Here is a 72,089-nt window from a genome sequence, read left to right as displayed (position 1 = left end):
TATATATATACTTACAAAATATATCAACTAACATATGTTTGAATATTAGATGTTAATAACAAAATCTTTTCATTCCTGTTAATTTATTACTTGGATATCAAAAAAGTTTTTTTTTTGCCATTCCAGCATTCATATCCAAAACCAACCGGAAGTCTAATATGTATGGAAAAAATTCAATTAAACACTATTCTCGGTGAGCCATTAAAAATGTTTGCACTCGTAACAAACTTTCATATTTGCCCAGATTTCAAATTTGCAACATGGACACTCAGAAAGGAGTAAACGATAACGCAATTGTCACTTGCCCGAAGTAATAAAAAGTTGACAACGGGAACATCTAAAATATTGAAAAAATATAACATGTAAATCCACTTCCACACTCAATAATTATGAAATCAATTTCTCGTTTAATTTATGACTTTTTCTGCTTCTTCACAGTAATTAATAATTTCCTGTTTTGCCGAGAAAAAAAGTTTTATTAAATTGGCATGAATAAAGATAATAATGGAGATACGCGTTGGCAAAAATTACGTTTTAGGTATGCAAGAAATCGAAAGCCTGTTAAGTTTTGAAAGAAATAAAATAATATTCATATTCAGGACAATCGTTTGCCTTGTTAACTTTTAATATATTCAACTGTTCCTACTTTAATAATACCAGATTTGTATAACCTCTATTATAGTATGTAGGATGCATCACATTTGTCTGCTGCGAATCCATATAATTTATTATTTTGATCTCTCATTTGAGCAAAAAATCGTATTCGGTTTTATTTTTGGTGTAGCCCCGTATAACGGCTTCTTCTGATTTTATGTATTTTTAAGGGTACCACGTCATTTTAAAGCTCCTGTGTTTACAATTTTCTTTTCAGACGTTTCGATTAAGGCCAATATTACAATATTTTCTTAACAATATTGTACCATCAGATATTCTGTTTTTGAGGGTTTTAACGATATAACCCCTATGTGCATTTGAAATTGTGAGCAATTAAAATAATTAAAATGATATCATTTCCCTATAATTGAGAGTCCAGAAGTTCGACTATGCCAAACGTAACGCTTTATTACTTCTTTTAATTATATTCCAAATTTGACCAAACGTTTTCAATCCAATGTTCTTTCTTTATGCTATAAAAACATTGTTCAAAATGTTTGTTTCTGCAAATAACCGCAACATTTTTAACTTTCTTTTTGGCAAAAATTCTAAATGAATGGCCATTTTAGTCATGCAGTAAAAGAAACTGATAATGTTACTTGCTTTCAGAGTTACAAAAATAATACTACTTTGATCAAAAAGTCAGATATCACGGCCAAAGTTTTTAAGTTAATTAAATATTTTCAGATGTCAAACGAAACAAGTTAAGGTACTATTATCATAGACAAATTAGTTATAGACTAAAAAGTTGTCTCATCTGTTATCTCTGAAAAAAGCGCTTCAATAGATGTCGTTCATGCTGTGAAAGAGGTTCAGTACACTCACTCAATTCTCTCAAAATACAAAATATTAAATATTTTTATGATTCTTTATTATTTATCAATTAAAAACGAAACATCGACTTTGTTTACTTTTGCATTATCCAAATATGTCGTGAAATATAAAAATATAGAACTTAAATAGCAGAGAAATGAATAAATTGTTTTTGAAGTCGAGTGACTTCACTAGCCCTGAATGACTTGACTGGCCCAAGATCAACAATAGTGACATCTGCTGAAAGGGAAAATTTTAAAACTTTTTTGTCTATACCTTCATTTTTATACCCTACAACACCATGTGTTGGGGGTATTATAAGTTTGATTGGGCCAGAATTTATATAACACCTCGAAATATTGATTTCCCATATAGGAAAGTATATATGGATCTTCCTAGCTCGCCGAGCTGAGTCGATCTAGCTATGTATGTCCGTCCGTCCGTCTGTCCGTCTGTCCATGTTAATTTGTAATCACTCTACAGGTCGCAATTCTGGCCCGATCTTCACGAAATTTAGAATGGAGGTGGGGCTTGGGTCAGAATAGAACCCTATTTCTTTTGGAGATGATCGCATAATATTTAGGGGTTGAAATGGACCAAATACTAAAAAAATGTCGGATTTTGGAGTAGCTATACAGGTCGCAATTATAGACCAATCGACGCGGAATTTCGCATGTAGCTAGAGTTTAGGGCGGGGAAGAAGCCTACCAATTTGGGTGGTCATCGGATAATATTTAGCGGGTAAAATATACCATATCTTTTGTGCTGAAAAAATTCAAAATTTTTCATTAAACCGCGAATATTTTAAATACCGGCGAAATCACAAAGCCATGACAAGGTTACTTCTGATCTTTACATTGATGTTAACATCCAACAAAACGGATATATAGCGAAATATGTGCGATATATATGTTTATCAAAGAAGATATGCTTGAAGATCTCTTATATGTCGAGAACGGCTGAACTGATTTCGACAGTTCTCATTAATTCAGAATGGCCTCTTGGCAGGAAAGAAAAAACGTCTAAAAAAATCGCATAAAAATATCTCTATGAAGATGAAAATATTGATTTTTTAAAATTTTCTCATATTTTTTCAATTTTGTCATATTTTTGGCATATTTTCATTTTGAATTAAACATTTGGTAATATTTCTACAGCTAACAAAACTAAGTAGTTAGGATATCAGGATATCATATACAGATCGCATTTATGGCCCGATCCTTACGAAATTTTACATGGGGATAAGATGAGGGTCAGAATAGAAGCCTACTCTTTTTGGAGATGATCGCCATATATTTAGAGGTTGAAATGGACCAAAAAACTGCAAAATTGTCAGCAGGTCGTAATTATCAACCGATCCTCACGCACATTTGGATGGGGGTTACCGGACATTGCAAAAGCCAAGCAGTTTTGGATGGCCATCCAAAAGTATTCAATGTGGGAAATAGTTTGCCAACTTTTGTAGACAAAATACGAAAATGTCCATTCCAGTGACTTTTTGGAGAATTCACAAATACAGGAAAGACGCATTTCTGACTATTTCGTTAACGCTGATTTCGTTGAAGAATATAGTCAAATGGCTGTATCTCATATAGATGTGTTTCAGTCAAAAACCAATAATAAATGTTAATCTTTTGTCACTTCTGAGAGATTATAGGTCTTTGGGAAATATTGGTTCCAGATCTAGGAAGACCATTTACGTGCAACATCTACCAATAAATTGGAAATGAGCAAATTAGTTTAAGTTGCTATTATTCGAAAATTAGAGAACGAAACCTGATGGTTTTCTTTATTATTTGGCACAATATCTTGTGGAATTCTTTCGAGTATCTCGCCTATATAAACTGTATCATTTATTATAGTGTTGTAGGGTATTCAACGGTCGGCCCCGCTCGACTGTAGCCTTTGCTTACTTGTTTTTGTATGCTATTATGTTAACTGAAGGCATATATGGGAGGAAAAAATCCATTTAGAGAGTTTTGATGGATTAGGTTCTGAATTTGCATAATGCCGATAAATTCTACATTCACATCAGAGAGAGAAACATTTAGATATACCTAATTTGAGAAAAATCGTTATATTGGATTGATTAGAAGGTTTATGGTTATTCAAAATTTTGACCTTTATTGGGAGAGGTACCAGAAGGAGTGGACCGATATTACCCATTGCCAAACTCGGTCTAAGTTTGACAATAATATTACGATACACAAACTTGGGACCTAATCGGATACTCACTTCGAGAGTTGTCGTGCCCGCCAGCCAGATAGATGGACACCTCTAGATCGCCTCCAAATATTTTGAAACGGGTTGATTCAAAGAGAAATACAGTCTAATACCGTATTTTCGATTATGAAAGTTTTGCCTGTATCAAATGTTTTTCCTGTATTGCACTCGCTATAAAAGTTATTACTTGGCCACGAATAAGGCATATCTACTTAATTTGTGCGACAATGTCTTATTAGAATATGAGTTAGTTAACGGATTTTTGGTTAAAATTGTTCAAAACAATTAAAGCTTTTAATTTATTTTCTTCCCTTTTCGACCAATACTCACCCATACATCTTAACACACATAATTGGAGAGCAGTTCCTTCAAATAATCTGAAGACTACCAAGAAAACTTTGACCAAATGTTTTTACACAGGAAAAGAAGGCAAACAAAAGGTATATAACGAGACAAATTAATGTCTTGCAATTAAGTTAAATGACAACCCCAAAAGAAATCCAAAAAGTGCCATTCGTTGACACGTGAATGCTATCAAGTGTAAAAAATTAGCGACAAAAAATGCAAGGGTGTTTGCAAGAAAAACCCCTATTTTGGAAACGTGTGTGAAAATTCTTAATTGTCTGCTGGCTTCGAAAGTTACAGTACTTTTTGTTGTAATTTGCGATATTAACTTCTTCAATAAAGTCAACGTCTTGCAGATGTCTTCAATGTGTATTCATGATCAGCGTAAAATACTAAATTTATGTAGCCATGTCCGTTCGTATGACTTTCCGTCCATTTGTTGTAATCACCCAGAGGCTCAGACTTTTTAGAGGAAGCTAAGCACATGTCAGACTTTTGTCTGCGGTTATGTAATTTCGTAGATGGGCTATATAGGTCAACCATATCGTATAGCCGTCATATAACGGTTATTTCAAATATCCCGCATTTTTGTGAATTAAGGCATAAATTTCAATATTAAACCAGTAAAAACAGTCCTAAAATCGGGCGGGGCAGATTTTATCATACCCTACACCACTTTGCTAATTTAGTAGAGCTCCACATAACAATTAAAAGTTTTTATGGGAGAATTTAATCATACACCCTATGATTATAATTATAATTCAAAGTTCAAAGGACAAAATTAATTTAAAATCAGATAAAGATATATATGGGAGCTATATCCAAATCTGAATCGATCAAATTTGACAAAGGTATTTTTGAGCTGTATTTGATATATTTCCCTGAATATCGTTCTTACGGAGTGCATATTACGGCTGTGGGTAACAAATACAGTGTTGCCCATATTCGACGGACTCATCTGGCAACGCCATAACTTAATGACATCGCTTAATGACATACCGCGTTTGAAGCGTCAGTCCAAGCGGATTTTTACCATGAACCAATACACGCCACTCAAGCGCTCTGAAATAGTTGAAATGTACATTCAACAGAAGAAGTCAATTGTGAAAACTCAACGTGCTTTTAAAACATTAAACCAGTAAGGAAAGCTCAAAAGTCGGGCGGGGCCGACTATATGATACCCTACACCACTATGCATATTTAGTAGAGCTCTCGTAAAAAGGTTTATACAGAGCATTTCAGAGCTCTATGAGATATTTGGTACAAAATCAAAATCTATCTAATTCTATCGTGCATTTTACGAACTATAGCTATATCTGAACCGATTTTCACCAAGTTTGATGTATTTGATTCTAGGCTGAATTCGGTCAGATTTGCCAAAACCCAGGACATTTGGGCTGATATTGGACATTTGGTGCGCAATCAACACGAAATTGGATGAAGATATATATAGGAGGTATATCCAAATCTGAACCGATATTTGTAAAACTGAAAAAGAAGATATTTCTTGGCTGCATCTGATACCAAATATTATTCTTGTATCGTACATTTTTCGAATTTGAGGGACTTAAAGTACAAATCGGATGAAAGGTATATATAGGAGCTATAGCTGTATCCGACCGATTTTCACTAAATTTGATGTACCAATATTAGCCATTTGCTTCACATTTAATCCGAAATCGGATGAAGACATATTTGGGAGCTATAGCTATATCTGAAACGACTTTTACTAAAATTGGTGTCCTTGCCTCTAGGCTGAATTTGGCCTGATATGCCAAAATTCATGCCATTTTGTTTGATATTGGCCATTTGTTGCACAATTAACTCGAAATCGAATGAAGATACATATGGATGCTATATCCAAATCTGAACAGATTTTGAGAAAATTAAAATCGACTACTTTTGGGCTTTATCTGATATCTGGTACCAAATATCATTCCTGTGAAGAGTATATTACGAATGTAAGGGACTTAAAGAGCAAATCGGATGAAACATATATATGGAGCTAGAGCTATATCTGAACCGATTTTTACTAAAATGTGTGTACTTGCTTATAGGCTGGTTTCAGTCGGATTTGCCAAAATTCATGCCATTTGGGCTGATATTGGCCATTTGATGCACAATTAACACGAAATCGGATGAAGATATATATGGGAGGCATATCCAAATCGGAACAGATTTTAATAAAATTAAAATCAACTATTTTTGGGCTTTATCTGATAACTGGTACCAAATATCATTTCTGTGGAGTGCATATTACGAATGTGAGGGATTTAAAGACGAAATCGGATGAAACATATATATGGGAGCTATAGCTATATCTGAACCGATTTTTACTAAAATTGGTGTACTTGCTTCTAAGCTGGTTTCGGTCGGATTTGCCAAAATTGCTGCTATTACGGCCATTTGGTGGTCTATAACCCGAAATCGGATGAAGATATATATGGGAGCTACATCCAAATCTGAACCGATTTCGATAAAATTTAAAACAGCTATTCCTGTGCTCCATCTAATACCTGGTACCAAATATCACGGTTGTGGAGTGAACATTACGAATGTAAGGGACTAAAACACTAAATCGGATGAAACATATATATGGTTGCTATATCTATATCTGAACCGATTTTCACCAAATTTGATATACTTGCTTCTAGGCTGAATTTGGTCCGATGTACTAAAATTCAGTCCATTTGGACTTATATCGGCCATTTGGTGCACAATTAACCCGAAATCGGATGAAGATATATATGGGAGCTATATCCAAATCTGAACCGATTTCGATAAAATTACAAACAGCTATTTCTGGGCTGTATCTTTTATCTGGTACCAAATATCATTCTTGTGGAGTGCATATTACGAATGTGAGAGGCTTAAACACCAAATCGGATAAAACATATATATGGGAGCTATAGCTGTTTCTGAACCGATTTTCTCCAAATTTGTTGTATTTGCTTTAAGGCTAATCTCGGTCACATGTGCCAAAATTCGGGCCATTTGGGCTGATATTGGCCATTTGGTGGTCAATTAACCCGAAATCGGATGAAGATATATATGGGAGCTATATCCAAATCTGAACCGATTTCGATAAAATTTAAAACAGCTATTTCTGTGCTCCATCTAATACCTGGTACCAAATATCACGGTTGTGGAGTGCATAGTAGGAATGTGAGGGACTTAAAGATCAAATCGGATGAAAGATATATATGGGAGCTATAGCTATATCTGAACCGATTTTCTCCAAATTTGATATACTTGCTTCTAGGCCGAACCCGGTTGGGTGTGCCAAAATTCAGGTAATTTGGACTGATAGTAGACATTTGGTGCTCATTTAACCCGAAATCGGATGAAGATATATATGGGAGCTATATCTAAATTTGATCCGATTCTCACCAATTTCAATAGGGTTCGTCCTTGGGCCAAAAAAATATTGTTTGGAAAATTTCATCTCAATCGGATAATAAATGCGACCTGCATTTTGTTCACAAGAATACATGGACAGACGGACGGACGGACGGACGGACGGACGGACGGACAGACGGACGGACATGCATAAATTGACTCAGAAAGTGATTCTATGAAGGTTCTCAAAAGTAACTATGGGTCTATCTCGTTTCCTTCTCCATGTTACAAACAAATGCACAAAGACATAATACCCTTACCACTATGTGGTGTAGGGTATAAAAACAAAAAAATAGAAAAGTTTTAGCATTGTGACAAAGCGAGGGAATCAAAATGTGGCATGATGTTAAAGCAAAAGCAAAAAAGAAGCAGAAATATAAGGTTTTCTAAGATTATCAAAAATAAGCAATTATCTTTAACTTACCAATCTATATATAAACTTAAAATCGTAGCTTTTATTATTATAGGGATAGATAAACCAATTGGTCTTCCTTAATATGGCCAAACGGTAAGTGAGAATGTATACGCATTCATATTTATGGTTGATTTTCGCTCTTATCTAAGCTAAATTCATATGTAGAATAAGGTTTGAGTACCTTGCGGCCAAAATGGTTTGAGGATAAATGTCAGCCTCGCATTAATGGCATAAGTCGCACACTTGAGGCTAATAAGAAGTGGCACCATTGCACTGCCCATATATCAAAGTTAACGCATAATATCAAATGGCCCAGGGGAGAAATGAGAAATATTGCTATTCATAATGCACAGATTAAATAGAATGACTTGGCGGAATTTTGCAATCGGTATAGATGTTAGTAATGCTTCGTATTTTAAGTGGGAGGGCTGACAAACGTTGATGTATTCCTAAACAGATCTTAATGGGTTTGAAAAGCAAAATTGAATTGAGTATGTTGAATTTTTAAATATCAACTAATAAAGGAGTTCCTTTTGAAACTATAACAATTTGTTTGTGACAAAAATTTCTACAAAAATTTAGTGAAAACGAAAAAATAATTAATATTTTCCTGTTATGCGAGAAAAAAAGTAGCTGAATTGGCATGAACATCGATATTAATGGGCGAAAATTACGTTTCAGGTATGGGCAAGGAAAGCGAAGACCTTTTAAAGATTTTGAAAGACATAAAAAATATCCCCACATTTAAGATCACATATTTGTTTTCTTAACTTTTAATAACTTCTCATATTCCCCTTTTAATAAAACCAGATTTGTACAACCTCATTTTCATTGCGCACTAATTTGATTATCAACATTCTTTCAATCAGAAAAATAAAAAATAAAAGTTTTAAGTCAAATTAAAAAAAAAAAAAACTTCCTGGAATATTTCAATAAGAATTTTAAATTTCAGTATATATTTTAAATCGATTCCACACAAAATTAAATATCAAGAAACAATATTTTTATTTTTTCAGTTTCGCGAAAATTACTAGAAGCTATTTTTAACTAAATAATATTTGAGTGCTACACAAAATGCCTTATCTGGTGCCATTTGTTTTGTATGACTTGATAAATGCATTAGATTAAATCATTGCAAACCACGGACGATGTAGTCAGTGGTTGGTATGGCTTTAGCACCATTATCCACCAAACCCATCCTATGCTATATGCAATGCAATTTGTAAGACATTTTTTTAGCACAAAAGGAGAATATTTGTGTGGAGCGATAAAACGCGTATTCATGCATGTGTTAAATTATTATAAGCCCACAAAGATAAATATGTGCTGGTCGGACCAGGTGCAGTAAACACATTCTTTTGCCAGAGCTCAGTATTTACACTGCCACACTGTACGTTAGGGGCTTGTGCATAATTTGTCTACAATTGTTTATTACAATTTGTCATTTTTGATTACGTTTTATTCATGTGTAGCAACAACGGAGCTTACATTTATTTGCTGACTTCTTATTAGGAGTAAATACAGCTCACAAATTTAAAAACAAGTAAGCACGGATCACTGCCCAGATATTACCCTTAGCATCTTGACCAGCGACATTTGCCCTATATTTACGCACTCCGTCGTGCTGTTAGTTGTTGTGGTCCATTTTATAGCTAAATATAATCCAATGGTTATCCAAAAAATGTTTTTGGTTCCTTTGAATCCCTAAATATTTTGCGATCATCTTCAAAAGCAAGGCGCCACTCTATATCTCCAAATTTGGACTCATCTATATGATATTGTTGTCTACGATATTTTGCTATATTCGTCAATCAGCATAAAAAGCCAGAAGTTCGCTTTTTGTGTGTTTCGGATATCGCCTGTAGGTAATGTTGGTACTTTTTCACACAGAAGTAGTGGTCCATTCTACCCGCTGTCCTAAACTCTGAATTCATGCGAAATTTCGTTATTTTGGTTTCTATTTGTAACCTTAGAAAATCAGGAAAATTTTAAATGTTGGTCCATTTCAACCCCTAAATATATTGCGGACATCTTTGAAAACAGTAGGCCTAGCCATTTTGAGCCTAACCCTACCCTTGGTAAAATTTTCGTGAGGATCGGGCGATAATTGCAATCTGTATACAATAACCCCTACATGTGTTGTAAGGTGAAAACCTATTACAAAATGTACACTTCAATATTTTAAGTCCAATTAAAAAAATCGCATGCGATAAAAAATATGAAAAATAAAAATATTGAGGGTATTATAAGTTTGATTGGGCCAAAAAATTATGTAACACCTCGAAATATTGGTTTCCCACATAGAAAAGTATATATGGATCTTCCTATCTCGCCGAGCTGAGTCGATCTAGCTATGTATGTACGTCCGTCCGTCCATGTTAATTTGTAATCACGCTACAGGTCGCAATTATGGCCGGATCCTCACGAAATTAAAAATGGGGGTGGGGTTAGGGTCAGAATAGAACCATATTATTTTTGGAGATGTTTGCACAATATTTAGGCGTTGAAATGGACCAAAAACAGAAAAATTGCCTGATTTTGCAGTTGCTCTATAAGCCACAATTATGAATCAATCGACGCGGAAATTTACATAGAGTTAGAGTTTAGGAATGGGCAGAAGCCTACCAATTTGGGACATCGGACAACATCAATACATTCAAAAGTCACTTCTGACCATTAAAGTAATGCTGATAGCCAAGCAAAATAGGTACAAATATGTATAAGAATAGATCTTATTTATTCTGCTCATAAGTCAAGAACCGCTCGGCCGATTTTTACAATTCCCATAAATTCGGTATGGTCTCATGAGAGAAACGGTTAAAATCAAAGAAAATCGCGGAAAAAGATAACAATAAAATAGTGAATATCTTTTGTTCCATTTTTTCAATTTTTGTCAAAATTTTATCGCATGCGATTTTTTCAATTTGACTTACAATTTTGAATTGCAATTTTTTTAAATTTTTACACCCCACAACACTAAGTTTTGAGAATATATGGGTGTGAAGATAAATTGGAAAGTTAAATTGGATGTTAACAGACACAGTTACTTAACAGAGCTTTGTTAAAGACTGAGTAAAAAAGAAAATTTTGAAAAATATAATTATTTGTTAATTATTATATTAAAATTTATTACTTCGGTAATAAAAATAGCTTGAATACAGATAAAATAAATAATATGCAGCACCAACTATAGAACAAACCGTTTCAGACACCCGAATTGGCTCATATCTTTATTATGATGTAAAAAAATGGACCACTGTGCAAAGCCTATAAAACCTGCGCGGATCAAACTAGGCTTAAATGAAAGGTCTCTCCCAGCACTTTCAGCCCATATATAGGTTATAGTCCAAAACCGTTTCAGAGACCCAAATTGGACACATCCTTAATAATAACAAGGTCCTAACAGATTGAACCACTGTGCAAAGCCTATAAAACCTGCGCGGATCAAACTAGGCTTAAATGAATGGTCTCTCCGAGCACTTTCAGTCCATATATAGGTTATAGTCCAAAACCGTTTCAGAGACCCAAATTGGACCCATCCTTAATAATAATAAGGTCCTAACAGATTGAACCACTGTGCAAAGCCTATAAAACCTGCGCGGATCAAACTAGGCTTAAATGAAAGGTCTCTCCGAGCACTTTCAGCCCATATATAGGTTATAGTCCAAAACCGTTTCAGAGACCCAAATTGGACCCATCCTTAATAATAATAAGGTCCTAACAGATTTAACCACTGTGCAAAGCCTATAAAACCTGCGCGGATCACACTAGGCTTAAACGAAAGATCTCTCCGAGCACTTTCAGCCCATATATAGGTTACAGTCCAAAACCGTTTCAGAGACCCAAATTGGACCCATCCAGATAATAAGAAGGTCCTAACAGATTGAACCACTGTGCAAAGCCTATAAAACCTGCGTGGATCAAACTAGGCTTAAATGAAAGGTCTCTCCGAGCACTTTCAGCCCATATATAGGTTATAGTCCAAAACCGTTTCAGAGACCCAAATTGGACCCATCCAGATAATAAGAAGGTCGTAACAGATTGAACCACTGTGCAAAGCCTATAAAACCTGCGCGGATCAAACTAGGCTTAAATGAAAGGTCTCTCCGAGCACTTTCAGCCCATATATAGGTTATAGTCCAAAACCGTTTCAGAGACCCAAATTGGACCCATCCTTAATAATAATAAAGTCCTAACAAATTGAACCACTGTGCAAAGCCTATAAAACCTGCGCGGATCAAACTAGGCTTTGCACAGTGGTTCAATCTGTTAGGACCTTATTATTATTAAGGATGGGTCCAATTTGGGTCTCTGAAACGGTTTTGGACTATAACCTATATATGGGCTGAAAGTGCTCGGAGAGACCTTTCATTTAAGCCTAGTTTGATCCCCGCAGGTTTTATAGGCTTTGCACAGTGGTTCAATCTGTTAGGACCATATTATTATTAAGGATGGGTCCAATTTGGGTCTCTGAAACGGTTTTGGACTATAACCTATATATGGGCTGAAAGTGTTCGGAGAGACCTTTCATTTAAGCCTAGTTTGATCCGCGCAGGTTTTATAGGCTTTGCACAGTGGTTCAATCTGTTAGGACCTTATTATTATTAAGGATGGGTCCAATTTGGGTCTCTGAAACGGGTTTGGACTATAACCTATATATGGGCTGAAAGTGCTCGGAGAGACCTTTCATTTAAGCCTAGTTTGATCCGCGCAGGTTTTATAGGCTTTGCACAGTGGTTCAATCTGTTAGGACCTTATTATTATTAAGGATGGGTCCAATTTGGGTCTCTGAAACGGTTTTGGACTATAACGTATATATGGGCTGAAAGTGCTCGGAGAGACCTTTCATTTAAGCCTAGTTTGATCCGCGCAGGTTTTATAGGCTTTGCACAGTGGTTCAATCTGTTTGGACCTTATTATTATTAAGGATGGGTCCAATTTGGGTCTCTGAAACGGTTTTGGACTATAACCTATATATGGGCTGAAAGTGCTCGGAGAGACCTTTCATTTAAGCCTAGTTTGATCCGCGCAGGTTTTATAGGCTTTGCACAGTGGTTCAATCTGTTAGGACCTTAATAATAATAAGGATGGGTCCAATTTGGGTCTCTGAAACGGTTTTGGACTATAACCTATATATGGGCTGAAAGTGCTCGGAGAGACCTTTCATTTAAGCCTAGTTTGATCCGCGCAGGTTTTATAGGCTTTGCACAGTGGTTCAATCTGTTAGGACCTTATTATTATTAAGGATGGGTCCAATTTGGGTCTCTGAAACGGTTTTGGACTATAACCTATATATGGGCTGAAAGTGCTCGGAGAGACCTTTCATTTAAGCCTAGTTTGATCCGCGCAGGTTTTATAGGCTTTGCACAGTGGTTCAATCTGTTAGGACCTTATTATTATTAAGGATGGGTCCAATTTGGGTCTCTGAAACGGTTTTGGACTATAACCTATATATGGGCTGAAAGTGTTCGGAGAGACCTTTCATTTAAGCCTAGTTTGATCCGCGCAGGTTTTATAGGCTTTGCACAGTGGTTCAATCTGTTAGGACCTTATTATTAATAAGGATGGGTCCAATTTGGGTCTCTGAAACGGTTTTGGACTATAACCTATATATGGGCTGAAAGTGCTCGGAGAGACCTTTCATTTAAGCCTAGTTTGATCCGCGCAGGTTTTATAGGCTTTGCACAGTGGTTCAATCTGTTAGGACCTTATTATTATTAAGGATGGGTCCAATTTGGGTCTCTGAAACGGTTTTGGACTATAGTTGGTGCTGCATAGTATTTATTTAATTTGTATTCAAGCTATTTTATTACCGAAGTAATAAATTTTAATATAATAATTAACAAATAATTATATTTTTCAAAATTTTCTTTTTTACTCAGTCTTTAACAAAGCTCTGTTAAGTCCTTAACAGAGCTCTGTTAAGTAACTGTGTCTGTTAACATCCAATTTAACTTTCCAATTTATCTTCACACCCATTGAGAATATTATATACATATCGCAATTATCGTCCGATCCTCACGAAATTTTTCTTGGGGTTAGGGTTATTGTCAGAATTATAGCCTATTGTTTTTAAGATCTGCATTTTGGGGTTCAAATGGACTAAGCAATTAAAATTTTTCTAATTTTGTTGTCGCTCTATAGACTACAATTGAAAACTAATCGACGCGGAATTTTGCATCAGAAGAGAGTTAAGGACAGGGGCATTATTTTTGACATTATTTCAAAAATGAAATCTTTCAAAATAGATTTTGGCATAAGTGGAGTTCAAACAAATTGTAGTGTTATAGGGTATAACATAGTCGGCCCCGCACGACTATAGCCTTTGCTTACTTGTTTTTCTCAATGTTAACTTTATCATGATCACCAAACAAATTTGAAATAGAGTGTGTTTGTTTTATTTCGGATATAATTCCTCTTTTTTATACTCTCCACCTTGGAAAGGATGGTATATTAACTTTGTCATTCCGTTTGTAACATCCTTAAATATTCGTCTTAGACCCCATAAAGTATATATATTCATAATCAGTATAAAATTCTAAGTCGATTTAACAATGTCCATCTGTCTGTCTGTCCGTCTGTCTGTCTGTCTGTCTGTTGAAATCACGATACAGCCCACATTATTTGATGTAGAGCGCCAAAATTTAGCAGAGCTATTTGCATTGTGTCTAGGATGGTTGGTATTGAGTATAGTCGCCATATAACGGTACCTCCCGATATTTGGTATTTTTATAATTTATGCCACATTTTTTTGCACGTCTTTGTCTGGAAATTGGTATTTGTAGGTCATAACGGGTCCCTGAGCGTGTGGCGAAACATTGCATGTATGGGTCCATGATTTGGTATAGCCCCCATATAACGGTACCTCCCGATATTCGGTAATTTGATGATTTTTGCAACATTTTTTCACGGATTTGTCTGAAAATTGGTATTTGTAGGTCATAACGGGTCCCTGAGCGTGTGGCGAAACATTGCATGTATGGGTCCACGTTTTGGTGTAGCGCCCATATAACGGAACCTCCCAATATTCGGCATTTTAATGGTTTTTGCCACATTTCTTCTAATGTTTCTTTTACCCTAAGGTGGAGGGTATTAAAAGTTTGGCCCGGCCGAACTTAATGTTTTTTTACTTGTTTTCTTCACGTTAAGGCGTGATAAACAGAATCTAGCATTCTTCAGTTTAACGGATCTCGAGTTTGAACGTGTCTTCTTTGTGACCTTATCAGGATGTAGTCCCGTTGATGGGTTAAAAGTTAACCTAAAAGTGGTCCGTATGTAGGCAGGCCATCTTTTCTATGTTCAAAATTGAAATGAATAGAATACAGAAGAATGACTCTTTAGTAGCAATGAGTGATTCGATTTCTTCTTAAAAGTTAATTTCTTTTAAAAGTACATCGATAAATTTTCGCAATTTTTAATTGATATAGCAACCTTGGTGTCGACTTGATCCGAAACGGAAAACAAGTAGTCGGGAAGTAAACTGTGCCAGAAACCGATAAATACATTACCGATTAATTTTTTGGGGACCCTCTCTTTCCAACAAAAATTCATTTAGGAGTATAGTAGTATATTTCAAGCCAAATTACTTGTAATATGTAATTCTTATTGAACACAATTAATATATTTTGATCATTTTAATAATTTATAATGATTTTAATTTCTGGCAATTCGGGTTGTCAATTTAAAGTTTACTGCTATTTAGGTTTCATAAATAAAATAACACCCTTAAATTTCATGTCCGCTGAGAGATGTACTTGTATTATTATTTTAAGTTATGTTCTCCGACGACTTAAAGATGCTCAATTTTAAAACTGTCACATCTTAGCAATTAAATTGTCTGAATTCTGAAAATAAGCTTTTAAAATGTTTTATGTCGTCTAGGACATAGTTGGAATGACTTATACCTTCACAACGTAATAACTTTTTAAAGCCGGACATACTTAATAATACTCCTGAGTATTTAAAACATATAAAATTGTAATTGTTCTCAAATAGACACTCACAATTTCAACAACTTCTACTTTCTGTCGAAATGGGCTAGTGAAATTTTGATGGCGTTTCAATTTAATGGAAAGTTGAAAATCAGGAAATAAACAAATAGCGACAGCCATCAGAAGTGGTTTTCAACTGACTCGTCCTTGTAATCTATGGTCACTGATGCGGATGAGGACACCACTGATGTTGTTCATTTGCATATTAAATACAGTGTGTAATGGAGAATATTGTTGTTGCTGGGTTTAACATTAACATTTACGTAAACTTAACAAACGAGCGAATGGTAAAGTTAAAAATGTTTATAATTTGTTCGAATTCACATTTACATGATTTTCGATGTCATTTTGCAAGGACTGTCAAGGAATTCCTGACCATTTGTCAGGCTTCGTTGATTCACGAACTCTCCTTGAATATTTAAGTATGAGTGAGATGATCATCATTATATCTGACAGTGTATACCAGTCCGGAATGTGTGTGTTCGTTCCTTTTTAAGAATTTCATGGTACTAAAAAAATTAGCATGAAACCACTTGCCAATAGATATTTAAAAGAAAGACACAATAAACAAAAATGTAAATTAATAATTAAAATGTATATTAATCATACTACTGAGATATGGGTACAAACTCACTCGGGCGAAATTCCAAAAATAAAAAAAGATTTTAAACGTGGCCTAATCTTTAAATTTAACGACGGACCGTAGTATTAAATCTACAAATAAAAATATATTAAATCTATATATAACGGTACCCCCGATATTCGGTATTTTGATGATTCTAGCGACATTATTTACCGGAATCGTTCCAAATTTGGTATTTGAAGTTCGCAATAGATACTGCAAATGGGCCATGTAGGTCCACGTCTTCATATAGCCCCCATATACCGTACACCCCAATATTTGGTATTTTGTTAATTTTAGCGACATTATTTACCGGGATTTTTTTTCAAATTTCGCATGTGTAGTTCGTAATGGTTACTTCACCCCATGTCAGATAATTGTCTGTGCAGGTCCATTTAAATATTGTAATAATTTATGACAAAAATTGCCTATGCAGGTCGTATTGGCATTCGGTATTTTTAAAATTTTAACAGAATTTTTAACGGATTTTATTTATTTATATATTTTTTTTTTTTGGAAATTGCCAAATTTGTACCAAATGGTGGAGGGTATTAAAAGTTCGGCCCGGCCGAACTTACAGCTTTTTTACTTGTTAATCCTGAATGAGGTTACTGAATAAATGGTAGAAAAAATATGATTATACATCTCACGCGTCACGTACATTGGCGTAAAGGAAATTTACAATGAATTATTCCTTGATATGATCATACCAAATGAGGAAAATGTCCTTCGAAAGATAGGAATTTCATTTTAAATGTCGTTAACGAAAATTTCAAAAACTTAGAGTTTGAAGAAATCATTAAACATTTTTTCCAGAGAGATTACAAACCTTTTTCGCAAGCTAGACATTATCCAAACATACCATAAGGTTGTTGCAACATAAACAAAAGTAAAGATGGATTTGCATGACAAATGAGCACAAGTAAAACAAGTAAAAAGCTATAAGTTCGGCCGAGCCGAACTTTGAATACCCTCCACCATTTGCAACGAATTTGGCAATTTTCAAAAACCATAAAATCCGTTAAAAATTCTGTAAAACTCTTAAAAATACCAAATGTAGCTGTTATATTAGGGTCTACACGACAGCGTGAACCTGTAAGGTAACATTTGTCATAAGCCATTACAATATTCAAATGAGAAACTTAACAAGCAGTAAGTTCGGCCGGGCCGATCTTGGAATACCCTCCACCATTTGGAAGGAATTAAGACATTAAAAAAAAATAAAAATAAAATCCATAAAAATTCTGTTAAAATCTCGGAAGTTGCCGATATATGGGGGGGGGGGGGGGGGGGGGATAAACGATATTGAGGTCCTATATAGACAAATCTATGTCTAGGGATAAAGTACTCACAAATAACTCCTTGTATTGAATTTAAGACAATTCCGTTTAAAAGTGTGGCTAAAATCATCAAAATACCGAATATCGGGGGGTACCGTTATATGGGGGATATTCGATATCATGGACCTATATAGAGAACTCCCTGTCAGTGGGTAAAGTGTTCACAAAGAACCCCTTGTGTAGAATTTCAGACAATTCCGTTGAAAAATGTGGCTAAAATCATCAAAATACCGAATATTGGGGGATACCGTTATATGGGGGATATACGATATCGTGGACCTATATAGACAATTCTCTTTCAGGGGGTAAAGGACTCACAAAGAACTCCTCGTGTGGATTTTCAGACTATTCTATTAAAAAATGTGTCTAAAATCATCAAAATACAGAATATCGGGGGGGTACCGTTATATGGGGGCTATACGATATCGTGGACCGATATAGCCCTTCTTCGAACTTGACCTGCCTGCAGACGAAAGATAGATCTGGGCAAAATTTTTGCTTTCTATCTTAAATCGTTTAGACTGTGCCGTGATTACAACAGACGGACGGACGGTGCTAAACCGTCTTAGAATTTTACGCTGATCAAGAATATATATACTTTGTTGTGGGGTTAAATGATTATTTCGATGAGTTACAAATGGAATGACGAACTTGATATACCCTCCATACTATGTATGGTGGAGGGTATAAAAAACATTACCGGAGAAATCGAAATTATCTTCGTTTGATGGCAACTAATTACACACATTGGCCACTGCCATATGTGAAGAATGGGTAGCCAATTCCGATAGTTGATCAAAGTATTAATAATAATCTGCCCATAGTAGGATTATGGGAAACCAGCAAACTCCATGTCAATTTCTCAGCGCAGGAATTTTAATGAAGCTTTTATTATCGTTGTGGAACATGCGACCTCTGTTGTTTGTCCATTAGCCTTTTAAGCAAACATATTGATGGGTTGGGATGAGATCCGAAAGGTAGAATATTAATTACATATTAAAACAGTAATGCCCTAGTAATCTGGACTAGGCTTTTGTTTGAAAAAAAAGTGGAAATTCGTTTCAAAATATCCAAAATAAGTAGGCTGGCGATTTATCAAAAACAACTAATATCGAATTTTTTTTAGGAATTTTATTATAAACTAGCTGGCCCGGTCCGCGTTGCCGGACAGTAGTTTTTGTCTATTATGCATATTTGTCAAAGCATAATTATTCACAGATATGACTGATATAAGTGTTCCCGTACTGGTCGATTAAAAGTGTTTTAAAATACCTGTACCCATATTTAAGCCGTGGGCTTCAAAGGTGTGGATGTGCTATACAAATCTATTAAAAAGTATATATCAATCTTATCCCCATGTAAAGGATCAAATTAATTTTTAGTATGATAAAAATCGTAGCAAAATTTTCCAGTCAAATGAGCAGTAATTTGGAATTTGCTGTATTTTGTACACCTCATAATTGAGCGCTGAATGAATTAAGAATAGCCAAAGTTAAATAGAGACCAAATCAAAAATTTAACAGAACAACATAGCATGTCAAACTGAAAAAAATTTCGCGTGATTTAAATGAGTAAAAATAGTTTTATCCACCATATTATCATATAGATGTATATCCCAAATCTACGTTTCCAATCAATATTCTCTTGAGAGTTACAAATTCAATAGAATACAAAATTTTCTTTTCTGACCACACATTATATGTGAAAGTGGACTTGGGGATACTCCAATATGGGGACTTTACTTAAATAAATTCCTATGCGGCAATTATCTGTATGATGGTTCCCTAACCCCTTAGAGACAAAGATGCCAAATAAGGGCCAAGCAATGAAAAAAGTGGCCAAGACCCCAAAAATAGCTTAAATCATATGATGATTATATAAATATGAAATCGGGATGTACCCTTATCGTGAGTTATGATCGATATCATGACCTGCAAAAGTGATTTAAGGTATCTTGAATGTTTGTGAAGAATTTCTGGAAGGATAGAAATCCTTTTCTTACTAAGAGTCTCATTCGCTCTACTATTTTCCGTCCTTTATATTTGGTATTTTACTGATTGTACTCCCAAAAAATTTTGCATTTTGAGCTCTCATTGGACGGATTATTGTCACATGAAAGAAGTAGGTCCACGCTTTGAAATGAGCTCCATTAGGCTTTTTCTGTCATTTTTGGTTGTTTAAATGTGTTCGCATCTTCCATCTGAACCACGATGTCGGCCCTATAGTTGAAAGGTAGATGTCAGTTAACATCGTATTTCGCACTTATTTCAGTTTTTTGTTGAAAAATTGTATATAGTGAAAAATTATTCTTTATTTTGTTCACAAAAAAATCCACTGAATTCAATATGATAATACAAATTAAAAAAAATGCAAAAGAAGAATAACAAATTGAAAAAATCTTCAACTTGTTCGCTGATTTATTACAGCAAATGTTTAAAGACCCTTACTATTATTTTAAAATTCGATTCCACTGAAAATCTTTTCGATTTTTTCCCGATTTGAGAATTTTTGCAATGAGATCTCTTTTTCGTGATTTTTTAGCGAATTTGTAAAAGTAATTATCTTTTAATAAATAATTATCTTTCTTTTGGTGTGACCGCGTTAAATCATTTCGATATCATCTATTCCGTTTCGCCACCATATAATTCGGTATTACACTTCCATGTAACCCGCCATCAATTTCAGTTCTCAAGAAATCAAGTCAATTAAATAAATTGGTTTTATTATTCGAATTCAAAAATAAAATATAAAAAACACTACAAATGTACATTAGAAAAAAGTAAGTCAAAATGGAAAAAATCATGCAAAATAAAACATTACTATTGTACATTTGAAAAGTCAAAATGAAAATGTTAATATATCACATTTTTACGCGATTTTTTTGGATATTATCCTTTTCGGAGAGGAGACAACTCCGAATTTGTGTGAATCGTTAAAATCAGTTCAGCGGTTCTTAAGTTATAAGCGTAGTAACTAACACAACTTACATTTATATATATAGATGTTACACAGATTTTCAGTATTTGGGTAGGGATGATATATCAAAAGCATAATTAATATTGAATATTTAACGAGATACTTTTCACCGCTATAATTTGAAATAAAATTTATATATATATATAAAATTTATATATATATATATATATATATATATATATATATATTCGGAATTGTCTCTTTTCCGAAAAGGATAATATCCAAAAAAATCGCGTAAAAATGTGATCTATTAACATTTTTATTTCGACTTTTGAATTGTACAATAGTATTGTTTTATTTTGCATGATTTTTTTCCATTTTGACATACTTTTTTCTAATGTACATTTGTAGTGTTTTGTATATTTTATTTTTGAATTCGAATATTAATACCAATTTATTTAATTGACTTGATTTCTTGAGAACTGAAATTGATGGCGGGTTACATGGAAGTGTAGTACCGAATTATGCGGTGGCGAAACGGAATAGAGGATATCGAAATAATTAAACGCGGTCACACCAAAGTTAAAAGATAATTACATTTTCAAAATCGATGAAAACTCACGAAAAAGAGATCTCATTGCACAAATTCTGAAATCGGGAAAAAATCGAAAAAAAAAATTCAATGGAATCGAATTTTAAAATAATAGTACATTCTATTGACAAACTTTGTAAGGATCTTTAAACATTTGCTGTAAAAAATCAGGTAACAAGTTGAAGATGTTTACAATTTGTTATTCTTTTTTTGTAAATTTTTTTTCAATTTGTATTATCATATTGAATTCAGTTGATTTTTTGTGAACAAAATAAAGAATAATTTTTCACTATATACAATTTTTCACCAAGGGCCCACATCGTGGGTTAGCTGGAAGATGCGAACACGTTTAAACAAACAAAAATGACCGAAAAAGCTTAATGGGGCTCATTTCAAAGCGTGACAATGATCCGTCCAATGAGAGCTCAAAATGCAAAATTCTTTGGGAGAATAATAAGTAATATACCAATATTGAAATAAAAGGTGCAAAATAGTAGAGCGAATGGGACTTTTAGTAAGAAAAGGTTTTATATCCTTCCAGAAATTCTTCCCAAACATTCAAAATACCTAAAATCACTTTTGCAGGTCTTTATATAGATCATAACTCATGGATAAGGGAACAACCCGATTTCATATTTATATAACCATCTATGATTTACGTTATTTTTGGGGTCTTGGCCGGCCACTTTTTTCATTTTTTGGCCCTTATTTGACATTTTTGTTTCTAAGCGGGTAGATAACCTCTTCGCATAAAATTTGAAATTTTCAGAGTAGGGCCCATATTGGTATTGACCACATTCATCAATTGATTTGGCTAAAAAATTTTATTTATGCCACCCTGGGGTAGGGAACCATCATACAGATAATTGCCACATAGGAATTTATTTAAGTAAAGTCCCCACATTGGAGTATCCCCAAGTCCACTTTCACATCTAAAGTGTGGTCAGAAAAGAAAATTTTGTATTCTATTGAATTTTTAACCCCCAAGAGAATATTGGTTGGGAACGTAGATTTGGGATGTGCATCCATATGAAATAAATTGTGGAAACATGAACAAATTACAAATATAAGAAAGTAGCACGGGACCGAATATTTGTTTAATCATCATTGAATTATCCTATGATGAAAATATGGACTTTAAGGGGTCTCCAACTTACAATTTAAATGGCAAATAAAATTAATTCCCATCTTATCATTCTGCCCTCAATTATGAGGTGGATAAAACTATTTTTACTTATTTAAATCACGCGAAATGCTATGACATGCTATATTGTTCTGCTATATTTTTGATTTGGCCTCTATTTGTCATCTTGGATTATAAGGGGTAGAAGAAAGTTTTCAATGTAGGTCGATGTTTCGGAGTAGTGCCCATATAAAGAAGGTACCTCCTAATTTAACCACATTTCAAAGAATTTGGCTAATAATGCGTATTAGGGGGGTGAAAATCTTACACTAAAATTTCAACCTATCTACAAATTTTAGAATTTTTATCCATGTTATAATACCCTCTCAAGTCCACCTTTTGGCGGACAAACAGACTGACATGGTTAGGGGGACTTATGAGGACTCTAATGCACAATCTAAGTTGCTAATGGGTTTAAAAAAGGATTTAACTTTGGCTATTCTTAAATCATTCAGCCCTCAATTATGTAGTACAAAATACAGCAAATTCCAAATTACTGCTCATTTGACTGGAAGATTTTGCTACGATTTTTACCATATTAAAAATTAATTTGATCCCTTACATGGGGATAAGATTGATAGATTTGTATAGCACATCCACACAGTTGAAGCCCACGGTTTAAATATTGAAGCCCACTGGTTAAAAATGGGTACAGGTATTTTAAAACACTTTAAATCGACCTGTACGTGAACACTTATATCAGTCATATCTGTGAATAATTATGCTTGGGAATATATGCATAATAGACAAAAACTACTGTCCGGCAACGCGGACCGGGCCAGCTAGTATATATATATATATATATATATATATATATATATATATATATATATATATATATAAGTCTAGCAATCTATATTTAGTCGTTTCTAATCAAATTTTCAATTATGAAACTTATTCAAATTTATTTTGATCGAATTTTTTTTTTAATATCGAGTATTAGAATTTGTCTTCATTATTTTAGTATGTGCGAGTAGTCTCTCGTGTATATATTTAGCTGTGCCATCGTTATCTGACAGGAGGTATCCTTATATAGTACTATATATTGACTTGTTTTGGGAATACCAATCCTCCCATTGTGATCCCAAAATTAAAACTCATTCCTTTGGAAGGAATTAATAGAATTGGTTATACAGGAAGTAATTCCAGTAGAAAACATATTAAATGCCAATCACGATGCACATTTCACAAAATATTCTGATATATTGCAATAAATATTCACGTCATTAAATTTAGCCGGACGAATCTTTGTACCCTTCACAACATTAAGTTCAGTCGGACCGAATCATTTGTACACTTCGCCATGGGTAAACTAAAATTTTGCCAGGTATCATGATGCCCTGTATTTTAAAATGAGGCTAGAGGCTTTTTTCAATACCATCTCAGTTAAGTTAATTTGAAGGAGTTTATTAGTTTGATTGAGTATTATAAGTTCGATTGAGCCAAAAATTATGTAACACCTCGAAATATTGGTTTCCCACATAGGAAAGTATGTATGGATCTTCCTATCTCGCCGAGCTGAGTCGATCTAGCTATGTATGTTCGTCCGTCCGTCTGTCCGTCTGTTTATGTTAATTTGTAATCACTCTACAGGTCGTATTTATGGTCCGATCTTCAAGAAATTTAGAATGGAGGTGGGGTTTAGGCCAGAATAGAAACCTATTTCTTTTGGAGATGATCGCATAACATTTAGGGGTTGAAATTGACCAAAAACTGATGATTTTGCAGTTGCTCTACTGGTCACAATTATGGACCAATCGACACGGAAATTAGCATGGGACTAGAGCTTAGGGCTGGGCAGAATTGTTTCAATGTTGATGGTCATCGGGTAATGTTTAGTGGGTCAAATAGACCATAACATTTGTGTTAAATAAAAGTCAAATTTTCCATTAAACCGCGAAAATTTTTAATCCCGGCGAAATCGCAAATGATGCCGCTGGAAATATATCGGATATATACAGCGAAATATATACAAAGGAAGAGGATGTTAGCTAGAATGCTTATATCTCAAGGATGGCTGGACAGATTTTGAGAAATGTTGTCAATTCAGAGTGTCCTATTAGCATAAAATAATAAAATAATGATGTTGTTATTTTGTAGTATTTTGTGAAATTTTTTTCAAATTTTTTATAGCATGCGATTTTTTCAAATTGACTTATAATATTGAAGTATACATTTTGTAATATTTTTTCACCTTACAGCAAAGGTTGGGGTTATCATATACAGATTGCAATTAACGTCTGATCCTCACGAAAATTTTCAGTGTTAGGCTCAGAAGGGCTAGGCCTATTGTTTTCAAAGATGTCCGCAATATATTTAAGATTTGAAATGGACCAACAAAAATGTTCCTGATTTTTCAGCTGTTAAAAAGATCACAAATAGAAACCTAAAGACACGAAATCTCGCAGGGGTTAGAATGGACAATTACTTTTGTGTGAAAAAATACAAACATTTCCATTCTAGTGAAACGCTGAAAAAAACTTACTGGAGAAATCCAAAATATATAAACGGCGAAGTTCTAGCTTGTTTAGATGATGCTTTTGGTGATGATCGCAAAATACTTAGGGGTTCAAATGAACCAAAAATAGAAAAATTTTCCTAATCACACAATCAACGCCAATCGACACGCATAAGAAGAGAGTTAAGGACAGGGAAGAATTCAAGCATTTTGGATGACCATTGGATTATATTTAGCTGTAATATGGACCACAACAACTAACAGCACGACGGAGTGCGCACATATTGTTCCTGGTCAAAATGTTAAGGGTAATATCTGGGCAGTGCTCCGTGACATTATTTCAAAAGCGAAATCTGCCAAAATGGATTTGGACATAAGGGGACTTCTAACATATTGTAGTGTTGTAGGGTATCACATGGTCGGCCCCGTACGACTATAGCCTTTGCTTACTTGTTTTCCAATGAATTTTACATTTTCAATTATCAGACAATAACATCGGCAATTATTACTACTTTTGCAAATATGCATTCAAGGATACGTGTGGCTTGGTATGCTTCCCAATGTTTATGTTTACTCAATGCCAATATAACATCAGACACCCATTCACCTTTTGGGTTGTCTACTAACAATGCCTTCAACTAACATTAAAAGTGTAAAAGGAGGAATGTGTCGTAATGTAAACCAAAGCACACCGTGTCATAAGATATCGTTTTTGTTAGTAAATTACAGTGGGACTTTATTTATTTTTATACCCTACACCACATAGTGGTAAGGGTATTATGTCTTTGTGCATTTGTTTGTAACATGGAGAAGGAAACGAGATAGACCCATAGTTACTTTTGAGAACCTTCATAGAATCACTTTCTGAGTCGATTTATGCACGTCCGTCCGTCCGTCCGTAAGTCCGTCTGTCTGTCCATGTATTCTTGTGAACAAAATGCAGGTCGCATTTATTATCCGATTGAGATGAAATTTTCCAAACAATATTTTTTTGGCCCAAGGACGAACCCTATTGAAATTGGTGAGAATCGGATCAAATTTAGATATAGCTCCCATATATATCTTCATCCGATTTCGGGTTAAATGAGCACCAAATGTCCACTATCAGTCCAAATTACCTGAATTTTGGCACACCCAACCGGGTTCGGCCTAGAAGCAAGTATATCAAATTTGGAGAAAATCGGTTCAGATATAGCTATAGCTCCCATATACATCTTTCATCCGATTTGATCTTTAAGTCCCTCACATTCCTACTATGCACTCCACAACCGTGATATTTGGTACCAGGTATTAGATGGAGCACAGAAATAGCTGTTTTAAATTTTATCGAAATCGGTTCAGATTTGGATATAGCTCCCATATATATCTTCATCCGATTTCGGGTTAATTTACCACCAAATGGCCAATATAATTGGCGCATGTGACCGAGATTAGCCTTAAAGTAAATACAACAAATTTGGAGAAAATCGGTTCAGATTTGGATATAGCTCCCATATATATCTTAATCCGATTTCGGGTTAATTGTGCTCCAAATGGCCGATATAAGCCCAAATGGACTGAATTTTAGTACATCGGACCAAATTCAGCCTAGAAGCAAGTATATCAAATTTAGTGAAAATCGGTTCAGATATAGATATAGCAAGCATATATATGTTTCATCCGATTTAGTGTTTTAGTCCCTTACATTCGTAATGTTCACTCCACAACCGTGATATTTGGTACCAGATATAAGGTACAGCCCAGAAATAGCTGTTTGTAATTTTATCGAAATCGGTTCAGATTTGGATATAGCTCCCATATATATCTTCATCCGATTTCGGGTTAATTGTGCACCAAATGGCCGATATAAGTCCAAATGGACTGAATCTTAGTACATCGGACCAAATTCAGCCTAGAAGCAAGTATATCAAATTTAGTGAAAATCGGTTCAGATACAGATATAGCAACCATATATATGTTTCATCCGATTTAGTGTTTTAGTCCCTTACATTCGTAGTGTTCACTCCACAACCGTGATATTTGGTACCAGGTATTAGATGGAGCACAGGAATAGCTGTTTTAAATTTTATCGAAATCGGTTCAGATTTGGATATAGCTCCCATATATATCTTCATCCGATTTCGGGTTATTGACCACCAAATGGCCGTAATAGCATCAATTTTGGCAAATCCGACCGAAACCAGCTTAGAAGCAAGTACACCAATTTTAGTAAAAATCGGTTCAGATATAGCTATAGCTCCCATATATATGTTTCATCCGATTTCGTCTTTAAATCCCTCACATTCGTAATATGCACTCCACAGAAATGATATTTGGTACCAGTTATCAGATAAACCCCAAAAATAGTTGATTTTAATTTTATTAAAATCTGTTCCGATTTGGATATGCCTCCCATATATATCTTCATCCGATTTCGTGTTAATTGTGCATCAAATGGCCAATATCAGCCCAAATGGCATGAATTTTGGCAAATCCGACCGAAACCAGCCTATAAGCAAGTACACACATTTTAGTAAAAATCGGTTCAGATATAGCTCTAGCTCAATATATATGTTTCATCCGATTTGCTCTTTAAGTCCCTTACATTCGTAATATACTCTTCACAGGAATGATATTTGGTACCAGATATCAGATAAAGCCCAAAAGTAGTCGCTTTTAATTTTCTCAAAATCTGTTCAGATTTGGATATAGCACCCATATGTATCTTCATTCGATTTCGAGTTAATTTTGCAACAAATGGCCAATATCAACCGAAATGGCATGAATTTTGGCATATCTGGCCAAATTCAGCCTAGAAGCAAGGACACCAATTTTAGTAAAAGTCGTTTCAGATATAGCTATAGCTCCCAAATATATCTTCATCCGATTTCGGATTAAATGTGCAGCAAATGGCTAATATTGGTACATCAAATTTAGTGAAAATATATAGGATATACCTCCTATATATATATATTCATCCAATTTCGTGTTGATTGCGCACCAAATGTCCAATATCAGCCCAAATGTCCTGGGTTTTGGCAAATCTGACCGAATTCAGCCTAGAATCAAATTCATCAAACTTGGTGAAAATCGGTTCAGATTTAGCTATAGTTCGTAAAATGCACGATAGAATTAGATAGATTTTGATTTTGTACCAAATATCTCATAGAGCTCTGAAATGCCCTGTATAAACCTTTTTACGAGAGCTCTACTAAATATGCATAGTGGTGTAGGGTATCATATAGTCGGCCCCGCCCGACTTTTGAGCTTTCCTTACTGGTTTTTTTAATCTCACTGTAAGGCATTTACACCATTTGTTTTATAAATCATAGAAAAAAAGTAATTCTGACAGGATAAGAAGGAATACATGCGGAGCAAAATCGTGAGCTAAGTGGTAGTAGAAGTCTTGTCATAACGATGTGCAATTTTTCCTATGATGTGCTGTCGCGTTTGCCTTTGAGGACAACATGTTATACACACACTCAAATATTTATACATTGGAACATATTCTAATTTTTGTTGCTATTTATTTCTCTTCCAAAAACATTTCTAGATTTCTTGGGAACAAACAATATTCCTTACATTTATTTGAAAAAGAAAAATGAATGAAAACAGAATGGCTGAGGGTTGTCTGTGTCGTTTGTTTTGTAGTGGATTTCTTGGTTCCTTGGTATGACTTATTTTATAGTCAAAAGGATGAGGTATATTCGTAGGACATGTTATATGCTGTTTGCATATATTTGAAACCATTTGAAAATATTTGTTCTTCTTTACGTGCACAAGCAGCAAGTTTGTTTTATGCAATTCTTCTCCAGTTTCTGTTGTAAAGCTCATTGTAAATATAAATAAAATAAAACACATGGAATGAAAAACTTAATATAAAACAAGTAAGCAAAGGCTATAGTCGTGCGGGGCCGATCATGTGATACCCTACAACACTACAATATGTTAGAACCTTCCTTATGTCCAAATCCATTTTGAAAGACTTCGTTTTTGAAATTATGTCACGGAACACTGCCCCTTATCATTTTGACTAGAGACATTTGCCCAGTATTATATTGGTTCAGGCGTTTCGATTGGCTTCAATTGTTTGATCAGGATTTTTTTCTGTTTTTGGGTCATATAAACCCCTATATATTTTGCGGTCATCTTCAAAAGCAAGAGACCCTTCTGTATCTCTTAATTTAGACTCATCTATATTATTTGCTCGTCTACGATATTTGTCCATATTCTTCAACGAAATCAGCACAAAAAGGCCAGAATTTCGCTTTTGTGTATTTGGGATATTACCAGTAAGTTATTTTCAGCGTGTCGGTAGAATGGAAATGTTGGTATTTTTTCACACAAAAGTAGCGGTATCCGCTATCCTAAACTCTAACTTCATGCGAGATTTCGTGTCCTTTTGTGACCCTTATAAAGACTGCAAAATCAGGAACATTTTTAGTTCTTGGTCCATTTCAACCCCTAAATATATTGCGGACTCTTTGAAAAAATAGGCCTAGTCCTTCTTAGCCTAACCCTACCCTTTTGGTCAGGATCGGACGATAATTGCAATCTGTATATAATAACCCCAACCTATGTTGTAAGGTATATGTATATAAATATTACAAAATATACATATCAATATTTTAAGTCAAATTGAAAAAATCGCATGCGATAAAAAATATGAAAAAATAAAAATATTTCACAAAATACTACAAAATCTATATTAACGACATTACATGCATCTTTTCATGCGATTTTTATAGATTTTATTCGTTTATGTCAAGAGGGCATTCTGAATTGACAAAGTTTGTCAAAATCGGTTCAGCCATTCTTGAGATATAAGCATTCTAGCTATCATCCCCTTCCTTTGTATATATACATTGTATATATTTCGCTAAATATATCCGATAAATTTCCTATCGGCAATTACGAAACGGTCAGAATTGACTGTTCGTCTATTCATGATTTCGCCGGGATTAAATATATCCGCGGTTTATTGGAAAATTTGACTTTTGTTTAACACAAATGTTAAGGTCTATTTCACCCACTAAATATTACCCATTGGAAGGCTTCTGCCCAGCCATGAGCTCTAGCTCCATGCTAACTTCCGCGTCGATTGGTCTATAATTGCTACCTGTAGAGCAACTGCAAAATCAGGAAATTTTTCAGTTTTTGGTCCATTTCAACCCCTAAATATTATATGATCATCTCTAAAAGCAATAGGGTTCTATTCTGGCTCTAGCCTCCCCTCCATTCTAAATTTCGTGAAGATTAGGCCATAATTGCGACCTGTAGAGTGATTACAAATTAACATGGACAGACGGACATACATAGCTAGATCGACTCAGCTCGTCGAGATAGGAAGATCCATATATACTTTCCTATGTGGGAAATCAATATTTCGAGCTGTTACATAATTTTTGCCAAATCAAACTTATAACACCCCCAACACATAGTGTTGTAGGGTATTGTTTACGCAAGAAATATTAAATTAATTTATTTGCATTGTTTGGAAATGCCCCTCTTTTTTGTCGTTCTAATTTCATTGTGTTTGATTTTGCATACTCGTTAGACTGCCTACTCCTTATTGTTACACCATTGAACTGTCAACTAGCAGTTTTCTAACGAGTATTGGTTTGCGCCGACGCCACCTTTCGGCATTATTCTTCTTCGTATCGATCGATCGTAACACAGGTAACCTGTTTGCTAATTTTCCCCTTTTTTCTATTATTTATTTATCAATAAAGCGACTGCTTTTATTTGAATTTTAAACTAAAATTATTTGTGTTTTTTATTTCTTTTTTTTCCTTTATTTATCGGAGCGCAATTTCGGCGCATTTACATTTTGGTCCATTCGAACCGGACGCGAGCCTTGGGAAATATTCTAATTGGTTTTCGTTCCCTTTATATTTTCGCAGCCTTCATCATCAACATCATAATCATCCGCATTAACATCATCCCCCATCATCATCATCATCTACATAAACAAAACATCAGGTAGGTGCAGTGTTTTTATTTATTTGTGAGCTCGCGTTTCAAAAAAAAAAAAAAAAAAATAAATAAATAATAATAACAAAAATCAAAAGTGTCCAAAGTCCAAAAGCATTTCGTTTTACAACAACAAACGGCCGCTTTACAACGCACCGCGTATCAGTGTTGCCGTTTTGGGCGTTTCCGTCCAAATCTGGGCGGAAAAAAGATAAATTTTGTGGTTTGGGCGGATTTTGAGCGGATTTTTTCCATATTGGGTACACATTTATTATACCCTACACCACATAGTGGTAAGGGTATTATGTCTTTGTGCATTTGTTTGTAACATGGAGAAGGAAACGAGATAGACCCATAGTTACTTTTGAAAACCTTCATAGAATCACTTTCTGAGTCGATTTATGCATGTCAGTCCGTCTGTCCGTCCGTCCGTCCGTCCGTCCGTCTGTCCATGTATTCTTGTGAACAAAATGCAGGTCGCATTTATTATCCGATTGAGATGAAATTTTCCAAACAATATTTTTTTGGCCCAAGGACGAACCCTATTGAAATTGGTGAGAATCGGATCAAATTTAGATATAGCTCCCATATATATCTTCATCCGATTTTGGGTTAAATGTGCACCAAATATCCACTATCAGTCCAAATTTCCTGAATTTTGGCACACCCAACCGAGTTCGGCCTAGAAGCAAGTATATCAAATTTGGAGAAAATCGGTTCAGATATAGCTATAGCTCCCATATATATCTTTCATCCGATTTGATCTTTAAGTCCCTCACATTCCTACTATGCACTCCACAACCGTGATATTTGGTACCAGGTATTAGATGGAGCACAGAAATAGCTGTTTTAAATTTTATCGAAATCGGTTCAGATTTGGATATAGCTCCCGTATATATCTTCATCCGATTTCGGGTTAATTGACCACCAAATGGCCAATATCAGCCCAAATGGCCCGAATTTTGGCACATGTGACCGAGATTAGCCTTAAAGCAAATACAACAAATTTGGAGAAAATCGGTTCAGAAACAGCTATAGCTCCCATATATATCTTCATCCGATTTCGGGTTAAATGTGCACCAAATGTCCACTATCAGTCCAAATAACCTGAATTTTGGCACACCCAACCAAGTTCGGCCTAGAAGCAAGTATATCAAATTTGCAGAAAATCGGTTCAGATATAGCTATAGCTCCCATATATATCTTTCATCCGATTTGGTGTTTAAGCCTCTCACATTCGTAATATGCACTCCACAAGAATGATATTTGGTACCAGATATAAGATACAGCCCAGGAATAGCTGTTTGTAATTTTATCGAAATCGGTTCAGATTTGGATATAGCTGCCATATATATCTTCATCCGATTTCGGGTTAATTGTGCACCAAATGGCCGATATAAGTCCAAATGGACTGAATTTTAGTACATCGGACCAAATTCAGCCTAGAAGCAAGTATATCAAATTTAGTGAAAATCGGTTCATATATAGATATAGCAACCATATATAAGTTTCATCCGATTTAATGTTTTATTCCCATACATTCGTAATATTCACTCCACAACCGTGATATTTGGTACCAGATATAAGATACAGCCCAGAAATAGCTGTTTGTAATTTTATCGAAATCGGTTCAGATTTGGATATAGCTCCCATATATATCTTCATCCGATTTCGGGTTAAATGTGCACTAAATGGTCAATATCAGCCCAAATCAACTGAATTTTCGTACATAAGACCGAATTCAGTCTAGAAGCTAATACGTAAAATTTGGACAAACCCGGTTCAGAGATAGCTATAGTTCGTAAAATGCACGATAGAATTAGATAGATTTTGATTCTGTACCAAATATTTCATAGAGCTCTGAAATGCCCTGTATAAACCTTTTTACGAGAGCTCTACTAAATATGCATAGTGGTGTAGGGTATCATATAGTCGGCCCCGCCCGACTTTTGAGCTTTCCTTACTGGTTTTTCATTGTTTATTATACCCTACACCACATAGTGGTAAGGGTATTATGTCTTTGTGCATTTGTTTGTAACATGGAGAAGGAAACGAGATAGACCCATAGTTACTTTTGAGAACCTTCATAGAATCACTTTCTGAGTCGATTTATGCATGTCCGTCCGTCTGTCCGTCCGTCCGTCCGTCTGTCCATGTATTCTTGTGAACAAAATGCAGGTCGCATTTATTATCCGATTGAGATGAAATTTTCCAAACAATATTTTTTTGGCCCAAGGACGAACCCTATTGAAATTGGTGAGAATCGGATCAAATTTAGATATAGCTCCCATATATATCTTCATCCGATTTCGGGTTAAATGAGCACCAAATGTCCACTATCAGTCCAAATTACCTGAATCTTGGCACACCCAACCGGGTTCGGCCTAGAAGCAAGTATATCAAATTTGGAGAAAATCGGTTCAGATATAGCTATAGCTCCCATATATATCTTTCATCCGATTTGATCTTTAAGTCCCTCACATTCCTACTATGCACTCCACAACCGTGATATTTGGTACCAGGTATTAGATGGAGCACAGAAATAGCTGTTTTAAATTTTATCGAAATCGGTTCAGATTTGGATATAGCTCCCATATATATCTTCATCCGATTTCGGGTTAATTGACCACCAAATGGCCAATATCAGCCCAAATGGCCCGAATATTTGGTACCAGGTATTAGATGGAGCACAGGAATAGCTGTTTTAAATTTTATCGAAATCGGTTCAGATTTGGATATAGCTCTCATATATATCTTCATCCGATTTCGGGTTAAATGTGCACTAAATGGTCAATATCAGCCCAAATCACCAGTCTAGAAGCTAATACGTAAAATTTGGAGAGATAGCTATAGTTCGTAAAATGCACGATAGAATTAGATAGATTTTGATTTTGTACCAAATATCTCATAGAGCTCTGAAATGTCCTGTATAAACCTTTTTACGAGAGCTCTACTAAATATGCATAGTGGTGTAGGGTATCATATAGTCGGCCCCGCCCGACTTTTGAGCTTTCCTTACTGGTTTCTATTATTTATTTATCAATAAAGCGACTGCTTTTATTTGAATTTTAAACTAAAATTATTTGTGTTTTTTATTTCTTTTTTTTCCTTTATTTATCGGAGCGCAATTTCGGCGCATTTACATTTTGGTCCATTCGAACCGGACGCGAGCCTTGGGAAATATTCTAATTGGTTTTCGTTCCCTTTATATTTTCGCAGCCTTCATCATCAACATCATAATCATCCGCATTAACATCATCCCTCATCATCATCATCATCTACATAAACAAAACATCAGGTAGGTGCAGTGTTTTTATTTATTTGTGAGCTCGCGTTTCAAAAAAAAAAAAAAATAAATAAATAAATAATAATAACAAAAATCAAAAGTGTCCAAAGTCCAAAAGCATTTCGTTTTACAACAACAAACGGCCGCTTTACAACGCACCGCGTATCAGTGTTGCCGTTTTGGGCGTTTCCGTCCAAATCTGGGCGGAAAAAAAGATAAATTTTGTGGTTTGGGCGGATTTTGAGCGGATTTTTTCCATATTGGGTACACATTTATTTTTCATTGTTTATTTTTACGTAATTTTATTTTTTTTTTATTACTAACTGAATTTTATATTTTTTTATTGAGATCGTTATTTATTTTATAGATTTTTGTTAAGTTTTTTAATAATATATATAATACATTAGGCTATAGCAGTGCGGGGCCCACTGATACCCTACAACACTACAATATGTTAGAAGCTCCCTCATGTCCAAATCCATTTTGGAAGATTTCGATTTTGAAGTTATGTCACGGAGCACTGCCCAGATATTACCCTTAGCATTTTGACCAGGGACATTTTCCCAATATTTATGCACTCCTTCGTGCTGTTAGTTTTTGTGGTCCATTTTACGGCTAAATATATTCCAATGGTCATCCAAAATGCCAGTAATGTTGGTATTTTTTTACACAAAAGTAGTGGTCCATTCTACCCGCTGTCCTAAACTCTAACTTCATGCGAGATTTCGTGTCCTTAGGTTTATATTTGGGACCTTTTATAAATCAGGAACATTTTGAGTTGCTGGTCCATTTCAACCCCTAAATATATTGCGGACATCTTTGAAAACAATAGGCTAAGCCCTTCTGAGCCTAACCCTACCTTTGTGAAAAATTTCGTGAGGATCGAACGATAATTGCAATCTGTATATAAATAATAACCTTTACCTGTGTTGTAAAGTGTTAAAATATTACAAAACAAATACTTCAATATTATAAGTCAATTTGAAAAAATCGAATGCGATAAAAAATATGAAAAAAAATGTCACAAAATACTACAAAATCTATATGAACATCATAATTGGTATCTTTTTATGCGATTTTTTAGTATTTATACTTTAATGCCACAAGGACATTCTAACCCTTCCATGCACGACTTTTTTTTATTTAAAAACAAATAATTTTTTTTTTTTTTTTTTTTTGTGTAATTGGGATACTGGATTATCGAAAAATACATATTTTTTTAACTTTGCAAGTCGAAAGGCAGTGGAAAATGGATTTCCCTGGTTGTATCATATATGAGACATCATGCACTTATGTATTAAAACCAAACACATATATTCCAAAAATTTAATTTTTGATATTTATTTGGAATTGAAATAAAATAATGGCGTTTTCTTACATTTAGTATAAAAATAACATAATTCTTCTTGAAGAATTTAAAATATTAAGGGAAAAAATAACATAAAAACATAATTCATTTTGATTATTCATTTTTGATTATATATACATACAAAAAGGTTTTATAGAACATATTTATACATTTCTGTATAAGTACGTGAGATAACGGTTTGTTAATGGCCATGGAAAACTGAAAAACAGTTACGATCCTTATTGAGGCATAAATGTACTTTACATTTTTCACAATAAATATAAGATAAGCTTGAACATCCAGCTAGCTTACAGCGCTGCCGATCTCTCGCCCATACTGGAAAATGAGATAAATTATCCTCTCGAACATCTTTTGATGGAATAAAAGCTTCGTTAGGCTTTCTTTTCTTAGCTTCTATTTCATGAGACACGCGAGTCGATGGACGTCCAAGGGGTTTCACTGTTTGGCCGATTCTTCATAAACTTACCCCTATTTCAATGCGGAAATCCGCTAAAGATAAAGTTTTATTCTCGTTTCGCTCTTTTGAAATGCGTTTATACAGTATCCACGAGTTGACTGTTGTAATATCCAGTAAATGGTAAAATATTCGTATATACCATTTCTTGGATCGGAGTTTAATTTTATGGCGCTCAATAAGGCGTTTCACTACCCTTGAACTGTACAGCTTCTGGTGATAGCTGAAGATTTTGATTTTTCCACAAAATGTTGCTATATTTACGTTTCAAGTCTTCAATTTCTTTTTTGGAGTTTGCAGCGAATTGGCCAATGGTTTCATTTTCGTTCAAATAAGTTATTGGTAAATCATTTATATCGAAATCGTCTATATCATCGTCAGGTTCTGTATTATCCCCGGGTAACTCGGTGTGTGATCCGCTTATCGTAGGATTAAAGTTTTTTGAAAATTCTTCCTCATCACTACTATTATCATCTAAATCATCTTCGCTCTCGGAAAATAGATTAACTAAATTAGTTATCATTTCGTCATTTAAATATTTATATTTAAATGACATGGTTTATAGCTAAAAACAATTTTTTAAACGTGTTTTACTGTGAAATTGCATATACATATGTGGTTGTATCATATATGCTACAACCATTATTTTATTGCTAAACGCATAATGTATCATATATGGCACAACCGAAATAAACTACTTATTGACTACTAAAATATAAAATTTCTCAAATTCTCAAACTTAATACTGAAAAATACTAAACTACAAATAAGATATATAAACTAAATCTCTGATTTCAGAAGTACCTACAGTAAAACGTACGATTTATAGCAGCTTCTAAATTACACGTGCTTTTTCAGCGAATGTCACAAAACAACTGTTATTTCAGAATACATATTATCGCATAAGCTTTCAGTTCTTCTTTGATCTTGTTCGTTGATATGTCGTCTCACTTATTATAGCGACTTTTACCAATTTTTTGGAGATAACATATGTAAAAAATGAAAAAAACGTGGTTGTCTCATATATGATACAAAATGCATAGTAGGGCTAAATTGACAAAATTTGTCAAAATCGCTCCAGCCATTCTGAAGATATAAGCATACTTGCTGATATCCCCTTCCTTTGTATATATACATTGTATATATTTCTCTATATATCCGATATTTTTACTATCGGCATCTACGTAACGGTCAGAATTGACCTGTTCGTCTATTTGTGATTTCGCCGGCAGTAAAAATATTTGCGGATTAATGGAAAAATTGACTTTTATTTATCGCAAATGCTATGGTCTACTAAACCACTAAATATTACCTGATGGCCATCAAAATTGGAAGGCTTCTACCCAGTCCAAAGCTCTAGCACCATGCTAAATTTCGCTTCGATTGGTCTATAATTGTGACCTGTAGAGCAACTGCAAAATCAGGAAATTTTTCAGTTTTTGGTCCATTTCAACCCCTAAATATTATGCGATCATCTCCAAAAGAAATAGGGTTATATTCTGACCTTAACCCCAGTTATATTCTAAATTTCGTGAAGATCGGGCCATAATTGCGACCTGTAGGGTGATTACAAATTAACATGGACAGACGGACGGACGGACATACATAGCTAGATCGACTCAGCTCGGCGAGATAGGAAGATCCATATATACTTTCCTATGTGGGAAACCAATATTTCGTGGTGTTATATAATTTTTGGCCCAATCAAAGTTATAATACCCCCAACACATAGTGTTGTAGGGTATAAAAACCTGAATAATAATAACGACTTTAATGTATTTAATACATTGAATTCTGGTATTATGTTACTATTTCAAATATATATATAATACATGTTTAGTTTTGTAGAAACTGTACATGTTGTAAAAATAGTTTGTGTGTTGAATGTTCTTCTTTAAATTCTTATCTCATTTTTATTTGTCTTTTCGGAAGAATGTAAATTAGTTAAATAAAGAAAACACAAGATGCATGTGTTTTCCAAATGCCAGGTTTATGGTCGGTAATAAATAATGTAATAAATGTCACGGCCATAAATAGAAGATAAGAAAGAGACGATCACAAATTAGGTACGTTTCGTTTTCTCCCGCAACGTATTGTGTGCGTTAATGCACAGCGTGCATTAGTAAATAAAATGCATGTGTTAATGTATTAGATGTGTTAAGAATATGTTGTAAATAAATTGATTTCCCTTCCAGCCACGGAACGAGAAAGATCATCTCGCGGCGTTTTCTGTTTCTTTCGTTAGTTACATCGCTTTGTGATGAGGTTAGGAGTCGACCTCATCATTTGGTGACCCCGACGTGATAGTATCGCGTGTAGTTAGTGAAATTATTCGATAGGCTATATTTTCAGTGTCCGAGAAAATATTAGTTTATGCGAAATAAATGACGTGATAGGCGCGCATTTTCGTAGTAGTGAAGTGTGTTAGGCTTATTTGTTGTAGCGACGTAAAAGGTGCACTGTTGAAGCAAAGATAGTGTTAGATCTTTTAGTTGTGTAAAAGGAGACATGATAGGTAGCAGTGAAAGATTCTGTCGATCTATCTCTCCATATACTAACGCAATAGACGTGTAGAAAAAAGTGATTAGTTTATTCGTTTATTTTTTGAGTGCACATATATTTCGTCAATATGAATTTTGTAGACTTCATTCAAAATCAAAGGATGTTGGGCGAGTATATTGTGTCACTTTATTTAGAAATGGAAAAAATTGCTCTGTGTGGTGTAACTGAGGAAGCTAGGGAAAAATGTACCAAATTAGGTAGTTCCTTTACAGAAGCAAGAAAGGAATATTTAGATAACGAGAGGGAACTCCGTCGTATGAAAAAATTTACATACTCGGATTACATAGACGCCTTGGGAGTGTGCTATGCGACTAAAGATATCGAGAGAGTTCTAAACGGCATAGGTGTTTTTGTGCCCATAGAAATACCACGTTTAGATATCGATTATTTAGCTGAGGTGAACAGCTTAAGTTCATCGGAACAGTGTGGGAAAAATGCCTTACTGTTCCATTCACAGCCGCCAGACATTGGGATAACGGTTAAACTTATCGATGCTTTATTTGATTTTTGGGAGGAGATTAGAAGATGTTATTTCTCAAAAATAGAAATCATCGATAGAAGATTTCAAACATTATCGTCACAATACGTGCGGTTTTTGGATGTAGTTGGAAAACAGGATGACTACACAAGTCATTACCATTTTCTTAGAATTTGTTACCGCATAGTGAGAAGTGGGAACATTTCAAGAATAGCACCTAAAAAGGTGAACATGAAGAAGCATGTTGATAATGTTAAAGGTAGTTTAGGGACTCATCAAAAGGTAGTTGAGGACTTAGAAGCTATCGAAAGTAAAAATGAAAACGTTCGCCTTGATGTTCCGCGAGTCGAAGGAAAAATAGCGAGAAAAATTAAAATTGAAGAAGTGCTGCCCACAAGGAATTTACAGGAACACAAAAATCTTGTATTTGCTGCTCCTGACAAAGAAGAAAGTGAAATCCGGGCCAAGGATTGTATTGACGATGGACATAAAGAGAAGATTGATAATTTCCGTCTGGAACGTGCGAAATGGTTCAGAAGTCGTGGAGAACATAACAACATGAGTATAAGTAAACGACGTATCCACGCAGTAGATGTGTCCTTGAATTATGGAAAGGATTTAAAAATATCCCAGGTATCTGATCATCGCTGGCGGAGAGATCCAGACTTCAAGTGGTTGGTGGATGTCATGGGTGCAATTACCTAGTTTCAAGCAGCATACTTCGGAGATTATTTTTACGTTAGAAATTAATTTTGATATAAGATATAACTTTAGCACAGTTTTATTCAATTCTTAATATTAAGAAAATTATGTTTATTTTATATAATTTAACAAAAATAGAATCGATCGAATTTGTTAAAAGATTAGGATCTTTTAAGGCCGGGAGTATGTTTAGTTTTGTAGAAACTGTACATGTTGTAAAAATAGTTTGTGTGTTGAATGCTCTTCTTTAAATTCTTATCTCATTTTTATTTGTCTTTTCGGAAGAATGTAAATTAGTTAAATAAAGAAAACACAAGATGCATGTGTTTTCCAAATGCTAGGTTTATGGTCGGTAATAAATAATGTAATAAATGTCACGGCCATAAATAGAAGATAAGAAAGAGACGATCACAAATTAGGTACGTTTCGTTTTCTCCCGCAACGTATTGTGTGCGTTAATGCACAGCGTGCATTAGTAAATAAAATGCATGTGTTAATGTATTAGATGTAAGCTTTAGTGTTAAGAATATGTTGTAAATAAATTGAGTTCCCTTCCAGCCACGGAACGAGAAAGATCATCTCGCGGCGTTTTCTGTTTCTTTCGTTAGTTACATCGCTTTGTGATGAGGTTAGGAGTCGACCTCATCAATACATATAAAAAAAAACTTGAAGTAAAATAAGATAAAATTTTTATTTTCGCTAATGTATTTAATATATTGAATGTAAAAAACTTGAGTACCTTTTTTATATATAGTGTAAAATTTTCAATAAAATTTACTTGAATACAAACTATATACAAATTATTCAACTTTTTACAGTTTGGGCGGATATGGTCGATTTTGGGCGGTTTTTAGAAAAAATTTGGGCTGAAATAAAAATTTCAAACGGCAACACTGGAGCCAAGTTCTTTCAGAGTGAGAGAGTGACAGAGAGCAGAGGTAAAGGAGAGATGAGCATTCAAATCAATGCTGCTGCTCCCCCAACAAAACAAAAAAAGTAAAGAACGCGCTGCGCTTAACATAACGGTTGAACAAGTTGTAGGAGTTTCAAGTGAAGTTAACAACGAGTGGTACACTTTGGTTCTACTGTCAAATGATTTGAATGTAAAGCCAGAAAGAAGCATCTAATTGATTTGTTAAAATTTTTTTCAAAAATTTCAAAGATTTCCATTGCTTGTTTGATGTCTTGCTGAATTGCCTTAAATGGCTCCCAAGAAATCGACAATAGTCTTAAACGTTGAACAATTCATAAGGGACGTGGAACAGCGTCCGGCAATATGGAATCTGAATTTCCATTGTAACAAGGCATTTCTAGAGCAAATGTGGGATGAGCTATTATTATTGAACAGTGAAAACAAGTGAAAATAGATATTTGTTGCAAAAAAATAATCTGTGGAAAAAGTGGTTAAAATTTGTTTAAAAATCGCATTTTTGTGTTTGCGAACAGTGGTAATATTATTAATAAAATATAATTAACAATCGTGTTAAATTTCGATCATTTTATTAATAAAAATAATTCAAATTATTCCTCAGAGTGAATATTTCATATTCCTATTCGATTACCACTGTGGGAAAGTGAATAACAATAAGAAAAAAACCACCCTTTTGTTTCGCTGTTCAATAATACATAATTATATTTACATACATACGCGTGTGACATCCCAGCTAACAATTTTTTCCGAGGGCTCTGATGTCCGATTTTTTTTCGAGATTTTCTGCCGTTTCTTCAGAAAAGTTTCCGAGTAATCTGCACATACTCGTTTCTTTTGTTTTGTTTTGTAATGTACACTGGCCTAAATTGGCTGAGCAACTGAGATTAATGTATAAATATGTATTTTGGTCTAGATGACATAGACAAAGGATGTTAGTTGCTTTGGGTAAGATGTTATTACCACTCAGTTTGTTTCAGAAGGACTGCGGGAGCCTTTGTACGCTAACTTCAGTCGGGTGGGGGGGTTCGTGTCCTTCCATTACAAATCTGCAGGAGTACAGAAAAATATTATAGACTCCCTGAATGTTGTTAAATCGAATGATATGAAGTGTATGAAAAGTCCCACAAATTTACTATCTATTGCTCATATATTTGATATTCCCCATTTTACTATATCTCAGGTGGTGTGAGATATACGCCTCTTAACCCTCCCTAACCATAGTTCTGTTAGACGGAATTTGATACAGAACCCCATAACTCGTGTTACCTAGTTACGCCTTACCACTTCATGAAAACACGTTAGCTTCCTTAGTAATCCATTTCTTTAATTAGATAAACGCTCAAATATATGACATTATGAATCAAATTTTTATGCTATAATTATATGTAGTGAATAATTAAAATATTATAGGAAACATTATACTTAATCTAGAAAACAATATATGCTTAAAAATTACATTAACAAAAAAAAAAAAGAAAAAAGGAAATCTCAAAAAAATATTAGTAAATATATACGTGACACCCTAATATATAAATGACGTAATAAGTCTTATTGAATGAAACATGAAACATTACAATTGTAATATTTGTTGTTTCTTTGTTCTACTTTTCGAGAACGTAAAAAGAGATCAATGAATGAATCAAACAATAGCTTGTGTGATAAGTAGATGACAAAAAAAAAAAACTCAAAATAAAGAAACAAAAATCACTCAAAGTACTCACCAACTCCGTTTTACGCTGAACTTGTTGGAGGCCTCGAAGAAGTTCGTCGTTGCGGTGTTATTCGTTGTGTTGTTGTTATTATATGTGAAATTCAATTGATGATAATGATCATAGTAATGTTTTCTCTACCTCATTCACAAATTTGTTTGTTCTTCTTCATTCATTAATATATCATTACGTGCGTATGTTTGATTATAACAGGGTGAACCTAAATTATGTCTATAAATTCAGAAACAAAATATAACTTACACTAAAAAAATATATAAAAGTGTGAATGTAAATTTAACAATTTACATAATACTTATCTAATTTTTATAAAGATTTTGATGGTCTTAGAATTGCCCTGCTTAAGGTACGGACATTCTATTTTATTGGTGGATGGGTTTTTAGTGACAGAATGGTGGTTTGTCCGGTAGAGGATTAATATGATGATTTTAGGTTTGATGTATTTTCTGCGAGATCATATTTTATCTAACTGGAACACTATTATTGTCTGGAGGCTGGTTGTGGTGGATTCGATAGAGGCTGCAAATCAATCTAACCCTAATATAATGTTTTGGGTTTCTTATGATGAATTCTGTGGTTATTTAGCAATCCAGCCGGAGAAGTATTTTGTTGGAAATTTGGTTGAATGTAGCAAGTGATCGCAGTGGATGCTGAAGCTTTCGTAGTGGCAATGGTGGTGTGATGAATGATTTTAATATTAAGGCTTCAAATTTTTTAGTGCAATTTTTCACAATATTTGACGGAATGTTGGATTTTGTTCATTACAAATCATGCGGGGGATAATTGGTTGATAGAAGATGGTATTAAAATGCACTGGTTATACTTGACATCGCACATGTTGGCCCCCGACATAACCAAACAAAATTCGTCTTCACAGTTTGAGCCACGTGAAGAAAAATGTCGGGGGTTATTCTTTTCTTAATTATAGTTGCCTTTGTCACTATATACCACTTTTATTGAATTTTTCCAACTGAGTAGGCTGAATTTCAATGATTATACAATTTTTTAAGAAATTGTATTCTTTGCCTTGGCAAATTTAGGTTTATTTGCTAATAATTTCCTTATTTAAAATATGGAATTTGTCAATTTTTTAATTATCAAAATTATTTATCAAGTTTTTTTCAAAATTCTTTAACTTTTCAATTTAGGTTTTTGTGTTCTGTACTTCTTGAAAGGCGAGTTGTAAAAGGCCTGTTGCAAATTCTCTTTTCTATACGAAAGCTCTGTACTAAAATTATAGTTGTATAGTAAGGGAATTGCAATTGTCGATAGAGTTGCTTTTGATCTAAGGCAAAGAACGATAGTACGTTTTTAGCGTTGCCACTTAGTTTCAATCGATAAATGTGATGAGTAATTTTGGTCGAATCGTATATTACAAACCAAGTAATATTTTCCTCATAGGAAACAATATTAATTGGAGATCATTAATTGGCAGATTTTGGTCTAAGGACGTATGTCCTTGGCATGGAAAGTGCCCACGGTCTTACCATCACTATCTTCCAGGATATAATAGTTTTGCCCTAGCTTTTCTTTGATCTTAGATTTGATAAAAAGGGGAGATAATTTGGCATTAAAAGCTTTTTCGGCGGAACTTTGAGCGAAATTTCGTCGATAAACTTCTTGGCCAATTTCAAAGGAAATTGGTCGGGCTCTCAAGTTATATTGGTTTTGATTCCTTTTATATGCCTCGGATATATGTCGACGTAAATTATTGCGAATTAAAGCTAAATTGTCATCTCTGTGCAAAATAGCAGATGGTTCACCTAAAAGTTCTAACTTCCGCAACAGTTTGTAAGACGTACCATGGGTAACCATATTAAACCCGAAAAGAGCATGATAAGGGGAATATTTGGTAGCTTGGTGCACAGAGTTTCTCAGGGCACAACTTATGAGACTTAAGTTTTCATCCCATAACCGATGATCTTTCTTCAAAAATGTGCGAATGCCTGCTATTATAGAGCGGTTTACGCGCTCAGAAGCATTCGACTGAGGCGAATATATGGCTGTATAAATATGGATTACTCCATGGGAGGTCAAAAATGCATTAAATTCATTTGATTTGAACTGGGAGCCGTTATCACTTATCAAAGTTTCAGGGACCCCATAAACGTGAAAAATTTGTTTAAGAAGATAATCTTGTATAACTGAAGTTGTAAATTTTTTTAGGGGACAGAGCCAATGAAACTTTGACATGTGATCCAGCACTATCAATAGGCCTATATTTCCATTTTTGCTCCTCGGGTACGGACCCAATATATCAATATATATCCTCTGAAATGGGCGATACGATATTGTTTCCTTACCCATTTCAGGTTTTAAAATTTGATTTGGTGCTTTGGTGCACTTACATACATCACATGACCTAATGTAATCCCTCACATCTTTTACCAAATTAGGCCAAAAGAAATGTCTTCTTATGAGTTCAATGGTTTTAAACATTCCCCCATGACAAGCGATAGCAGAGTTATGGAACCTGAAGATTATATCTTTACGGAGCTGTTGTGGTATCCACAGTTTCCATGCTCTGGATTCTTGTTCACTATCCCCTGTATAATGGTCAGTTCTAATATAGACGTAGTTATCCACTATCTTCATGTCCGGGAATTGGGATTCATTTTTTAATATTTTATCTTTCAGAAATTTGTAGTCTGAGTCGAAAAAATGAGGGGAGTCTAGATCCACTTCCGGTTCTGAGAGCTCAATGGCTGAAATTTCGTTACAATGAATTCTCGACAATGCGTCAGGGACGACATTGTCTTTACCTTTCCTGTGGCTAAATGTGAATTTATATCCTTGCAACTTAAAGACCCATCTTGCAAGGCGGCCAGTTAAATCTTGCTGTTTCATTAGCCACACCAAGCTAGAATGGTCTGTTATGATTTCGAACTCTTGAAGTTCGACATAACACCGAAATTTCTTTATGGCTTCTACAGCCGCTAAACACTCTCTTTCGGTGACACTATAATTCCGCTGTGCGGAATTTAACTTTCTAGACATATACGCGATAGGCCTCTCGTCACCATTTTCGTCCACCTGTACTAATACAGCACCGATTCCATAATCGCTTGCATCACAATGGATGTAAAACTTTTTGGAGAAATCGGGGTTGATTAGAACAGGGGCGGTCGTTAAGAGATGTTTGATGGTGTTAAACGCATCATTAGCCTCATTTGTCCAAACAAATTTCTTTTTTGTGGACAGAAGTTCAGTAATTGGGAAAACTTTTGAAGAAAAGTTGTCGATAAATCGACGATACCAGCCCGACAAGCCGAGAAAACCTCGTACTTGCTTAAGGCTTTTCGGTACTGGCCAGGAAAGAATGGAGTCTATTTTTTCAGGGTCGGTTTTAAGACCTCCATGTCCAATAACGTATCCCAAGTACTTTACTTCTGTCACACAAAATTTACTTTTTGAGACGTTTATGGTCAAATTAGCTTTTCTGAACTCATCAGAAATTCTAATTAATATAGCTAAATGAGTAGGGAAATCTTCCGACACGATGATTAGGTCATCTAAGTAACCAAAGACACATTTTTTTAGATCGGCTGGGATTAGTTCGTCCATGAGACGGCACATTGTTTGTGGGGCGTTACACAGTCCGAATGGCATTACCACAAACTGGTAAAGTGGCCTACCCGGGACTGTGAACGCCGTAAGTGCTTTTGCCTCCTCAGCCAGACCGATCTGCCAAAATGCATCCTTTAAGTCAAGCTTAGATATTATGTTGGCTTTTGGAAGGCGGGCGAAGATTCCCTCAATGCTAGGGAGCGGATACGCGTCTTTCTTTGTGACAGCGTTTAATTTACGAGCGTCTAAACATAAGCGGACTTTGTTCGGTTTCAAAACTAACCGCATGGGTGAACTCCATGGAGAAACGGACGGTTCAATAACACCAAGTGCCAACATTCTGTCAATTTCTTTGTACATAAGATCTTCCACTGCAGGGGAAACGGGATAGAATCTTTGTTTGACGGGCTTAGAATTGCAAACATCGATTTCGTGTTTTATTAGGCTGGTTCGGCCAAGACCTTGTTTCTCAAAGTCTGGGAATAAAGCTTTAACTGCTTCTAATTGTTGAAGTTGGACTGATGTTAAAGGATATTGAACTTCGGACGATTCCTTAATCGGACAAATATCGGACGTTTCTATCTTCGGACGAATATCGGACTCAAAAGCGGACAACGTAGACGCAATTTATTAGTTTCCTCATTATCAGACGGACTTGTTAAACAAATAGAATCGAAAATATCAGGTGCTAAATTAAATGCCTTCCAAAAGTCCAAGCCTAGTATTAAGCGTTGACTTAAAGATGGTACTATAAGAATTCGGAGGTGTTGATAACGATTTCTAAACTTAATTTCCACATCGAGATAACCACGAACCTTTTGACGTTTGCCATCTGCGGTTTTAACGCATGATTTAAAATCGTGGAATTCCTTATAAGAGGAAAAATCATACAATGCCAAATCGCCGCCTAAGCAACTTACGTTTGCTCCGGTATCGAGCAAACCTCGCTCTACAAAATTTAAAAACGAAACCTTTGCATATAGTCTCTGATCCTGTGGATCATTGACGATGCTTGAAATTAAATATTTTGAACAAATTTTTCTTTGTCTATAGTATCGTCGTAGACGAATTGTAGATCGTTTAGATCTTTTGACAGGATATGTAGAAATATCCGATATTTCAAAAATAGCATTTCTTTTTTGCAAATATTCAGCCCATCGTTGATGATAGGGACGTATGGGGAAAAGTATTGGCCTGTGAACATTATAATTATCTGAACCATTTCGTTGCAAAATTTGTACATATTTATCATCATATTGTTGTGGAAATTCGTGTATATTTTGAGGTGATTCTAAAACAGTAGCGGATGTATCACTACTGTTGTGAATTAGTGGTTTTTTGAATTTGATTGTTGGACAGGAGTTTTGTGAGGATTAAGCTTTATATTAGCACATTTTTCACAGTTGGGTTTATAAGTGTTTTTCGCACCACATCCATAACAAAATATGGATCTGTCTTTAAGACAGTCAACCCATAGATGACCTGGCTCATCGCAATTCCAGCATTTTGGTACTGCAGAAGGAATTTTGATGGCATCGACAGATATGTGATTATCTATATCAGAATCTTCACATAATGGAAATTCTAATTCGGCTATATTTTTTCGTGGGTATGATGTGGTCATAGTTTTGTTTATGACATGTCTTCGACAAGCATCATCATTAAACAAATTCTCTCTCATTTGAATAAGTTTTCTCAAATGAGCCATTGAAAATATCGGTACATACAATAATTCATGCCTTATTTCAGGACGCAAATTCCTTTTAATAATCTCTATCAGTTCTAACTCCTCAATTGGAGTTGTAAGACGATCTAATATCGTGGAAACAGAATCAAAGAATAACTCAAAGCTTTCGCCTGGCTTTTGTTTTCTACTACGAAGTTCTTCACGTATATCGGCATCTGTTTTGAAATCTTTATATTGATAGCGCAATGCCGCACAAAAGTCTTCCCAAACAATAGTTTGCACTTGCTTTCTGTAGCGCCAAAACCATTCTCTGGCTTTTCCAGATAGAAGAATATGTAAGTTTTTGCATATAGCAGAGTAGTCATTATCGAAATTATCAGCTGTTAACGATTTAAGGCGATATATAAATTCTTCAACATCTAAGCCTTTTGCTGACCCATCGAATTGCAAATTCCAATTTCTTATAATGGATGTGATTTTGTCAGTACCGACATAAGAATGACTGCTGATATTTGAAGCCATATGTCTACTACTGTTGGGAACATCACTGTTATTGACATGTTGCTGAACTTGAGTAATATGGTCTATATCAGGCCTATTTTGATTTATAGCAGTATTGTTCGTGCTTAAATTCTGAAAAATTCTCGTTACGCTTAATTCAATCATTTGACTAATTCTATCATAATCAACAATATTATTTTCTACATTCAGTCTTCGTTGTGGAGTATTTTGATTTCGAGTTGGTACTCTACTGGTATTTGGATTAATTGGAGTCATGTTGCCTCCAGTCTGATCATCCGCATTTTCAACGGAATCTCCTTGGTGATGTAAGTCAGGAAGTAAATTCCTAATTGTACTTCGGGTATTGTAATGTTTGGCAGTTGTACCACGCCCTCTACCACGAATAGTATTCTTGGACTTTTGATTAGCTTGGTTTGTACTTCTTACATCAATTCCTTCATGGAGGGAAATTTGCGAGTTTTCATTTTGGGTATGTAAGTTTCGTAGTTCCGATAACTCACACGGTCGTTTACATGTTGGACACTCAGAGGAAGAATAAAGATGTTTTTCTATGCAAGCACGATGGAACGAGTGAGCGCATTGTGAAATTATTAAGCAATCTTGATCTTCCAATAATAATTCTTTGCATATAGAACATTGTAATGATGATTCACACGCTGCTGATGCAGAAGGTGTGGGAGATCTTAACAGAGACATGTTGATTTTGAAACAAAATAAATGTATTGTTTTTAACTAAAACCTTACTCTTCAAAATTCTAAACTTTTTTTTTTTTTATAAAACTGTAGTTTATTCATAACAAATTGTGTTTTCATATTGAGTGGTGGCACTAGGATTTATAGGGGAATTATCGAATATAAATGGAAACAAATCAACTGGGCTATGGAAATGTTATAAAAAAATAAGATATTTAGGATTATGGCAAACCGGATATGGAACATGCTCATTTGAATTAATGGTTTCTCTTGACGCTTAATGGACACTAACCACAATCAGCAAGATAATGTATATTCCTATTAACCGTCAAGTACCGATAACTAAGCCTCTAATCAGATATCCTAAAATTTATATAACACTATGAAACGAGTTGTTTAGAAAATTTGTAATCAAAAGTAATCTGTGGAAAGGCATTAGAGATTACTAATCGGTCAATCTACTCGATTGTTAGTCCTCAAATAGTCGAATTCCAGAAAAGTTCTGCAATGTATTCCAAAGAATTATTTTGGCTACAAAATTTTCAACAACAGCTCATTTCTTGAAATCTACATATGCTATGTTTTTAAAGTAGGGCGTAACTGAACAGTTTCCTGCACAAATTCAGCCCCACGTTGGGCGCCATTTCTGTAATGTACACTGGCCTAAATTGGCTGAGCAACTGAGATTAATGTATAATATGTATTTTGGTCTAGATGACATAGACAAAGGATGTTAGTTGCTTTGGGTAAGATGTTATTACCACTCAGTTTGTTTCAGAAGGACTGCGGGAGCCTTTGTACGCTAACTTCAGTCGGGTGGGGGGGTTCGTGTCCTTCCATTACAAATCTGCAGGAGTACAGAAAAATATTATAGACTCCCTGAATGTTGTTAAATCGAATGATATGAAGTGTATGAAAAGTCCCACAAATTTACTATCTATTGCTCATATATTTGATATTCCCCATTTTACTATATCTCAGGTGGTGTGAGATATACGCCTCTTAACCCTCCCTAACCATAGTTCTGTTAGACGGAATTTGATACAGAACCCCATAACTCGTGTTACCTAGTTACGCCTTACCACTTCATGAAAACACGTTAGCTTCCTTAGTAATCCATTTCTTTAATTAGATAAACGCTCAAATATATGACATTATGAATCAAATTTTTATGCTATAATTATATGTAGTGAATAATTAAAATATTATAGGAAACATTATACTTAATCTAGAAAACAATATATGCTTAAAAATTACATTAACAAAAAAAAAAAAAAAAAAAGGAAATCTCAAAAAAATATTAGTAAATATATACGTGACACCCTAATATATAAATGACGTAATAAGTCTTATTGAATGAAACATTACAATTGTAATATTTGTTGTTTCTTTGTTCTACTTTTCGAGAACGTAAAAAGAGATCAATGAATGAATCAAACAATAGCTTGTGTGATAAGTAGATGACAAAAAAAAAAAAACTCAAAACAAAGAAACAAAAATCACTCAAAGTACTCACCAACTCCGTTTTACGCTGAACTTGTTGGAGGCCTCGAAGAAGTTCGTCGTTGCGGTGTTATTCGTTGTGTTGTTGTTATTATATGTGAAATTCAATTGATGATAATGATCATAGTAATGTTTTCTCTACCTCATTCACAAATTTGTTTGTTCTTCTTCATTCATTAATATATCATTACGTGCGTATGTTTGATTATAACAGGGTGAACCTAAATTATGTCTATAAATTCAGAAACAAAATATAACTTACACTAAAAAAATATATAAAAGTGTGAATGTAAATTTAACAATTTACATAATACTTATCTAATTTTTATAAAGATTTTGATGGTCTTAGAATTGCCCTGCTTAAGGTACGGACATTCTATTTTATTGGTGGATGGGTTTTTAGTGACAGAATGGTGGTTTGTCCGGTAGAGGATTAATATGATGATTTTAGGTTTGATGTATTTTCTGCGAGATCATATTTTATCTAACTGGAACACTATTATTGTCTGGAGGCTGGTTGTGGTGGATTCGATAGAGGCTGCAAATCAATCTAACCCTAATATAATGTTTTGGGTTTCTTATGATGAATTCTGTGGTTATTTAGCAATCCAGCCGGAGAAGTATTTTGTTGGAAATTTGGTTGAATGTAGCAAGTGATCGCAGTGGATGCTGAAGCTTTCGTAGTGGCAATGGTGGTGTGATGAATGATTTTAATATTAAGGCTTCAAATTTTTTAGTGCAATTTTTCACAATATTTGACGGAATGTTGGATTTTGTTCATTACAAATCATGCGGGGGATAATTGGTTGATAGAAGATGGTATTAAAATGCACTGGTTATACTTGACATCGCACATGTTGGCCCCCGACATAACCAAACAAAATTCGTCTTCACAGTTTGAGCCACGTGAAGAAAAATGTCGGGGGTTATTCTTTTCTTAATTATAGTTGCCTTTGTCACTATATACCACTTTTATTGAATTTTTCCAACTGAGTAGGCTGAATTTCAATGATTATACAATTTTTTAAGAAATTGTATTCTTTGCCTTGGCAAATTTAGGTTTATTTGCTAATAATTTCCTTATTTAAAATATGGAATTTGTCAATTTTTTAATTATCAAAATTATTTATCAAGTTTTTTTCAAAATTCTTTAACTTTTCAATTTAGGTTTTTGTGTTCTGTACTTCTTGAAAGGCGAGTTGTAAAAGGCCTGTTGCAAATTCTCTTTTCTATACGAAAGCTCTGTACTAAAATTATAGTTGTATAGTAAGGGAATTGCAATTGTCGATAGAGTTGCTTTTGATCTAAGGCAAAGAACGATAGTACGTTTTTAGCGTTGCCACTTAGTTTCAATCGATAAATGTGATGAGTAATTTTGGTCGAATCGTATATTACAGTTTGAACAAAACAAAGCAAAAGAGAAAAAAAACAGCGTATACAGAGAGTTAACTCTTTTTTGGCGAGAATTTCTAATGTTACTCCAGAAAAGTTTCCGAGTAATCTGCACATACTCGTTTCTTTTGTTTCATTTGAAAAAAAAAAAAAAAAAAAAAAAAAAACACAAAAATTCCTACATCAGCAGAGAGTTACCTTTTTTCTGTTGAGATTTTTTTACCGTTCCTTTCGAAAAGTTTCCGAGTACTCTGCACATGCTCGGTTCAAATTATTTGAAGAATTTTGTGTATACAATTTTTCTTTTTGGTTTTTTGATTATGATCAGTTTGTCGTCAGAATTTAAACGAAGCACGTGTGCAGTGTGTTGGCGTAAAAAGTTTTAATTTAAGGTGAAAAAAGTCATAATTTTAAGGTAAATAATTCAAATTTAACTAAAAATGTCACGACGTACTACAAAGAGAAATCTTAAAATACAAGCTGACAATTTATTACGCAACATATTAAGCAAACCACATAGGGATGAAGAGATAGACATGGCAGATAATATTTCTGTTAATCAGCAGAAAGAAGAAAGAGAAGCTCCCATCCCAAATAGTCAAGTATCGCCTTCTGTAAGTCATATGGAAGAAATAGAAGCCACCATCCCAAATGTACAACCGGCGCCTCATGAAGTATTTCAAGCAAATAATCCAGTTAGCAGCAATTTTAAAGCATTTTTAAGCGAATGGTCTATTAAGTTTTCAATACCAGGAAATGCAATGAACGAACTCCTTTCCAAATTAAAATGCTTTGACGAAACATTGCCCTTGGATATTCGAACTTTACGAGAAACGCCAAAAAATACCACGGTTGTAGAAATGGGAATGGGTACATATATGCATTATGGCATAGAAAATTGTTTGACTGATTTTTTTTTCAACAAACTGAGGTTTTGGATGACTCTTCAAACATTGTTCTAAATTTCGGCATAGACGGTCTGCCACTATTTAAGAGCTCCAAAAAATGTATCTGGCCAATAATGGTGAGCATCCAGAACTACGATAGTGTTTTTATTGTAGGCGTTTACATTAATGTTAACATTAATAACATTGTAGACAAATTTTCTAAACCCAAAGACACAAATATATTTCTGCAATACCTATTGGAAGACATTAGCAAATATAAAGAAGAAGGGTTCATGTTCCGAAATAAAGTGTACAACATCGAAATAGGCAATTTTGTCTGCGACGCACCCGCCCGGGCTTTTTTGCTTAATATTAAGTCACATTCGGGGTTTTATTGCTGCACAAAATGTACACAGAAAGGGGAATACTGCGAACGAAGGATAACATTCCCACATTGTTCCGCTGACTTACGCACTGACGAGTCCTTCAAGAACAGAGCTCATCCTGAACATCACACAAATTTAGGAAGTTTGGCTTTAGAATCTGTAGAAATTGGATGTGTTAGTCAGTTTCCCCTGGATTACATGCACGTTGTGTGCCTCGGTGTGATGAAGCACCTTCTGAAAGTGTGGACCAAAGTAAAAAGCCGGGAATTTAGTTTGAATGCTGATCAAATTGCAAAAATAAGTAGCCGAAACTTTCAAATTTCAAAACAATTTTGCTGTGAATTTAATAGGGTTCCTAGAACTATCGATGAACTAGATAGGTGGAAGGCTTCAGAGCTTCGTTCGTTTTTATTGTATAGCTCAATTGTGGTTTTGAAGAACGTTGTGAGCGATAGTGTATACAATCATTTTATAAAGCTACATATTTTCATACGAATTCTTAGTGATAAACGCATGTGCATTAAATTTAATAAGATTGCCGAACGTTTGCTTATTGAGTTCATTGTTGAATTAAGTTCAATTTATGGGCAGGCTCATTTAACCTATAATGCTCACTGTCTTATCCATTTGCCAAATGATGTTCTCATGTATGGTTCCCTTGATAACTTTAGTGCATTCAATTATGAGAATTATTTATATCAATTAAAAAGAAAAGTGAAAAATGGAAATAATATTTTATCTCAAATATCCAACAGGATTGTTGAGCAGAGTATCGTTCTTAAAGCAAATAAGAAAAAAACTGATTTTCCAATATTAAAAAGTCATATAGAGGACAATTTCTTCAAAACCGTAGTAACTCATAATGGGAAATATTCTATAAACCAGCCAAATAATTTAGTTGAGTTTGATAGTTTCGTGTACATAATTAGAAAAATTAAAAAAAACAGTAATGGAATTACATTAATTTGCAACAAGATAAATAATCTTGATAATTTATTTAATTTAGATCAATCGTTGGGAAAAGCGTTAGGAATTTTTAAGACAGAAAACGAAACTTTTTGCGAAAACAACATTGAGATTCTTATTTCAGATGTCACTCGAAAATATATTAAATTTTCTTTGGATTTTCTGACAATTTTTTTACCTCTTTTACAGAATGGAAGCTTCTAATACTAACAATTTTGAGTTACTATCATTGATAATTAAACAAAATGAGACGATTCTCGAACAAAATGCTAAACTAAATTTATTATTAGAAAAAAATAAGAATGAAATGGAAGATAAATTGCGAGTCCTTGAAGAACAAAATAAAAAACAAAACGATGAGAATTCGAAAATCTTTTCTTATTTTACAACCGAATTTATTGTATTAAAACGAAGCATTGATAGGATTCTGAAGGAGGTTGAAATCAAAAATAATATATATTCGCTGGAAACGCTTCGGTCCACCCAAGAAGTTTTACAATTCGATGAAAAATTGAAGGAAGATTTGGACCTTCAGAACCTTATGGTAAGTAAGCACCTTTTTACAATTTCTACTTTTATTAATCACCCTTATTATGGTTGGCGTTGTCGTAGGCGTTCAAGTGTCGTAGACGTAGTCGTAGGCGTTGTCGTAAATAAAAATTTTTGGTATTATGTACAATTTTCGACTACGTCTTTTTTGTAATAGATGTAAAAAAGCAGGGTGCTCTGGAATAATAAACAATTGTAGAATTTACGAGCTACCCGGTTAAAAGAAATAAATGCGTCAGTTGAAATAGTTGAAGTAAAACGATCATTTGTTTAATTAAATATTGAAATATGTTAAGTGTTGGCAATTTTTTATCTGAGGATGAAGATGAGTATATTCAAAATGATTTAAACGTGAGGCGAAAAATATTGCGGCAAGAGTCTAACATATTTTCCATGACTGATTCCCAGTAAGTAAAATGTAAAATGAGGAAGAAGCTAAAATAAATATTTTTCTCTAGATTTGTTAGTTACTTCAGGCTTAGTAAGGATGCATTTAAATATGTTTTGGGTCAAATCACTCCAGACCTCCGTAACCGGGTTAAATCTACAAGTGTCCCAAATACACTAAAACTAGCCGCAACAATTCGAATACTGGCTGAAGGAAGTTATCAAAAGGGTGCTGGGAACGATTTCAATGTCAGTTTATCACAGTCGTCTGTCAGCAATGTGTTCCGCGAGTGCATAGAAGTATTACATAATAAGCTGTGTCCAAATTGGATCTCTTTTCCCACCACTGAAGAAGAGAAATATGAAATTAAGGAACATTTTTTGAAAAATACTGGATTTCCTGGTGTGATTGGATGTATTGATGGAACGCACATAAAAATTGTTGCGCCAAGAATGGAAGAGAGATTCAAATACTTGAACCGGAAAGGATTCTACAGTCTCAACGTAACGGTGGTATGTTGCATAACTTATAAATAATGCAAATAGCTTTACTCTCTGTATTATTGTAGGTGTGTGATCATAAATTAAGAATTAGATATATATCATCACACCATCATGGATCCGTTCACGACTCGTTGGTTTGGAATACAAGTGATTTGAAACAACACATGAAAGAAAACTTTGACAATGGCGAAAGAAATACATGGATATTAGGTACATATATTAAATAAAATTAGTTATGACTTATATCAAGTTCGTTGTTTTAGGTGACGCAGGATATCCATTGGAAAAATTTTTAATTACGCCATTTAGATCAGCTGACGAAGGCTCACCAGAGTGTAGATTCAACAAAATACATTCAAAAACAAGAAATATAGTTGAACGAGCAATTGGGGTGTTGAAGAACAGATTTCGTTGTATATTAGGAGCGAGACAATTGCATTACACCCCTGATATATGTGGAAAAGTAACAGCAGTTTGTGCAGCGTTACACAATATTTGCATACATTTCAAAATTGAAATGCCGATAGTTAACGCAAACCCCTACTTCATGACAGATTCAAATGATGTTGAAATGAACGACGATTTGAATGCATTAGACATAAGATCATCAATAATGCTATCTTTAAGTAATTAATTCATTTTATTATTAATTATCTTATAAAAAGTAAAATTCATTTTTAATATTTAAATATAAAAGCTATGCTTTAAGTTATAACATAAATAGTTTCACTGAAATCCACTCCTTATTTCTTCTAATTCCAGACGTCTCTTTTCAATTTCAATTTCATCTTTCCTACATCGCAATAACTCCTTTCTGAATTCCGCCTTATTTTTATATTCTTCTTTAAGAAGTTTTAATTTTTCTTCCTTTAACTTGTAACTAATTTTTCTTTGTTTTAACAACTCTTCATTCAGTTTGTAGTTTTTGCGTTGGTACCTCTCAATATCATTTAATGATCGTTTAACATCAGTATATAATTCTGTTTGCACCTTCAGCTGCTCTTCAAGAAGTTCATATTTGTGGTCACTTTTCTTTTGTCTTTTTGAAGAAGTCGTTGGAACCTCTTCCTGTAGTTCATTTTGATTCGGGTTATTTGTGCTTACAGAGGGAAGCGTACAGACATCTTGGATGACAACAACCTGCTTCTGTTGCGTATTTCGGTGAAATCTGTTTACGCTTGGAGGAGTCAGTATGCAGGGATTGTGGTTTTCTTTGTCCTCGCCAATTTCAAACCCTTCAAACAGTTCCTCCTCAGTCTCCAGTTCACCAAGTATTGGACGCTGTTGAATTCCAATTGCTTGGTTCCCTGCATTTACAATTGTCTCCAATTGTAACAGGCGTGATGCTGCTTCCTCCGTTTCGCTTAAAATGAACTGCTTGAAGGGCCCTCCACCTGTAGCACGACATTCTGCCTTGTTATGAACAAGCTTCTTCCTCAATTTAAATTTGTAGTCGGCCCAGACTTTCATCCAGTCTTCGCCAGTTCGAACCGGCGGTCCCAAGATATTGAGTTTTTCACCAATTTTGTTCCATTCTTCCTTAATGTTAACTTTTTTCAAGCCACTGCTGTAACCTCTAGCCAAATTTGGATTCCTTTGCAAAATCTGGATCATTTCATCAAATTGTTTTTTCGTTGTGACTTTAAATCTAGAAAAATAGAAATGTTAATAGCTTTACATACATATATTTTTGTAATGTTGATACATACTTCTTATTCAAATCCATTTTGTATATAATTTATTCTTTTGTAAACTCAATTTGGGAAAACTTGTGTGTTGTCGGCAACAAAATCTCTAACGACTAATTTTGCAGCATTTGTCGAATTAGAACGCGTCTTGTGGTACGAAAATTGTAACAGAATTTCATACAGAGTTGTAATTTCTCGCATACGACACACAAAATACCAATTAGTCGTTACGACGCGTCAACTTGCAATTTTCGATACGACTACGCCAGCCATAATAAGGGTGAATATCTTGAATTGTTTAGCTACGCCGTTTAAAAAATCAACCCCATGACAACATAAAGACTTTTATATTTGAAAATTTGAAACTTATTTTCCAAACAGACGAGGTCATTACAACGTTTTCGTGGCACAATATGTACCAAAACACGGCTGTAAAGGACATGTATTTTATAAGGCTCCTTAAAGGTTTGTATCCTTGTGTTTTAAACTCTTTAATAATGTAAATCATATTTTTTCATTTTTTATTATTTAGATGCAGCATTGGAACATATTCCGGGAACTATGGGAAGTACCATAGAAACCCAAATAAAGCATTTTTTAATTCGGCTAAAGATAGACTTAACAAACGGCTGAAAAATAAACGAAAAGTATGCAATTAAATTATTTTAAAATAAAGTTTTAGACCTTAGTTATATTTATTCAAATTGAATTGTAACTTTTTATGTTTTTTTTTTATTATATTTTAATTTCTTTATCCATTAAATTTCACAAAAAGACTGAATAAAAATGATCTATTATTAAATTAAAATATATATACAGAATCAATTATTTAAAAAATTAGATGAATTTTAGTATTTCGGTTTTTCGATTACAACTACAGAATAAATTCAGATTTTTTTGCGAATTTCGTATCAAACATCCTATTATTTTCCGATTTTCGAATGAATTATTCGAATTTTTCCCGATTTTCGGATAAAACTACAGAATAAATTCAGATTTTTTGCGAATTTCGTATCAAACATCCGAAAAATTTGCGAATTTCGTATCAAACATCCTATTATTTTCCGATTTTCGAATGATTTATTCGAATTTTTCCCGATTTTCGGATAAAACTACAGAATAAATTCAGATATTTTTTCGAATCAAACATCCGAAAATTTTCAGAATCTCGGATCAAACATCCGATACGTTTCCGAATATCGCATCAAACATCCTATATTTCTCCGATTTTCCGATAAAACTATGGAACAAATTCAGATTTTTTTCCGAATTTCGTATCAAACATTCGAAAATTTTCCGAATTTCGTATCAAACATCCTATATCTCTCCGAATTTTAATTTTTTCTTTGCCGAATTCTATACGAATTCGCCCCGAAACTCTTACGTTCTTTCAGAATTTTTTCCGCAAAATCTTTCAGAGTCTTGGGCAATCTCACACAATTTTTTTCCGATTTCTTTCCGAATTCGACATCAGAGTCGGAAACTTGTGCAGAGTTTTTTTCCGAATTCGGAAGAAAATCGGAAAAAAATGTTTGCTGGGATATTTACGTTGAGCGGTCAATCGTCTCGTCATCACACAGCATACACACACGCGCCTCACATACATATTTTCGAAATTGATCTTTTTATTTTTTTCGTTTTTTCTTTTGTTCACGTGTACCCTACACTAATCGGGTTGGTCAATAGTGACTGGTCAACACGTTGGGAACAAAGAAAAATATTTTTTGATTATTGTATTGTGGCGTGTGTATAATCACATTTTAAGGTAATTTTGGACATTTTAATTTATCGTGTACCCTACAGTCCGCATATATAGAATTTTTATTCGGTTTGTAAAAATTATTATTTTTATTGTATTTGGACATAAAAATAGTAATTTTTTGCCGTTTTTAATAAAAATAGTTGCAAAAATAATTATTTCTATATATTTTATCGAATTTTTGCAATTATTACCTTGTTTTATTAATATTATTTTAAATATTTCGTGATTTTTTGGCTTTTTTACATATTTTTGTGGATTTCGTCCCTTTTTTATAAAGGGAAAATAAATATTTTGTGCAAAATTTTGAAACTTTTCGCTAATTTGGTTGTCCTTTTCGCTTTTCGGATTTTTTGGAATTTTGGAATATTTTGTTGGTTAAGCTTAATTATTTGGCTGATTTTTCTGATTTTTTAATCGAATTTCGGATTTTTTTTTGTAAAGGAATTTATATTATTGCAAGCCTTACAAGGATTTATCGTTTCGTTCATTGGAATATTCACTTTTTTCCAATTTTTGGGTTCATCAAAAGAATATTTTCCAAAGGATATTTTCTTCGGTTTATTTGTCGTTTCGTGTGAATTTATATTATTCGCAGCATCATGGCTCTAAATCCTCTCAAGAATTTCACTAGAGTTTCCGATAATATGGTCAAGTTTTGTGCTAAAATTAAAGACGCGAAAGAAGAAGACTTAGATGTTTTCATTTTAGAAGTAAAAAGTGCCGAGTTAAATAAAAATGGGTTGACTTAGAAAGTTCCTTTGGAAAATGTCTCGACTATTTATCGACTGCCGAGGATACGACTGCTGAAGACATTGTGGTTGTCGATGGGAAATATGAGGTTGTTCATGACTTATATATGGAGTGTGTCGCGCTCATTAATAAATATTTGCATAAATTCCGGCGATCTCGAAAATCATCATTAAGCTCATCTTTTAGTTCAGTGGTTTCTTTAAATCAGGATCCCTCTTATATTCCTAAGGATGACCAGACCCCGTCTGGAATTCCAAAGGAAGTCCAGGCCAGAAACTTAGATTTAAATAAAACGAACTCGTCTACCCACACTGCTCGGAATGTGGGTACGCAGGCTTCTAGCTCCGCAATATCTAATATTGGGAATCCTAGGGATAGCTCGAGTTTTGCTATTGATCCGCCGAATTTTGATATGGTCCACAATCTTGCGTTGCCTCCATGCGATACTGATGTCTTCGAAGGTGATTTTCTCTCCTGGCCAACGTTTAGAGATCTTTTTAGCGCGGTTTATATTAATAATTCCAGATTAAGTGATATTGAGCGTCTCTGTCACTTAACTCGAAAAACTAGTGGGGAAGCTCGTGAAATTGTCGCTAAATTCCCCTTAACTAACCGCAGTTTTGGTCTAGCTTGGGACGCGTTGAAATCTACGTATGATAATCCGCGTTTGTTGATTCATAGTCAGTTTAAGACATTGTTTTCTCTCCCGGTACTTGAAACTGAGACATGTTCGGGCCTCAAACAAATCCAGCGTGGTATTAATGGTTGTTTGTCTGCAATGTCCATTTACGACGTTCGTACGGATAATTGGGATCCGTTTTTAGTCTTTATTTGTTTGGAAAGGCTCCCTAAAATTACACAAACCTTATGGGAGCAGAGTGTTAAAGATAAATCATCTATTTCGTTGTGGAAAGACCTAGATAGCTTTTTGTCGGAAGGAATTCAGACACTCATGTGTCTACATGGTATGAGAGGAAATGATCAGCCCACAAAGTCTAATGTTAAAAAACTTCGAAGTCATATGACTAATACCAATTCTTCTCGCTCTCCTAATCCTTTTTTAACTGAACGTTTTCAAAATAGGTTGAAACTTCCGGTAGGTTCAACTAATGCTGTTATCTCTGGTGTGAATTGTGCAATTTCGGCCAATTCTCGTAAAATTTGTTCTCTGAAGATTGGAAGCCCTTTGGATCCATCGATCAACTTAGAAACTCGTGCGCTGGTGTTGCCGTCCATTTCTGGAAACCTGCCCGCGGTCACTGTCTCCTCTGATTTTAGAGCCCAAATGCCAAATATTCGTCTGGCAGACCATAACTTGTTCGACTCCCGTCCAGTGGATCTTTTGTTGGGTGCTGATTTGTATCCAAAAATTTTATTAGAGGGATGTCATTCGATTCTCTGTGGAACGTTGCTTGCCCAAAATTCTGTCTTCGGATGGCTTGTCACTGGACCGATTCCTTCTTCGCAAATTCGAACATTTGCCACTATGGTTGACGTCGCGGAAGAGGACTCCTTAAACAAAACTTTGTTGCGCTTTTGGGAGTTAGAAGAAATCCCTAAGCGGAAAATGATGACTCCATCCGATCGTATCTGTGAGGAATATTATATCAGGTCGACGCGTAGAGACTCCGAAGGTAGATATGTGGTGACGCTTCCTTTGCGATCTGGGTTCGGTGAAGATTTACATTTGGGAGAATCTCGCCCAAGCGTCCTCAGACAATTTATTCGTAATGAGGCGTCGTTATCTAAAAAACCCGAGGTGAAAGCTATGTATGATAAGGTCTTGATCGAGTATTTAGAACTTGGCCACATGAAGCCAACAGACATTCCAATCTGCCATAATTATCTTTCGTGTTATTTGCCTCACCATCCGGTAATTAATCTCGAAAAACAAACTACAAAATTGCGAGTTGTTTCTAACGCCTCCAATAAAACTTCGACCGGCATTAGTCTGAACGACATGTTACATGTAGGACCTTCTTTGCAACTCGACCTAGTACTTTTATTACTTCGTTGGCGAGTGTATAGGTTCGTGTTCAATTCAGACATTACTCAAATGTATAGGCAAATACGTGTAGACCCCAAACATACACCGCTTCAAAGAATTCTTTATCGGGACTCGCCAACCAAACCCATTCTCGACTATGAATTGCAAACGGTAACTTTTGGCCTTAATTGTGCGCCTTACTTAGCAATCCGGACGCTTCTACAACTCGCTGACGAGACTGAGTCTGAATATCCGCTCGCGGCCAAAATATTGCGATCATCCATGTACGTAGATGACGTTTTGGCCGGAACACATGACCTCGAGACGGCATTTATTGCTAGGGACCAGTTGATCGGAGCACTTTCTTCGGCTAAGTTTGAATTGAGGAAGTGGACAGCCAATGACAAGTCAATTTTGGATTGTTTTCCTCCAGAGCATTTGGTTGATGTTCAAGTTTTGTCGTTTGAGGAAGCTAGTGGCTCAAAACCCTTAGGAATTAGATGGAACGCGAGGTTGGATTCGTTTTACTTTGAGGTTTGTCCTATTGAAACTAAATCAAGTTATACAAAGCGGGAGGTACTATCTTCAATCGCCAAACTTTTTGACCCGGTAGGTTGGGTTAGCCCGGTTATTGTGACCGCGAAAATCATAATGCAAAAGGTGTGGCTAGACCAAATTGGTTGGGACGAGCCCTTGTTGCCCGCTACTTATTCGGAGTGGCGCAAATTCGTCGATTGTTACCCTAAGGTAAATTTGATAAAAATACCTCGTTGGCTTCGGTATACCCCTGAGTGTTCGGCTGAATTACACGTCTTTTCGGATGCCTCTGTTAAGGCATACGCGGGGGTAGCATATATGAGAATCGAATCTCCAGATAAAAATGTGTTCGTGCATTTATTATATAGTAAGACAAAAGTGGCTCCATTGAAATCTATTTCTCTCCCTCGTCTTGAACTTTGCGGCGCAGTATTAGCCTCTGAACTTTTAAAAATTATCGTCAAAGAGATCGATTTAGAATTTCGTCAAGTTTATTGTTGGACGGATTCCACTATTGTGCTGTCGTGGCTAAGAAAAACTCCTTCCACTTGGACTACATTTGTAGCTAATCGAGTATGTAGAATTCAGGAAAATGTGGGGAATCATAACTGGTATCACGTTAGGTCGGAGGATAATCCAGCAGACCTGGGAAGTCGTGGTTTATCGCCCGCAGATTTAGCTGTGAGCTCTCTTTGGTGGCATGGGCCTCAATGGCTTAGCAAAAAGAAGTCGGATTGGTCTATTCGAGACCTGGCTCCGCTTGGGACTGACATTGAAAAACGGTCGGTTCATTGTCATTTTTCGTTCTTTCCGCCTTCCTTCGAAGATATTCTCGAAAGGTATTCCTCATTTGAAAAGGGACTTCGCACAATGGCGTATGTTTTAAGATTCATTCGCCAGACCCATTCGCGGTATAGGGGCACATTTAATTACCCAAACTCTCGGATTTCGGCCGAAGAATTAAAAGAGGTTCGTACTCGCCTCGTAATTACAACTCAAAAGCTTCATTTTGCTGAAGACTATAAAAAACTAATCGACAAGGAACCCATTTCTAAAAACAGTTCCCTCGTTCCCCTCAATCCCTTTGTTGACGAAAATGGTGTCATGAGAATTAATGGTCGTCTTGTACGTGCGCCCTGCCTTTCATATTCGGAGCGTCATCCCATAATTCTTCCCTATAAAAGTAGGTTCGCGAAACTTTTGGTCAAATACATCCACATAAAATGTGTTCATGGAGACGTTCAGCTTATGCTTCGTACGCTAAGGATGGAATATTGGATTCCTCGAGTAAAAATTTTGATTCGTTCGGTGGTTCATAATTGTAAAGTATGTATCTTGGAGAAGAAACGACATTGTAGCCAAATAATGGCGGCGCTTCCACCTGAAAGAACAATAATTGATAGGGCGTTCACAACAACTGGGGTCGACTTCGCCGGTCCATTTGAGATTAAGTCATTTACTAGCCGTGCGTGTAAGATTACAAAAGGATATGTTTGTGTGTTCGTTTGTTTTTCTACCAAGGCCATACATTTGGAGGCAGTATCCGATTTGTCCACTGCCAATTTCTTGCTGGCTTTTCATCGATTTGTGGCACGTCGAGGTTGTCCTAGCTTGATATATTCGGACAACGGTACGAATTTCGTAGGTGCTTCCCGTGAGTTACGTCGGAATTTCCGAGAATTCATCCGGAATAGTTGCGAATCGGTCTGTAATGTATTTGCAACTCAGGGCCTCAATTGGCATTTCATTCCAGCGGGTGCTCCACATATGGGTGGGCTCTGGGAAGCTGGAGTGAAAAGTTTCAAGCAACACTTTCGAAGACAAGTTCGAAATGTTCGACTTACCTTAGAAGAATTGGCAACCGTTCTAGCCAGAATAGAGGCTTGTTTGAATTCGCGTCCTCTATGTCCGATGTCTGATAGTCCGGATGAACTTGTAGCTTTGACACCAGGTCATTTTTTGATTGGCGCTCCATTACTCGCTCCTTCTGAGCCTGTAGTATCTAACGAACCTTTATCGCTCGTGAATAGGTTTCGAAAAGTACAGGCCCTTGCTCATTTGTTTTGCCTTAGATGGAAAGAGGAATATTTAAAAAGCTTGCACATGCGCTATAAGTGGAAATTTCCCGAACGCGAAATCCAAAAAGACGATCTTGTGGTAATTCGTCATGAACAACTTCCTCCGACATCTTGGAAGTTAGGCCGAGTAGAAAATATATACCCGGGTATTGATGGTCATGTTCGAATTGTCGATGTTCGCACAGCAAATGGCGTTGTAAAGCGGCCCATATCTAAACTGGTCGCTTTGATCGACCATTCAATCTCGAATTCCCTTTAAATTCGCAATTTTTTCTTAGAAAATGGATTCCTCTAATATGTACAACATCGATCTCGTGACGGCAATTGATAACCATTTGGAAAGGGCCGACAAAAAACAGAGGACTACTTCGGAGGTAGTGGATGATTTGGTGAAGCCAATCGCTGCAGTGACACTCACTGAATCGGAATCCGTCTCTGCGGATCCGATAGAAATGTCAACGGAATCCGTCACTGCGGATTCCAATAATGTTGCTGCCACTTTATCGAAATCCGTCACTGCGGATTTAAATATCAATAATGCGGAATCCGTAACTGCGGGTTCAAACGAACGGCATTTGAATATTGAATCCGTCTCTGCGGGTTCATCGGGTCGACAACTCTTTCCTAACAGATCGGAATCCATAGCTGTGGATTCAATCGCGACCGCTCGTTTGGAAGAATTGGGGAGTACGACCGTTACTGCGGTCGATTCGGACACTCCACATAAATATAGCTGTCGGGTTTGTCTGCGCAGGCACTCGCTGAGCACCTGCAAACAATTTTTAGAAATGACGCTGGAATCGCGTCTCAATGTTGTGGTCCAGCATCGAGATTGTACGCGTTGCCTTGGCAAATGGCACCAAGCGCGTAATTGCCATAGTACCAAAAGCTGCTACAAATGCGGTGGGGACCATCATGCTTTGCTGCATGATAATAGAAAAGATGTTGGTCGAGGTTCTCAACCCATGTTCCGTCCGCGCCAGCATACAAGGTCTCGTCCGTACCCAAGCTCTATGTCTGGTCCGAGTACTAGATCCGATCTTCGTTCGTCCGAGGTTTCACGATCCTTCTGCCATTCATCTGGTAGTTCCCTGGGCATACTGCCTTTACAATCGGTGGCGACCTTATCCCCAAGTCTAGTAGTACGACTTCAATGTGTCGGACCGACTTTTCCAGTCCGAGCGGTGCTGGATACTTGCTCAATACAGAGTCTCATTTGTGCGACAATGGTAGACCAATTGAAACTACCCACTTCCGACCTAGATGGAATTCGGCTTTGCCGAATCACGGTCACGTCCGTTTATGATGTCACTCAAAGCATAACTTTAGTGGCAAGGGTTACAGATCTTCGCCACGTTTACACCCCTCGCGAAACCGTCAATGAAAGGGTCAAGGAGGCATTCCTTGGATTGCCTTTAGCAGATCCCTCCTTTTTTCGACCAAGTCGGGTTGCGTTAGTGCTGGGCCCGGATGTGTATTCAAAGGTGGTGACTCATCGGGTGCAAACGACGCCTGGATTACCTATAGCACAATACACCATATTTGGTTGGGTATTGTCTGGAGTCTGCTACAATTAGTAGAACCTAGTAAAAATCCGAATTTTTGAAAACATTAACTTTACCAAAATAAATTTGAATTGCTCACAAAACACTGCACCTCCTTTTTCATTATATAGTACCTACATGTTACAATACATAATATCGACCTGTGTTACAACATTCATAATGTTGCAAAGTGGGCGCCTAATGTTTACGCAAGAAATATTAAATTAATTTATTTGCATTGTTTGGAAATGCCCCTCTTTTTTGTCGTTCTAATTTCATTGTGTTTGATTTTGCATACTCGTTAGAAAACTGCCTACTCCTTATTGTTACACCATTGAACTGTCAACTAGCAGTTTTCTAACGAGTATTGGTTTGCGCCGACGCCACCTTTCGGCATTATTCTTCTTCGTATCGATCGATCGTAACACAGGTAACCTGTTTGCTAATTTTCCCCTTTTTTTCTATTATTTATTTATCAATAAAGCGACTGCTTTTATTTGAATTTTAAACTAAAATTATTTGTGTTTTTTATTTCTTTTTTTCCTTTATTTATCGGAGCGCAATTTCGGCGCATTTACAGGTATAATTAGCATAACTTCAAATAATTATATTTTTTTTGCAGAATTTCTTAAAAATTGGGCCATTTTGATCAACATCAATTTTTTTTTCAAATTAATAAATTATTTTTTTAACCAGGTTTGGCACCCTCTTATTTTTTCCAACAAAACTTCTCACCTAATAAATTTAATTCGACTTAATCTCGCATAAATTCCCTCCAACAATATTGTTCTTCTCTGTCTCAAACAAATAAACCATCTACATATTAACACCAATCAAATGTTGAAGAAAACGTACATTAAAACAACCAAAAAAAATCATTTAACAGAATTACAGTTTACCAATAATCCTAAATCCGATACGTTTTTGTTGCCAGAGCTTGGGGATTTACTTTGCAGATCTTCACGTCTAAAGCATTTTTGATTTTGAAAACAATAAAAATTTGCATAATATGATAATAATATATTCGCCATTATATTCATATGTTTCAAATATTCGCAGACATCTAAGAAGCGATTTTGAGTTGACATATGATAATAGCTTGTCTGTTGATGTAACATATGTTCGACATTTTACATTTTAGTGTAACATTAAATACTTGGAAGATTAAATTGTGGTAATGAATTTCAAAGTTAATATAATTTAAATAGGGAGAAAGTTTCTTAAATGAAAAAATAAGATACGTTTTTTAAAGATTAACAGTGTCGAAAATATATATATGTGATTTCATAATATAAATATACCTTGTTATGGCCCTTTATGTACTAAGACGACGACTCTCCAATTCATCGTTTTAGTCCCTTCAATGTAAGTAGGATAAGGTTTGTCCCAGCCCCGCTTTGAAAGTGAGTTTATATAGTTCATAAAATTATCCCATACACACATTGCGTCATAGAGGAATATTTGAAGCATGGGGTATGTTGGGCTCACAAACACCCACTCGCCACAAACATGGTTAGCTTATAAACGGTATTAAAATACAACAAAATGAAATCCTACATAATAAAACAATGCATATACAAGCATATCAAGTGATGGCGAAAGTATTGAATTGTAATGAACGCACCATATAAGAAGATTAAATTTATAATCAGGTATTAAATGATGTGAAATCATTAAAAGAATCACATAAAACCCAGTTTTGTGGAAGATATAAAAGGCATCTGATGACGAGGGTATATACTTTGAGTAAATATTTTGTTTGGACATAAACAGGTTTATTTTAATGAGAGAGCCTCGACACATACGAACACCCACTTCAAACAGTAAGTACATTCATTTGTACTGACAAAAAGTATACAATGACTGGCCCTTAAAATAATTAATTTAAAATTTATTGTATTAATTTACATGAAAATTAAAAAATCTTATGACAGATTAAAGCAATCTGAACACGTGTATGTCTGTGATTTCACGAAACAACAGCAACAGTTTCTGAACATATAGGGTAAGTGCGCCTAAGTTCGGCATGTCCCAGTAGTCGGCAGTTTTGAAATTTAAACTTAAATAACTAAGAATAGTATTGACCAAATAATGAAATAATTTCAAAAAAACGTCAACAGTGATCTCTGTTCTCTTTCTGTAAAAAAAACAACGAGCTTCGATCATTTATTACGAGAGAATAACGGTTTTTGTCAGTGAGTGTCTTCCAAAACGTGCGATAGTGCTTGTTTGTAAAGAAAACATTAGTGATGGTGTCAACTTTATAATCGATGTAAATACGTTAAATTTAATACTTTTCAAATCAGAAATATTTTATAATAGTAAATAAGAGTTCAAAGATCATTTTATGACTTGAAAAAAATACAAATCAAGCATTTTTTTGTTATATTATTTAATGCCGACATTAGGAACAGAAAAAAAAACAGATTTGCCAGTAGTCGTATTTTTGACCAATTTCACCAAAACTTGAGAAAAGTTTTAAAAAATAATCCAAAAACTACTCAAATAAAAATATCGTTTTGAGTCGGCAGTTGCTTTTATTTGTGCTTTTTGACCAACTTTTCTAAATTAAATAGGTTTTTTACATCAGCTATTTGACGTTTTAGATAGCGGTGGCATTTTTGAAAAAAAATATTGGCTATCTAAAGGAAAAAGATCAATTCACAAATTCCAAATATAAGAAAGGTACTTTTTTATTAAATCTCATTCTTATTTTAAAATGAAAATCGATACGTTACTGAAGGTAACCATACTATTCTTGATTTTCTACCTATATTTGGTTTAGAATGATAATTGAATAAAACACTATTTAAAAACGAAATTAATTTCAAATTCTGGATTAAATTGTGAATTAGTAATATAGCATTGTTTTATACTATTTGAAATACATTAAATACTATTGAAATATACAAAATAATATTTTTTACTGAAATACCATATGCTGACTACTGGCAAATATACATGCCGAGCATTGGAAAATGGTGCCGACTACTGGCAAAAACTACTATTTTAGTAAAATTGCAAATTTTGCCAATTTAATAAAAACTAATTCAATTTTTGTTTATTATTTTGAAAAGTAAACAAAATTTGGAATCTAAAAAACTTTATTTTTTCAACTGAAAGATTTCACTCAGAATGTTGAGAGATTGAAAAATCGAAAATCCTAAAAGTGCCGACTACTGGTACACTTACCCTATGTCTAATTTGGAAATACTTTTTATATTAGTATAAAGTTCACTAATTTAATTAAGCAGCTTTAGAAATCAATGCCTGTACAAATTGTCTATGCAAGCTCATTTTACGAGGCTACTAAAACCCATTTTAGCATCACTACATAGAAGTCTTTACAATATAGATTCAACAATTGAACAAAATTTCCACCAAACATAATTTTGGTGGGGTTCCATCGATCCTAACCGTGCGAATATGATATTTATAGAAATGATCAATATTTAAGGTTATTATATTCACAACTATAATATGGAGGATACATTCAGTTTATAATTTTGTTTGTATCCCATCGAAAAAATAATTTGAGACCCAATAATATACAGGGTGACATAAAAAAACTGCAACAAAGTCAAATGCCATAATGAAACCGAAACTTGCTGTCGCGGTAATATTCGGCATTTATTCTTATACCACGGTCGATTAATACGAGCGGAGAGCGACCATCTGCTGTTATGGCGACCCACACCATCACCATGGCCGGCGTTTGAGTTTTGGTGGCCAACCGAAGGTGCACATTTTCAACTGACCCCTTTGGCCACCACTTTCGACCAAGCGAAGCAATTCTCTAGCTCTTTTGAGCCAATTTTCTTTCTGTTGCGGTTCTTGTACTTTTTGGAATGTCAATGGCTTTACCCCGAGCTCATTTTTTCAATATGTGGCGAATGGAATATTCCGATATGTTCATCTGTTGCTGTTTTCTTCCGTCCTTTTCCTTGACGTCGGGCTACGCTACCAGTATCACGGTAACGAGCGATGGTACTAGAAACAAAAAATTTATTCACATTTGAATGCTGGAGTGCTCTAACGATAGCCACTTGTGGTTTTCCAGTCAAATATAAAGAAATCACACTATCACGCTTGAATTCCATCACAAATAACTTTTTTTCTGTACAAAATGCTTTTGTACACTTGTATACGGTACAATGATCTGTCACTGGAATAATTTTAACAGCTGCCGGACGAGTGGCTTAGAAATGACAGCCGTCTGAAGTTGGTTGCAGTTTTTTCATCTCACTTGTATATGGATTCTTCATCAAGGTACAGTGATTTATACATTCCGACATAAGCCGCTCTTCTCTATTTACGCAAGTGTACAAACGGTTATGGACAGGAAGCTCAGACCTATATAGAAAATTACGAACTCCAAATACTAAATGTGACTCAATTCCTGTAAAAATGTGAGAAAATACAGAATATCAGAAGATATAGTTATATAGGGACCATAAAAAACATCGACCATTGCAAAGATATTTCCTTAAAGTGGTCTACGTATCGGTTGGTACTGATTTTAGGGGCCATGCCCAAACTAGAACCTATGTATCCTCTTTTTAGTACCAGCAATTCTACGGACTGGAAATATTTTTGAGTAAAATTTTATTAACCTGCTTATTTTTATTTTCCTAACCTCCATACTATGTTGTTTTATACCTTGCACGTTCAAAATCGTCCATGGTTAGTACTTTCTTATATAATAGCACTTAAAAATTACTTCGTAATTTTAGATTTCGGAACGATTTATTAGCATGACCGTTAAATTACTATTTGTATCTACATATGTGCTATAATTTTTAATAATTTCTAGGAGTATATTTTTGATGTTGAATAAAATACAACTGAATTATTTATAGGGATTACATTGACTTCCTACTATAGTATTGCATGTACAACATCACCATCTGAAACATATCAATATTCTGAAATGTACACATTTTCAATTTAAACAATAAAATCTTCAATGTGAATAATACAATTTTGTGAAATTTTATTAAGCATAAATTTTTATTATGCCATTTTGACCAAACAGAATATTCACAAACGAATTTTTGAATCCTCAAAATGGTAAATGATTTCAAATTCACAACACAATTGTTGTAAATGAGACCATTATTCGAATTATTGTTATAAAATAAATGAAATTTTGAACAAAGTACCGCAGCAGCATCGACATTGACCTAACGAGAATATTAATGTTAAATGTTCATCAATGACTAGGGTGCCAGACAATACATATAACAAATGTAAATAATGACTGATGCTGACGTTCGGTCAATAACGACTTTTGAATTTATATTAAAATTTTATACATATTACTTGCATTGAAAATAGCAGATGAAATTGCTTTTGGGGACATATTAAATTTGCATTAATTTTTTAAGGATTGAAAAATCTAAAATATCAACAATTTGATTTTTTATTATCATAATAGACACAACGGTGGTAATAACTTTAAAGTCAAAATGTGTGCATATACCTAAATACCATAGTATAAAAAATATGGTTCATATTTTTTCAATCCACTTGCAAAATTGGAGTATTTTGATCGATAACTTGTAAGAATTTGTCAGTAATCAAAATGTAATCGAAGACTTAGCAATGACTGTGGTCAAATATAAAATACTGGCATTGAGCTTTAAATCGTTAGGAAATAAAGGTTGAATAACATAATATTTTGAATATTCAAAAGAATAAAAATTTATAATTTTTAACTAACACTTTTTCACAACAATTTAACATTTTGTTTAAAATTTGTCTAGAAGCAAAGAGAACTGCCCCAAACAATAGTAAACTGTAAAGTGCAAAACAGCCGAAAAACGTTTGCTAATTTAATGGTTCATTGCATACGCGTGTACATGTCACTGACAATGCTAACCGCGCCCACAGTGCAGTTTAGACATGCAAACATATAAATTCGCTTAATGTATACATCCTGATAAAACACTGAGAGAAATTTGGTTGTAAACTTGAAAAAGAGTTGCTACGAACACTTTTTATATATATTCTTGATCAGCATAAAATTCTATGTCGATTTATCAATGTCCGTCCGTCTGTACGTCTATCCGTCTGTGGAAATCACTCTAGCTTCCGAACGAAATGAAGTAGGTTGATAAAATTTTACTCAAATGTGTCTGCAGGACTTTTGGTATTGAAAATGGGCCATGTAGGTCCACGTCTTCGTATAGCGCCCAGTATTTTGTCAGTATTTTATCAGTATTTTGATAATTTTAGCGACATTATTTACCGGAATAGTTTCAAATTTTGTATATGAAGTACAGATAC

At 34.8% G+C, this 72,089-nt stretch overlaps 2 protein-coding genes across 2 annotated transcripts; both read left to right on the top strand.

Annotated features, from left to right (window-relative positions):
* The first annotated feature begins 53,820 nt into the window (after nucleotides 1-53,820).
* Nucleotides 53,821-57,916, top strand: LOC131803448 (uncharacterized). The gene is made up of 3 exons (XM_059124755.1): nucleotides 53,821-54,559; nucleotides 57,446-57,608; nucleotides 57,676-57,916. The coding sequence occupies exons 1-3, from the start codon at nucleotides 54,206-54,208 to the stop codon at nucleotides 57,774-57,776; spliced, it is 618 nt and encodes a 205-aa protein (XP_058980738.1). The 5' UTR covers nucleotides 53,821-54,205; the 3' UTR covers nucleotides 57,777-57,916.
* LOC131803447 (putative nuclease HARBI1) lies at nucleotides 54,595-56,229 on the top strand. Its single transcript, XM_059124754.1, has 4 exons — nucleotides 54,595-54,971; nucleotides 55,023-55,464; nucleotides 55,521-55,665; nucleotides 55,719-56,229. Exons 1-4 carry the CDS (start codon nucleotides 54,853-54,855, stop codon nucleotides 56,087-56,089), a joined length of 1,077 nt encoding a protein of 358 aa, XP_058980737.1. The 5' UTR covers nucleotides 54,595-54,852; the 3' UTR covers nucleotides 56,090-56,229.
* Nucleotides 57,917-72,089: the final 14,173 nt, after the last annotated feature.

Source organism: Musca domestica, unplaced genomic scaffold (assembly GCF_030504385.1).
Source record: "Musca domestica strain aabys unplaced genomic scaffold, Musca_domestica.polishedcontigs.V.1.1 3, whole genome shotgun sequence".
Classification (NCBI taxonomy): domain Eukaryota; kingdom Metazoa; phylum Arthropoda; class Insecta; order Diptera; family Muscidae; genus Musca; species Musca domestica.
This window is presented reverse-complemented; position numbering and strand designations above follow the sequence as displayed.

Excerpts from the sequence above, each read along its gene's own strand:
- LOC131803448 (XM_059124755.1), top strand. The coding sequence starts at position 54,206 with ATGGAAGCTTCTAATACTAACAATTTTGAGTTACTATCATTGATAATT. Across the intron at positions 54,560-57,445 it reads TGGACCTTCAGAACCTTATG|CTACGCCGTTTAAAAAATCA; the intron begins GTAAGTAAGCAC and ends TGAATTGTTTAG. Across the intron at positions 57,609-57,675 it reads TTTTATAAGGCTCCTTAAAG|ATGCAGCATTGGAACATATT; the intron begins GTTTGTATCCTT and ends TTTATTATTTAG.
- LOC131803447 (XM_059124754.1), top strand. The coding sequence starts at position 54,853 with ATGTTAAGTGTTGGCAATTTTTTATCTGAGGATGAAGATGAGTATATT. Across the intron at positions 54,972-55,022 it reads TTTTCCATGACTGATTCCCA|ATTTGTTAGTTACTTCAGGC; the intron begins GTAAGTAAAATG and ends ATTTTTCTCTAG. Across the intron at positions 55,465-55,520 it reads ACAGTCTCAACGTAACGGTG|GTGTGTGATCATAAATTAAG; the intron begins GTATGTTGCATA and ends GTATTATTGTAG.